Here is a 51544-nt window from a genome sequence, read left to right as displayed (position 1 = left end):
GCAGTAGGCGGGAAACGTTGAGATCATTCGTATCAAGAGCGGACTTAGCGGCTATTATAATTTTTTCAATAATTAAAGAAAACACTTCGTTTTTTACCACTTGAGTTTAATTATAGACTACATGTTTCAGAAACTAAACTTCCATCATTCAGGTCTGTATAATAACTAAAATATAAAATATAAAATTGTTCTATAAATAAGGATAGGGGGAAAGTAAGGGGAAGGGGTTAGTCAATAGTTCCCCCTATCCTTATTTATAGAACAATTTTATATTTTATATTTTAGTTATTATACAGACCTGAATGATGGAAGTTTAGCTTCTGAAACATGTAGTCTATAATTAAACTCAAGTGGTAAAAAACGAAGTGTTTTCTTTAATTATTGTAACATGTCTTACCACAAAGTTAATGCCGAAACAATAAATAATATATAATTTTTTCGTTGTAATCAGCCCATAAACCTACAATATCTGTTACGACTTTATTATATTCATAACAACCCCAACGCTTCTATATATCTCGTTGAAAACTTAATCTACCTGTCTTATTATGATCTTCTTACACATGTATAAAGTGATCATTTAAACAAGTAATAAAGTTTGTAATTTGAAGGGTATTTACTAAGACTTACATATTCTTCTTCTCTTTATTTTTTGACATCTCATCAAAGATGAAGAAGAATATGTAAGTCTGGGCATTTACGGGGCTTACGACCGTCATAGGCTGGTTTAAGTGATCACTTTACACACGTGTAACATTCACCAATTCTACCCACTATTGACAACCACACCACTCAAATTCTTGGAAGTTCTATATATATGAACCAATTTAGAAACCTTGTTCATGAATCACTAGAACTTCACTAGAGACATCTATTGGTGAGATGTAAAGAAGCTTTTTATTAAGCAGAAACTCTTATATTAGTATGTGTGATCCGAATCCTGGATTATAATCACACACATGAGAAACGCCAGAAAATACCATTTTAATTTTTATTATTAAGCTTATAATTTAACCAGATAATTTATTTACAACATTTTGAGTGTGTCCAAATACTTGTTCACAAAATCTGGATTATCTCCAATTACAGGAGTTATTTTCATATTATTTTTTGACATCTCATCAAAGATGAAGAAGAATATGGAAGTCTGGGCATTTACGGGGCTTACGACCGTCATAGGCTGGTTTAAGTGATCACTTTACACACATGTAACATTCACGTTATCAAATGCACGATTTTTTAAATATGAACTATTGATCGTTTACTGATTCCTTTATTTGGCCTTTGATCAGAACGTGCTGTAACCGACTTAAACTGACTTTTTTCAAAGTATTTTTTTTTACTACAGGCTACCTCAAATATTTATATCTATGTATTATTATAATACACGAAATCACGAAATCATCTGAGATGATTTCGTGTATTTGGGTAGTATGTTTTCTAGGGATGGAAAGATTGATAAAGACTTAGAAAGGAGAGTGAATGCTGGGAACAAAGTTAATGGTGCACTGAAATCAGTTATAGCAAATAAAAACCTATCAGCGGAAGCTAAACTGGCAGTGCACAATGGAGTCCTGGTTCCAACTCTAATGTATGGAAGTGAAACATAGAGTTGGCAAAAGAAGGATGAAAGTAGACTGAATGCAGTTGAAATGCGATCTCTCAGAAGAATGTGCGACAAATCGATGTATGATAGATGTACGAATCGTTAAATAAGGAAGGAATGCAAATCTGAGACAAGCGTTATGGATAAAATTAAGAAAGGTGTGTTGAGATGGTTTGGACATGTAGAACGAATGAGTGAGGAAAGAACGGTAAAACAAATTTATGAGGCAAATGTTAGCGGGAAAAGAAGCAGAGGAAGACCGAGAAAAACATGGCACGATCAGGTATGCCAAATACTTGAAAGTGGTCAGGTTAGGAGTCGTAACAATTGGCGGGTATGTATGAGGAGATGCATGAACGTGGAAGAGGCGAAGAATGTTTGCAAGGACAGAGTGGTGTGGCGCTCTATTCTCTCTGCCTACCCCTGCGGGGAAGCGGCGTGATGGTTAGTTAGTTAGTTTAGTTTATTATTATAATAATATAATAAACCCCCTATCCGCACCCCAATGGTGCATAGGGCACTGTGTCATGTAAACGCAGTGTTATCTTGATCGTTAACACATGAAAGAAAGGTGATCAGCCGTCCGCTTCAGGTACCAGTCCAGGGTAATATTGAATTAATATAACAGAGAAAAATCACTTATATTTATTTGACCCCCCTGGGAATTGAACCCGGGACCTCCAGAACGGTAGTGGAGCATGCTGACATAACATAACACTACGGAGGTGGACATTATGTATTATTATGTAAGTTGTATTATGTTTCTCTTATTCAACATTAATAAGAGCTTTTGAGCAGTTTAAAGCAATTTTTTTAATGAAGGGAACATACAGAGTCATTTCTTATTAATAGATTTATATTATCCACTGACACTTCGTGATGGAATTGCATTTTTAATTTATTATTAGATTAAAACCAATATTTTTAGCTTTTCCACTTTTTTATTTGACCAGCGACCGGGTTTCGTCGTTAAAATATTTAACGTTCGTCTTATTAGTTAAAATATTGTTTGATTAAAATACATAGGTATTTACTGTTTTTCTTTAATTATTTACTATCAGACCTTTTATACCAACCAAACCCCCACTACTAAAGGTGACGGATCGTAGGGTTTTTGCTGTAACTCATAACTATTCATCACTTTGTTGTTTTGTTTTCGGTTATCGTTTGAAATTTGTCGTTTGAATACATGAATTGTAATTTAAATAAATTAACGCTTACTCGTATATATCTGTACAAAGTAAACAACGTTGTTTTTGTTGTTCTCTGGATGAATCTAGATTGGCAAACATTCCATTAGTAATAAGGCATCAAGTTCCGACATTAGTTCGTGTACCTTACCTCCAAACTTCGGTACCAAATATTCTGATTCCGCGAACACCGTTACGCAGAATATCGTAACTACGAGTATATACCATACATACTTATTCCGTGTGTGCTTTACATCGCAGTTTTTCAACCTAGTTTGAATCGCAAAATTTAGTAGGGTATATACATTTTTCGTTCATTCGATATTAAAATCACCGTTTTACTGGAAAATATTCACTAAAATATATTATTTAAATAAACCCGTATTTTAAATCATTTCCAAAACCTCTTAAAAATATAAACATCTTTAAATTTTTTTTAATTTAAATCAAATATTTTTACAATGTAATCAATATGGGTCGTGTTAATTAATTTATCATTTGATTTATGTTATAATCCTTTTTTTAATGTAATGTATGTAAGTTATAATAAAGTATATTCATGCTCTTCAGAACACATGAGTTTTTGGCCAAACACTCGATCACTGTTCTCCCCACCCACCCTACTCACCTGATCTCGCTTCTTATGACTTTTTTTGTTCTACAAACTCAAAATACCTTTGAAAGAAGAAAAATTGAGATTATTTTGCTTAAGGATATCACAAAAATTAGCATTCCAGGACTATGTCTAAAAGTGGAGACACCGTTGAAAAAAGTGTGCGCGTCGGGAAGGTTGATTCTTTGAAGAGGACCCAAAGATGTAACTTCTAAATAAAGTAATTTTGTTCTATGGTGTCAGTCTACGTATTAATTTTATAGGCTTTTGAATAGAGAATGTACCCAAATTGAATACCTTTATATTTTTGCTGATTAATTTACGGTCACATTTAAATTTACGGTTATGATTTTAGTTACCTGTCAAATATTTACTACCTTAAACTCATACCTTTAAAATAAATACGACACTATAAGGAAATAATAAAAAATATAATTAATTTCAGTTACAATGGTCTGACACTACGTTATACGGCGACGTACGGCGCTACGGTGGCGTTGTGAGTTCACGGTCGTTTATTTGTAATGTTTATCGTTACAGTAATTAAAACAAGACCGCATGCCTTCATCATTACGAATCTATTAATAATACAGATTTATTCCTACAATATTGATCGCTAATATGCGAAGTAATGGATTCCGCCCAATTAGTGCGATGTTTCCACTAGATGGAGTAACGCGGAAGCGAGTGTGTAACTCATTATTTAACCTTTTTGTATAATTACGAAAATCTTACGATGTTATTCGACTCTATAAATAGGCAAGATGTATAATTTAATACGAACCTAAAAATAATTGAGCTTTAAGTCAATACTCAGAGCTTTCTGTGACGAGATTTGGATTGATCTATTTTTAGTTAAAATAACCACAATGTTTTTATTATTTAATACATCAGATACTGGATTATTCACTCTACGGATGATACTACCTTGATCAAAAAGTTCCCGGAATCACCACCGTGTGACGTTCTCAGTCACCCGATTTGAGTTTTCTTTTTTTCTTAGATTGGTACATCTGTCATTGATATTCTATGAAATTTTCAGCTTGATATTTTGACATTTGTGAAAGTGACCCCGTATTGAGTACATCTGCGATTGTGGGTATTCTCGATTTTTCACAATTTTAAAAAACGGAATAGAATTTGCTACAATGAGTTTGTATTAAATTTTGCAATTTTAGTGGTACGACGACATTAGAAATGCTAAGAAATCTTTTCGGCAACGATACTCTGAAGAAAACAAACGTTTTCGAAGTGGCCATGAGTCCATCAATGATGATGAACGCAATGGCAGGCTTCGGCATCGAAAACCAACGAAAATATTAACAAAATAAAATAATGGATCACCGTAAGCCGCAAATTGAGAACTAGAAAGATGGCAGAAGAGTTAGGCATCACTTTTAGATCCGTTTAAGACATTTGGGTGAAGCGATTCGCCAAAAAGACCAGATTTGTGAGCAAACAACTCGTGGATCTTGCACCGCGATAACGCACCGTTGCACAATGCCATCATTATCCACGATCTCCAGGATATCATATGTTGGAGATGTGGTCCCTCCAGGATATCCCGAGTATTCTTCTATAGGTCCACATCTCGAACGCATTCAGCCTATGTGCATTATGTTGGTAAAACTGCTCGCTTTTAAGTTTTCGAAATTGGTGCGCAAAAGATCGATTTAGAGTTTGGCTATGTGTACCTATTGTGTTCGCGAAACTTCCACCCGTCCGTGCTTTTGTACGGCGTAAACAAATAATTGTGCAAAAAACTAGGGTTCAATCATCTCGGCTACTCGTGCACGCAAAAAGCATGACTGCAATTCGTGCCGCTCCCCAGAGAAAAACAACAACATTTTTTTGTCTAGTATTTTCTGCAAGCGGAAGAACTCGAGGTCTTTCCCAACTGGAGCGGATCAGGTGTTTTTCCGCCTGGCGCAGCGACGAAAAATTCTTCACTTACCAGGGTATTATATTTATTTTTAATAAGAAGTTTTACTAAGTAAATACCACTATCTCTTAAAATCTACTGTGACACGTGGTTCAAAGCATTCCGCATCATTTTCAAGCACCGCATATTGATTTATTATTAATGGAACGTCTGAATATGAGCTATACTATTATAACTGTGTCGGGTTGTGGTCCCGTAGTTAGTGTCGCGGATTCTTTAAGTCAAAGTTTCTCGGTTCGAACCCCTCTACCGCAATTTGAACCCAAACAACGTATGATAATGGAAATGTTGCGGAATGCGTCGAAACACGTGCCACAGAAGATTTTAAGAAATAGTGGCATTTACTAAGTAAAGCTTAAATTTAAAATGGATAGATTTTAACATAAAGTGACTGCCGGATCATCAATGAAATTATTTTATTATTTTCTCAAAAAAGGGAATATTCCTAGACTGTGTTTCAATCATCGATAATTAAGCCGAGAGTGAAAGTTCTAGGATGCGTCACGTTTACTAGGCACATTTCATTACACGAAAGAGAAGAATGATATAATGTAGAGAGAAAGAGTGCTATGGATAACGTTGGAATGTATTTCAACGCCGCAGGAGCTCAAAGAATCGCGGAACAAAAATGGAACTGGGCAGGTCATGTGGCACGTATGTCTGAGGATAGATAGAAAGGTGCTTGACTGGAGGCCCAGAACAGGACGCACAAGTATTGGTAGCATTTTGTAAGGCATATTACTGTGTTTGCGAATATATATTGCGTTTTGTGATTATTTAAATTTTTCTTTGGATTGTAATTAAACTAACTAACTTAGAATTGCACTAAATTATTTTTAATTAAATTATTTGCACCCTTCAGTGCTGCGCCTTGGGCGCTATCCCTAACCGCCCAACCCTTGTTTTGCCACTGCCTACTATATACTGCACAAGGCCACCGATACTATTTGCCGAGTGTAATACCCCGGAGTAATTTAAATGCGTCGAGAGTTATGTTATGTTACATAACATAATGTTTTTATCATATATGAATACAATATATAATGATCATAGGTATACATAGTCGTTTATGTGAAACACTTCTAAAATAGATGATGCGGAATGATTTATTTTAAAAAAATTAATCTCAATATAGATTTTTATTTTAAAGGTATTACCAGCTACTTAAAGAGGCTTATCTGCAGGTAGGATAGTGAGCAAAGGGAAGTTAAATGTGAAAAACACATCACACACATCCAGATCAATTAAAAATAAGTCTTATTTTTTGCAATTGGCGGGAATCAAACCCGCAACGCCGGTTTCGCAGTCGAGCGTCTACCCAACTGCGCCACGGCGCCTGACAAGATGAAGAAGAATATAGAGGTTCGGGTATTTACAGAGCTTACAAACTGCCATAGGTCGGTTTATGTGATCACTTTATGCACGTATAACATCACGTATACGTCATCATTCTGCTCATTTATTTATTTAAACTTCATGTACAGAAAATAAATAAGTACATTGGCGGGCTTATATCTAAAAAGCAATATCTTCCAACCAAACAAAAAAAGACTAGTGATATTTATCAAAACGTTTGATACCATATATATATAATAGCTGTTTGCAATCAGAGGATAGATAGTACTTGAACATAAAAAAAAACATGAATTATAAATTAACATATAAAAAAACATAAATTACAAAATATGATAATAAGAAGGGCAAAGGAAAAAGGGAGTTTAAGGAAGGAGGTAGAGGGAAAAACTAAGGGAGGAAGATTTATGGACAGTTAGGATTCTAATGGTAAATCGTAATGCCTCAGACGTTTCTTAAAAGTTATTAGAGAAGGTGCATTTTTTACAAGGAGAGGTAATTCATTCCATAGTCTGGCTTGGACAGAGAAGGAATTACAGAAGAATGATGTGTTATGGCGAGGAATGGAAAGTGAAGAACGAAGTGATAGACCATGATCTGAGAGGTATATAAAATTTTCAGCCAGAAATTTAGGTGCATTGGGGTTGTGAAGCATATTATAAAGTAGCGTGAGAGATTGAACATTTATGCGCTGGTTGAAGTAAAACCATTTTGGTTCCGTGCGAGAAGGTGACTGACAACCACACTGCTCAAATTTTTTGAACCTGTAAATATTGTACATCCTGTTATTGAAAAGTTTTTTCATAAAAAATATTACCCTTATGAAATTTGGGAGACGCCTGAAAACATAATCAACTTGTAATTTGACAAAAAAAAATACAAAATATATACTATTTCATTTTTAGTATAAACAATGAACAATGAGTGTAAGTCCCTCTCCAAGCACAAAAGCTTAGTCTTTTTTTCAGAGAGGCACAGTGTAACTAGTATTAATGATTATTTTTTGACATCTCATCAAAGATAAAGAAGAGTATGGAAGTCTGAGCATTAACGAGGCTGACGACCATCATAGGCTGGTTTAAGTGATCAATTTACACACGTGTAACATTCACCAATTCTATCCATTATTGACAAGCACGCTACTCAAATTCTTGGATTTTCTATATAATATATTAACCAATTTTGAAATATTGTTATTGAATCACTAGAACTTCACTAGAGACATATTTGATGAGATGTCAAAAAATAATATGAAAATAACTCCTGTAATTGGAGATAATCCAGATTTAGTAAAAAAAGTATTTGGACACACTCACAATGTTGTAAATAGTATTGATTATATGTTAAATGTATAAATGCAATTAAATTAAACTGTATTTTTATAACTATATTCAATAAATTTTAAAAATTCATAAAATTACCACAGTGCCGTATCAACTATCGCTAACTCACAAAATGTATTATACTTTATTTCCCCTAGTCGAGAAAAAAATTGGCAGGAGGGCGCGAGACCGAAAAAGGTTGAGGGCCCGTGCTCTGGATGGTATATATTTTTTTCATGTAATACAAGACAACCTTGTACGTTCTAGACTGAAGATAATATGGAGCAACGACTGCTAAAAATGGCCCGTGTCGTATTCATTGACGGCCAAGAGTAAACAACAAAAAAATAGGTACTTACAAGGAACAAATAACTTATTGCGAGCAGAGATTTGTCTGTCAAATTTGAAGTTGTTGCGTATTTGTCATATTTGAAGTTGTCACGTATTTGTCAAATTTGAAGTTATCACGTATTTGTCAAATTTGAAGTTGTCACGTATTTGTCAAATTTGAAGTTGCAGTTATCATTAATACGACAAGACGATGTTATAAGGAAACAATGCAGGGCTGAGATGAATACTATCTATAAAACTTAGAAAGGTACTTTGAGCAAACATGATCAACTTGTAAGGATTCTGGGAACAAAATGAATGGTGCACTGAAATCAGTTATAGCAAATAAAAACCTATCAGCGAAAGCTAAACTGGCAGCACACAACGGAGTCCTGGTTCCGACCCTGATGTATGGAAGTGAAACATGGAGTTGGCAAAAGAAGGATGAAAGTGGACTGAATGCAGTCGAAATGCGATCTCTCAGAAGAATGTGGGACAAAACGATGTATGATAGATGTTCGAATAGTGAAATAAGGAAGGAATGCAAAGCTGAGACAAGCATTATCGATAAAATTAAGAAAGGTGTGTTGAGATGGTTTGGACATGTAGAACGAATGAGTGAGGAAAGAACGGTAAAACAAATTTATGATGCGAATGTAATTGGAAAAAGGAGCAGAGGAAGACCGAAAAAAACTTGGCTCGATCAAGTATGCCAAATACTTGAAAGCGGTCAGGTTAGGAGATCTAAGAAAACTTGGCATGACCAAGTATCTCAAATACTTGGGCGTTGTCAGGTCAGGGGTCAACAATCACCACCTCTTCCACACTCATGCATGTCATACATACCAGCCGATTATTCCGACTCCTGAAGTGAACACTTTTATGTATTTGAAATGTGTGATTGATCATGCCAAGTTTTTCTCGATCTTTGTAACAAACCCCAATACATATATATATATATATATATGAATGCCTTTTCCATAATTTACCCTTCTTCACTGGCTCCATCCCAACTTATCGTATTTGTAGACTCTCCTCGTCCTCAGGTTGTAGATCCTTCTGTTATGAGCAACGCCACCTAGGCCATTCCTTCCAATTATGTTGTCTTTCTGCAGCATTCATAAATTCTTTGATGTTGCTCTAGATACCTTTCGAAGAAAATCTATCGCGATTGCTTGGTTCACAATATGATCATGTTTTCTGCGTCCTATGTACCCATATCATCTCAATTGCCTTTCCTCTACCGTATAATGATGATGCCTGTTACACCCAGGCTTCTACGAATGCGTGAACTTTTTATATTGTCTCTAAGGGATATTTTATTGATTGTTTCGGCATTAAATTTGTGATAAGACATGTTACAATGATTAAAGAAAACACTGGTTTTTATACCACTTGAGTTTTATTAAAGACTACTATCATTCTGGTCTGAATAATAACTCAAAATAATAAGTTATTATTCAGACCTGAATGATAGAAGTTTAGCTTCCGAAACTAGTAGTCTTTAATAAAACTCAAGTGGTATAAAAACAAGTGTTTTCTTTGATCATTGTCTCTAAGGGACACTCCAGCTGATCATCTAACGTTAAGCATTCGCATTTTAGCAGTTTCTATAAGCCTAGCGCAAGTGCTTTTTCCATAATTTACCCATTTGTCAATATTACACACCTAGATCTACATCCATCTTTTTCAAAAACCATAACTTTGTATTTGTCAACATTCATCAGCGAATCATCTATTTTCGAAGGTATTTAATAATCAAGTCAGTTTTAATACGATCCAGTTTCGAATGTGACGTCAATTTGGTGTTAAATGCGTTTATATATACCATATAAGGATCGTTCGATCCATAAAATTGGAGATAAGATTTGCATTAAAATAAGCAGGTGACATTATCGGAGTATTGATCCCAGGAAGGCATGTTAGTTCAAGAAACCTTTTAAGAGGAATTCGTTGCAACGACCCCGGAGCATTATTTCTCAATCAAAAATTCAATTCATCTCTTTTTTACAGATTCTAAACGTCTTTGAACTTAGTATTTATGTATTTATGTATTTTAACCCCTGAGAGGCATTATAAAGGCTATTCCCGGTAGACCGTAACATCTCGACATAGATGAAAAATAATACGGAAGTCTGGTATTTACAGGGCTTATGACCTATCATAGGTTGGTTGAGTGATCACTTTACACACGTGCAACAATCACCAATGTTCACCGCACTTGAATTTTTTGAAACTCCTACATATATCACTAATCTTATGACAATGTACATATGAGTTCACAAGACCCATCTTTGTTGGATTGAGAAAGCTTTTATTTAGCAGAGACTCTTTTATTTTGATGTATACAAGATCCGAACCTCGGATTATTTTTACAAACTGGGAAACATCTCAAAACATGATTTATATTTTTTATGCAGCTTATACTTTGATCAGTTATTTTTACTCACAACATTTTAAGTGTGTCGAAATACTTTTCGCAAATCCGAGTTTTGTTCACTTAGGAGTTTTTTGACACCTCAACATAACACAGATGTATATTAAAACAATTCTTATTTTTCGCATTTTGAAATAACGGTTGATAAAATAAAACTACAAAATAAACCATCGTATTAGAGCAAGTTTGAACAAGCTACGTGTATTTTTTTTTCGACAAAACACCCAAGTTAATTCTTTTCAAATAATAAACGGCAACCGGCAACACATCTGTTGCTCGATATGTATGTTTATTACAATATTGGCAACTGCCTCAACTTTAAAAGGTTAACGTACTCATTTCTATGAACTCGAAGGGTGCCTGCTGCCTAGTTTTTATTTAAAAACAAATTATATCCAGTAAAGGTTGTTAACCTTTGGTCTCAAACAAGATCTAACAAGATCAATGCTTTGAATATGTATAAATAATAAAATTTAAAAAAAACACTCCCTAATATACATAAACGTAAAATACAAACTCATTCTAGAAAATTCGATTCAACATCCGACGCAAAAAACAAAAATTTATCAGAAACCGTTTAGATTTCACATGGTCCTGATTGGTCCTTTTTTTACGTCATCCTTTATTTGTACGCCTTGGGGCGGCATTTTTTGCTTCCATTTTTTAGAAGGAGTCATTGGCTTCTCGAGCAGATATTTGAACTCAAAAGGACCCTCTATATACTGTCTATCGTCTAAGGATCCCACAATTTCATTATTATAAAAGCATCCCGAGTATAATTGGACGGTCTTCGTAACAAAATATGACGCAATTATTTGATTTAAGTTTTGTACTGATATTTCTTGGTCGAACTGCATTTTATATGATAACACAACAATTTTTATCTACTTTTATTTTATTTGAAAAGTGACTGGGTTTCTATTTATATAATTTTATATATAAAAATTGGCTTGCTTAAGTAGTCATTATACATTGTGTAACTTTCGCCATTATGGACACTCACATTTCGCACACTCCTATCAACAACGTCACAAATCAAAAAACTTGATTTTTTAGGAGATCGTTTTTTAAGTTTAAAAATACAATAAAATGTATTAAAAATAAATATCAAGCCACTTATTGTACTTTTTACTGTGCAACAGATCTTTTTATCTAAAACCTGATTGTTTTTTCTCCATTTGAAAAATATGTAGTATGGTTAAAAAATATATATACAATACATTTTCTTCAAAAATGCAAAACAACACTTTCTGCCCTGTAGCGTGTAAATATTAAGTTTAAAACATGCCGCTTTTGCTGGGATAAAGTACATTTTCTGGGCATTCCGAAAACATACACAACTGAAAATTGATGATTTTTGATATATGACGTTGTTGAAAGGCGTGAGCGATTCGTACTCATTGACAACTATGTTATATCATGTGGATATATCTATCAAAATTTGTTACATTGTTCATTTGTTACATATTTTCTAAATAAGACACCACTAAAGCTGATGAATCTTTATGCCCTATTACATCATAAATTTTCGTCGACTGAATACCTTCTTTCGTACGATCTGTTTCGGATTTAAAAAAAAAATTAATTGGACATATCCATCCACATGAATGAATGAATGACGGATATCTTGTGATGTTCTCATCATATTCACAAATAGAGTTTTGTCCAATCTTAAAACGTAAGAAGCGTTCTAGAAATCCTCCATGACCCGTGAAAATTTAGGTCAATACATCATTCAATTAATGTTTTTTTTACAAAAATACAGACAATTTTGTATACTAGGGGAAAAAATCATAATTTCCCCCTATTTGGTTTCTATAAACACGACATATCGCTCACTCCTTTCAAGAACGTCATAAATCAAAAATCGTCAATTTTGAGTTGTGCGTGTTTTCGGAATGCCCAGAAAATGTACTATATCCCAGCAAAAGAGGCATATTTTAAACATAATATTTACCCCGTACAGGGCAGAAAGTGTTGTTTTTGCATTTTGAAGAAAAGGTATTGTTTAATTATTTTTTTAAATATACTAAATATTTCTCAAATGGAGAAAAAACCTTCAGGTTTTACCTAAAAATATCTGTTGCACAGTAAAAACTTCAATAAGTGGCTTGATATTTATTTTTAATACATTGTATTATGCTTTTAAACTTTGAAAACGCTCTCCTGAAAAATCAAGTTTTTTGATTTAAGACGTTCTTGAAAAGAGTGAGCGATATATTTCCAAGCGAGCGTTCCAAGCGCTAAAACGGTGATTTTTAAAGGAGTTACATTATTTTTTTACCTTGCTTATTATTTATAAGGTTTATAGATCATTTTGTGGATTATTGTTCATTCTAGTTTTTTTTTTATTAAATGCTTTATTTTAATCTGTGTTGGGAACAGGAGGGATAAGGTAGTATGCGTCAATCAGGAACTTCTCAGAATTTGCTCATTGCTGGAAGGAAACGACGTAAAACTCCTCAGTAGAAGCCGGACTATTGACTGTCAACAGGTTTTCCGTTCCACTAGAAGACGGTTCGGCATTTTGTGTCCTAGCTTGGTTTATGGTAGCAATGTCCTTCACTTTTTTATCATGTATGATACCATCTCTCGTGAGAGTTCCTTATAAACTATCGCGGATCCGATGTCAGATAGGTCCCAGGCTCCTCCAACGCGCCTTCAACTATTGTCTTCGAAAGCTAAAATGGGGCAAAGCATCAACACGTGAGGGACATCTTGAGGTGTCTTTTCATCACATGTACAGCTGTCGATCTGGGAGAGCTTGAAACTATGAAGGTAGCTCATGAACCCACCGTGACCCGGAAAGATTTGGTTGAACTTAAAGCCAGGTTTCTGGTGTCTCCTGAAATCAAAAGCAGGAAAAATAGTCTGACGCTAAAACGGTTAAAACCATATACAAAACGTAGTAGGCTATCTACAAATTTCCGTATGGAATTCACGGCCAGGTAATAAAGAATGTATAAGGGATGAGGCGGGACATTAACCCTAGGGTAGGTACCTAGTACCCACTCTCCCGCGCCCTCCTTCGGCGCCTGGCAACCCCAGCGTTCTAGAAGAACCAAATACCTGCATTTTTTAAGTTACCGTTTTTTTAAATAGGCAACACGAGTTTCAGAGTTCATTGTCATGAGGTGGATTTTTTTTATAGGAAGAGAAACATCAATCATAGAATGCAGTGGATCCCAAAATGTTCGTTAAAATTCCAATAATTAATTCGGTAATTTCTTCATGGTAATATGTATCTATGCATTTCTAATTAAAATTGTGCCTTGTAAATACCACTATTTCTTAAATTCTATTTAAAATGTGTTTCGATGCATTCCGTATCATTTTATTATATGAATTGGAATGAATTGAAACACGTGTCACAAAAGATTTTTTTTAAATAGTGGTATTTGCCAAGTAAAATTTATATTATTTGTTCTCAACATAAATGAATAAAAATACGGAAGTCTGGGCATTTACGAGGCTTACGACCGTCATAGGCTGGTTTAATAGATTACTTTACACACGTGAAACATTTACTAATCTACCCATAATTTTTCCAACATCATTTTGTTATAACTATCCAAAATACATTCCTATATAGTTTATAACAACAAAGTATTTTGTTTCATGATACATTTAAACCAACCACAATTGCATTTATATACCGATTTAATCAGAGAATATTGATTTCCTTTAAGTTAAGAAGGGGGTCGCCGACCTAAGTCAAATTTAACAAGGATCTCGCGCGAGCCCCTCTGAGCCCCTTACTGCTTATATATATATATATATATATATATATATATATATATATATATATATATATATATATATATATATATATATATATATATATATATATATATATATATATATATATATATATATATATATATATATATATATATATATATATATATATATATATATATATATATATATATATATATATATATATATATATATATATATATATATATATATATATATATATATATATATATATATATATATATATATATATATATATATATATATATAAATATTTATATATATATATATATATATATATATATATATATATATATATATATATATATATATATATATATATATATATATATATATATATATATATATATATATATATATATATATAAATATTTATATATATACAAATATATATATATTGCGTGTGTGTATGTACAAGAAATCGATATCCCAAAATGGTCATTAAAATAGTAAATATACGGAAACGGCCGTTTACATAATACTTCACAATATTTAAAAAAAAAACATAATTATGTTACATAATATGTGATGCAGGGTCTAAGAGTCGGCAAACACAGAGAGAAGGAAGATCCAACTAGGGGTGGAGTTCCTGGAAATAGGTCAATGAATCTTGTCGCACCTAACTAGTCTCGAAACTGGGGATCGTGAGAAAAAAAGGACGCAAAAGGATACCCACTAAAAGAATGCTATACACGTTGTACCCTGTCAAGCGTTGGGGGCGCTTCAGGTAGATACTCGAATAAATAACGATTTTCTGTTTTTTTTGTTGGCATTTCAATATTTCATCCCTTCGCTCTGGGGTCGGAGTCAATGACCGAGTTGTGGAAGGTCTTGGTTGTATTTTTTCACGAGATACTTCCTGTGGTGGCTAAAGGCTATCATTTTAAAGAAAACGTAGTGCCAAACTCATCAACATGACAATTTAACAAATTTCATACAATATTTTGAGTGTGTTCAAACATTTGCTCATCGGAAATTGTCCATAAATCCATACATAATATGGCTCCAGAGTATCTAAAAGTGCTATGCATTTCAGACGAATTGGTATATAGACGTCTCACGCTTCGATCGGCTACTGCAACTGCAATGGGCAAAGTTATATTACCAGCTCGCAACCAGCGCACTTAATTTGACGAGCGTGCCTTTGGTGTTACGGGCCGATGCTGTGGCTCGAAATAGTGAGATTGAATGATATTTAGAATAAAAAACGTTACAGATAAATCCTTTCCACTATCTTTTTTTCCCCAATTCATTCACAGTGAAGCGCCCTTGAGGTAGTATTTTACGAAAATGACGCTATATAAATTATCCCAATCGATTAGTATATATCATATGTAAGTAATGTGTGTAAATATATATATATATATATATATATATATATATATATATATATATATATACACATTTATTTATAAAATCGGTGGGTATATATGAGAAGATACATGAATGTGGAAGAGCTGAAGATTGTTTAAAAAGTCAGAGTGATACAGATTGGACAGCCACCGCTGTCCCCAAGTTTTTTATTACTATTTATTTATTGATTTAGCGTTATATTTGCTGAACTCCATTTTAATTTACATATTAATTGTTAAATCAAACACACATTTTTTGTGTCTACTAAGTTGTATTTATTGTTTAAAAAAACACATAAAAAATAGTATTGTGACAATTGTTTCGCCAGTTATTAATTTTCAATCAACATTTTCAAAAGAATGATGTTTGTTTAGTCAGTTATTTCAAAGCGGCCTTTTACGCCTATTTAACGCTTCGTAATTTCGGCGTAATTTGAGACAACAATATATTGTTATTGATATTAATTTCACAGTTTGTTATATCAACAGCCTTGGCATTGATAAGTGCAAGAAATGTGTACCGTATTCGGATAAGCCGATTGCGCAACACAAAACCTTCAAATCTGGATGCCACGAAGAACCGTTCTCGGAATTTTTTGTTTTTGTTTTCGTTGACAAATTTTGGTTATCCCTTGACATGAATTCGGCGAGCAAAATTGTAAAACTATAAACTTGGCTTATATTTTATATGAAATCCTTGATTCAACGCTGTTCGATTGTTTTTTTCTAGAACACGCTTCTATGCAGGGTTGGCCATGTATGAGAAAATGCATGAATATGGAAGAGGCGAAAAATGTTTGCAAAGACAGAGTGGTGTGGCGTTCGATTCTCTCTGCCTACCACTGCGATGAAGCGGTGTGACGGTTAGTTAGTTTGTTAGATATTTTGTAAAAATGGCAATTAATCAACTAGGAAAATATTATTATCATTAATCAATTACAGTTTTGAAGAGATTAATTGAAACAAAACTTTTTTTCGTATTTTATACACCCTCTAAAAAAATGTTTTGGGGGTGTTCCTCGTATTATGGACCAGGGCTGCTTCTTTCAGTGACTGAGATGATGAATAGCGAGAAATATCACCCAATTCTACTGAAAAAGATACTACCAGAGATATAAAAACGAAGGTCAAATGGTAATGGAATATTCCAGCAGGATTTAACCCCCTGCCACAAATCCAAAAAAAATATTAAATTTTTCATACAAAAACAATGAACTGTGATGGATTGCTCAAGAATTTAGCCAGACATAAACTTATTGAAAACCTATCGGCAATCTGTAAGAACTGGCTCTCTATAATTGATTGCACTACGGCGGAAAAGCTTTGTTCACATAATTCAGGTATGGTTACGAGACGAAAAATGGCATCCACGTGCCGAAACCTTATAAAATAGATGCCAAGAGTAAAATCTTTGATTGAAAAAGTTTTACATTTTGAGTGTGTCCAAATACTTGTTCAAAAAATTCTTTTTTTTTTATTAAAGTTCAAAATTTTTGTGATTCAAGAACAATGTTTCAAAATTGGTTCGTATAATATATATAACTTCCAAAAATTTGATTAGTGTGGTTGTCAATAATAGGTAGAATTGGTGAATGTTACACGTGTGTAAAGTGATCACTTAAACCAGCCTATGACGGTCGTAAATGCCCAGACTTCCATTTTTCTCTTCATCTTTGACGAGATGTCAAAAAAATTATAATAATAAAAAAAATAATAATAATATTTAAAAAGTTTTATTTCAATTAATCTGTTACTGTTTAAATACTGTATATATCCAGCAGTACACAACGGAGTCCACGGAAGCATGGAGTTGGCAAAAGAAACATGAAAGTAGACTGAATTTTTCAAATATTTCATTTTTTTATTTTACCTTTTTCCATTTTTTCCTAATTATTTAGCTCAAATATACATACTCGTCTCATAAAATTGCAGGCTTTTCGAGACATGTTTAACCGACGATGTATTCGCGTTACAGACAGAACGTGGATCAGATCTATTTAAACCTATTACGCACGTTTATTTTCCATCCACGTATTATTTATCATAAATACTGATTAACGTATAACTGACTGTCCAAGTCTTTGATCACAAATCTGGTTTTAAAAGCTTAAGAGTGCCTTATAACGTATAACTGACTGTCCAAGTCTTTGATCACAAATCTGGTTTTAAAAGCTTAAAAGTCTGCGTAATCAGAGGGCATGTATGACTAGATGTATGGATGTGAAGGAGGCGAGGAGTGTATGTCAGGACAGAAGAGTGTGGCGTTCCATCCTCTCTGCCTACCCCTGCGGGGAAACGGCGTGATGGTAGTAGTAGTAATAGTAAGAGTGCCTTTTCGCTTATTTATTGTAAGACATAACAAAAAAACTAAAAATAACTTCTTAGTGGACGAATCCGGATCAGCCCTCCGCTTCAGGTATAGTCCAAGATAATATTGAATAAATATTACAGTGAAAAAAATATTTATATTTATTTTACCCCCCCTGGGAATCGAACCCGGGACCTCCAGAACGGTAGCCGAGCGTGCTGACCAATATACTACGGAGGCGGACGAAAGCTGTACTATTGTAAGAAGAGGGAAGGTAAATGTGAAATATACATCACAAACACCAATATAAAAATCGTTTAAAATTTCAAACATTCAAAAACTTTGAACTTATAAAATATTGAAAATAAACCTTTTTTAACGTTGCAGTTTATGACCTTTCGAATTAATTCTTTTAAAAAATTTCTACGAATTTAACCACAAGATCACGTTCTTGTGATTAAATTTGTGATCATTATATCACGAAACATAGAACTGGCAAAGGAAGGATGAAAGCAGAGTGAATGCTGTTGAAATGCGCTCCCTCAGACGAATTTGTGGAAAATCATTGTATGACAGAATTAAAAACGAATATATAAGAAAGGAATGTAAGGCTGAACGAGGAATAATTGAAAAGATTAGGAAGAGTTCTTTGCGGTAGTATGGACATGTGGAGCGAATGGATAACGAGAGAATGACTAAGAAAATATATGTGGCGAATGTGAGAGGGAAAACAAAAAAAAGACTTGGCAAGATCAGATCAATCAGAACCTAAAATCTGACGGTGTCAAAAGTCTGAGTAATCGGAGGGCATGTATGACTAGATGTATGGATGTGAAGGAGGCGAGGAGTGTATGTCAGGACAGAAAAGTGTGGCGTTCCATCCTCTCTGCCTGCGGGGAAACGGCGTGATGGTAGTAGTTGTAGTAGTTGTAGTAGTTATATCATATTACATATTCGGTTAAATGCAGATAATGCAAACTCCGATATTGCAGGACGAAAGCTCTCCGTGCGAGGTGGCCCTAAGTTACATGAGCGCCGCACTCCTGACGTAATGGCGTCCCCGGTGTTACGGCGGCGGCGAGCAGTGAGCCGCGAGCGGCGAGCAATGTCGGTGACACAAGGAAGGACAATGCGCGTGGCTCCACACGCCGCACCGCGCACACTCCACACTCCACACTCACACAACAAGATGGCCGAGAACTTTACGGCGTATTGCATCATACTTATTACGTTCATGCTTGCTGCATGCACTTCAGGGTTACCACTAAACAAGAAAGGTGTGCTGAGATGCTTTGAATGAATGAATGAGGCTACCTTAATTGCGTGCAATATTGCGTGAACACAACCAGTGTCTACCCTATATCCAGGGGTGGGCTGCTAATTTTTTAACAAGGGGCTGGCTAATATATATATATATATATATATATATATATATATATATATATATATATATATATATATATATATATATATATATATATATATATATATATATATATATATATATATATATATATATATATATATATATATATATATATATATATATATATATATATATATATATATATATATATATATATATATATGTATATTTATATATATATATATATATATATATATATATATATATATATATATATATATATATATATATATATATATATATATATATATATATATTTATATATATATATATATATATATATATATATATATATATGTATATATTGTATATATTTATATATATATATATATATATATATATATATATATATATATATATATATATATATATATATATATATATATATGTATATATTGTATATATGTATATACTTACTGATTTATTAGAGAATATTAATTTCTCTTATTTTAACAAGGGACTTGCCGGCACAATTCAAATTTAACAAGGGGCTCGCGCGAGCCTCTTCCGAGCCCCCTGCAGCCCACCGCTGCCTATATTTCCATAAATTAAGAAAAATTTGTTGAGATGGTTTGGACATTTGGAACGAATGAAAGAGGCTACCTTAATCGCTTGCAATAAAGGAACACAACCAGTGCCTACTCTACCTTGGTTGCGTTCCATATAGGCAGTGGCGCGCAGTGAGAGTTGATTAGGATAGGCAGTAGAAGTAGGTAGTAAGGTAAGCTAGGTACTACTTAGTAAGTTGGGATAGGCACTGCTTTTCTGCCTATATGGAATGCATGCCCCTGCATATAGGAACACTTGCCTACCCTACCTTGATCGCATGCTATGTAGGAACACAACCAGTGCCTACTCTATTTAATTTATAATTATGGGTTTGAATATTTTAAAGTGTATTTTTACAGTACTGGCATAATTTGTTTAGTAATAACAAATTTGAACTTTGTGACATATTTCTATTATGATATTCCTAGATATTTCCACTAATAATTATTGAATCGACAAGGTAATCAAGAAAAAATGCAAAGGTTTCAACATAATCATAAACAGTCAATCGATTTATGGTCGACATTTCAACAATTATGATTGTCAACCATGGGAAGAATGGTGAATTATACACGTGTATAAATTGATCTCTTACAATCAGCTTACGGCAGGTCGTAAGCCCTGAAATACCTTATATCAGTGCTTAGGACTCATATTTATATTGACTTCCATATTCTTCAAAGATATCAAAAATGTAAAAATCAGTCCTAAATGGAGAAATCCAGTATTGAGAACGAGGATTTCGACACACACAAAATGTTTAAGATTTAAATCGTTTACCAAATTTTTAATTCTATTAAGAGATTTCTCATTCTGATACCAGTTGACATCTCCGAAACAATTTTTACAGATGTAAACATTAAAAATATTTATAAATCCTTCTTCTTCCTTTTCTTCTTCTTCTTCTTTAGCCAGGACTGTGTCCTATTGTTCTCTGAGTCCGCTCCTGGGAGGTGGAAGACCAGCTGTCTTTCCAACGTTTAGGTGGTCTTCCTGGGGGCCTGTCACCTCTATCTACGCTGCTGTCTGCAGGATAGCATCCTCACCACTCGATCCGAACTAGCTCTTCCTATTGTATTTATATACGTTTTTATGGTTTGGCACAACCCTGTTTCCATAATCGTAAAAGAAAGCTTATCGATGCATTATCATGGCAGTTAATAGCAATATTATTGACATTGCGTTTTTAGGCCAAGTTGAATCGCTTAGTATTTTAGTGTCAAGTCCACATGTCAGAAAATGTATAATGCTAGAATTACAAAAGGTCTGTTGTCTGAATATTAGCGAGTTACATAAACTCAAATATTCATTACTTGCCGCTTAGCGATGTTATGTCATATTATTGCGTTCATTCTATGAGGTTCACGAGGAAGGATTTCAAGCTATGCTTTAAGTTTTGTTTTTAAAGTTTTTTTTAAATAAAATAAGTTTAAGTTTTTTGTCCGCCTCCGTAGTGTAATGGTCAGCACGCTCGGCTACCATTCTGGAGGTCCCGGGTTCGATTCCCAAGGGGGGTAAAATAAATATAAGTGATTTTTTCACTGTAATATTTATTCAATATTATTACCCTGGACTGGTGCCTGAAGCGGATGGCTGATCACCTTTCCTTCATATGTAAACGATCAAGATAACACTGCGTTTATATGACGCAGTGCCCTATGCATCATTAGGGTGCGAATAAGGGTTTTATTATTTATTATTTTTGTAAAGTTTTTTTTAAATAAAATAAGCAATAATGTTTTTTTTTAAACATTGAATTGATTTTTTTTCATGGAAATATTATCCACTAATTGTCAGTTACTTTTTCGTGTATTTTTATACGGTATTACGTAGAATGTATCTAAAAACAAAAGTAGAATAAGACTGCCATTGTTGAAGAAAAAACAGAGAATTGCAAAATTGCATCAAGTATAAAGGTTTAAAAATGTATGACGCGATACCTGAATGTATTAAGAGTGAATTGAAAAATAAATGTAACATTTATTATAAGAAGATAGAAATACATTTTATGTGAAATTAAGCGTAAATATTATATTTATTCGTTTACTTATTAAAACATCAATTTGAATTCTCTCAGCTAAGTAATTTTATCAGATAAATATTTATAACTCTACAATAGTACTTGCTACACATATTACGCATTGTCTATGCTTTCTTTCGTCCCAGAAACGTCAGATTGACAGTTGTTTTTTTCTTATTAGAGCAAATAATCATATTTATTTATAATGTTTTAATTTCAAACATATCGTCATATTTTTTTTATCGATGAAAGAGTCCATACAGTATTTATGCTGAAAACTGAAGGTACGACGATATATCGAAGACATATACGACATAGACGCAAAATATTGTTTCATTTTTTTGTAGTTACTCTTTTTCGTTGAGTAACAGCACCAAGATAAATCTTGCCAAGAGTTTGGTCCACTCCATTTTTTTGTAAGCTGCTTAAAAACATGGTCCATAAAAGCAGCAGAAAGAAGACAATTTTACGCATTTGAAATGTGGTGTTGGAGGCACATGCTCCGAATCCCATGGACAGCTAGACGCACCAACGAATCCATTCGTCAGCAGTTACACTTGGATAGTTTGACAGTTTGGCCAGTGTATGTACACGACGGATTCTTCAGTTCTTTGGACGCATTGCGCGTGGCAATGAGGATAGCTTGTAAAGACTGGTTGTGATTGGTAGCCTGGAGGGGTAGAGAGAGACAGGAAGATCCGATGGACCGATCGAGTTAAGACAGCAGAAGGCACCTCGATGAATGAAGCTATACGTGCAGCGCAGTCAAGGGATAACTGGAGAAGAGTCATTGCTTCCACAAGGGTCACAACCCTCAGTAATGAGGAGTAAGACGGAGAAGAAGTTTTTCGTTATCTAAAATTAATTTTCATACAACAACAAAAATTATTTTATGGAGTACGATGAAAAATTAATTTTATTTATTTAAAAACCATCGACACAGTCAATTGCGAGTTGCGCAATCAGTTGAGAAACGTAATACAGTCATACAATGTACCTATGTAGAGTAATATTTAATTATTTTCGTATGAACACCGAACTCTGAAGGCCGACTCGAAGACAGCCATTAACAGTAATTAATGGCCCATAGTGTGATATGACGTTTTAAAAATTATAAATCTTAAATAAATAAAAAAATCAATTACTGTCATGCGATATTTATTCTGCTCTATTTTTATTAAAATAGAAATGAGCTTTAAATAATACTTGAGAATTTATGTAATGATGAATTTACATAAGTATATAAATATATTAAGTGAACCGTTCTTTCGATATGTTTTTTTTGAAAACATGTCTTATTAACCTTACATAACATCTAATCAAATATAATAAGATAATTATCTGCCTGACAGAATTGTCTAAATCAAATCGTATAAAAATACACAATTATATGCAATTTGATATACATTAATTGAGAAGTAAACTGACAGTATACAACATAGTGTCCGTCTCCGTAGTGTAATGGTCAGCACGCTCGGCTACCGTTCTGGAGGCCCCGGGTTCGATTCCCACGGATGGTCAAATAAAAACAAGGGATTTTTTTACTATAATTCCCTTCCTTCGTGTGTTAACGATCAAGATAACACTGCGTTTATATGATGTAGTACCCTATGTACCGTTTGGGTGCGGATAAGAGTTAGAGAGAATATAACATAGTTCTGATATCCAACCCTAATGTATGGAAGTGAAGCATGGAGTTGGCAAAAAAAGGATGAAAGTAGACCGATGCAGTTGAAATGCGATTCCTCCAGACGAATGTGTAGCAAACTATGCATGAAAGATGTTCGAATAGTCAAATAAAGAAATAATGCAAGGCTGAAAAAAGGAAAGAACGGTAAGACAAATTTATAAGGCGAATGTAATTCCATTCAATGATTACTAAATCTTGTACCAAAAATTAAATATAATAAAAATTATACGAATATTTGGATTTAAATTGACAATTCAGTAAAACAATGGCATCATCTGAGAGTCGGAGTTAGAAGAAGACTGAGGGAAACTTGGCAAGATAATGTGTCGAATACTTCAAACACCTGAAAATGATGCAGAATGCATCGAAGTACTTATCACAATAGATTTTAAGAAATAGGGGGATAAACCAAGTGAAACTTAAATTAAAAACAGATAGATATTACCACAAAGCGACTGCCGAATCAATCAATGAAAACAAATATACAATTTACGCTGATGAAGAAAATGGAAAATTTGAAATGAGACATTATTCCACGTGACGTGTCGTCGATAGTTCACGACCAAAGGCGACCAAATTCAATGTGCATTAGAATTAAGTAGTACGCAGAAAAAAAACGCATTTATATATAAATCACGTCGAACGAAATGGAAAGGCCGACAACCGCCAAAAAAAACTGGTTCCCAAATATCGTAAAGTATTTGCGAACTCAGAACTTGCGACTCGCGTTAGGGTGACCGCCATTTCAAATTATAATTCAACTCGTCTATTGAATTTTCTTCTTCTCTTCTGTTTCCATGTTCGCTCCCTAGGTGGAGCATATGGTACGAGGGGTCTCCAAGTCACTCTTTCACGCGCCATCTCCTTGGCTTCCTCCCAGGTCAGTCCGGCATCTCGACTCTATCAAATTTTATATGAATTGAAAAAATCACTTTGCAAATATTAATTTATCCCTTTGACTGTGTCTATATATTATGAAAAGTGCACAAAGCACTGCATCAAACGATGCAGTTTATTTATAAAATAATTAAACAATACTTTTCTTTAAAATGCAAGAACAACACTTTCTGCCCTGTAGCGGGTAAATATTAAATTAAAAATATGCCGCTTTTGCTGGGATAAAATACATTTTCTGGGCATTCCGAAAACATGCACAACTGAAAATTTAAGATTCTTGATAAATGACGTTCTTGAAAGGAGTGAGCTATATGTCAAAACGTAAAATCCTAAGTGGTGAAATTCAGATTTCTTAAGAAGGATTTAAACACACCCATAATGTTATGCTTAAAGATGGCGTTATATCATTCGATCGCACGTGTCTTCTATCCAGTACATATGTAGATACCACGGAGCGATTCGTTTGGATTGTCAAACTTTAGGTAAGGTATTATAACAGATTATTGGAAATTTGGTGAAAATTCTCGGTGGTTTTTTTAGTCCCAGATATACATTTTTCAGACGAATGGATGCCCTGTATATATATTATGTATTTATTTAAATCCGAAAGTTTCCCAAGCAGCCTGAGTTACGTAATATTATCGACCTTGGCCCAATACGCAGTCAACAAAAACTCGATGCCTCGCACATACTTAGCCATGGCAGAAGAAAACAAGGGTTGGATAGCGGGCAACATCTGAGAACACAAATTTAAGACCCTCCTGAAAAGGGAGAAATCCCAGTCTTAACTAAATTTCTAAACGTATCAAGTTAGAATTGATCTTTTTGATGAAAAGCTCTGGAAGAATAAGCATCTTTAGGGCGAATGCACTCCATTTTTGCAACGCAATACTTTTTTACAGAGATTTTTTTACTCGTTAAATGTAACTCTGCTACGCTTAAAAACATATCAGTTTAATTTGTATCGCAAACAATCTTGTTTTTGATATTCATAACATTGTGATAAATAAAATGATCTGGTCAAATTCTAAGCTGGATTCATGTTTTCAGGCGTCTCTCAGAATGTAAAATTTACCGGTTAAGATCTTGCATAGGTACTTCTAAATAAAAGAGTAACTGCTAAATTAAAGCTTTTTCAAACCAACCATAGATGGCTCCCGTAAACTTATATGTATATTGTCATGAGATTGATGATATATCGAGTTCCAAAAATTTGAGCAGTAAAACTACCTTTTTTTCAACTTATTATTTTCGCGCTCACAATGTCGGATTTGTCTGAAAATGTTTGTTATACTCAGAGTAGTAATAGTGGCGATGAAATTATAATGTTTACCAATTGGAGGATGCTCATCAATAGTGAAAGCTCCGAGGACGATCCAATTTCACACGACCGTAACACATCCTTTTGAATGAAAATTTTCTGTATTTTTTCTCTCAGATTGCATTTATTTTTAAACATATGATAAAATAATACTTTATATGAGTAGTTTGATATGTTCTCGACCAATACCAGAAAGAACTTCTAAAATCGGTCTATATTTAAAAAAATATATATATTCTGTATTTCGTACACACCTAATGAAAAGGACCATTTTCGAAAAAAATGTCAGCAATTTCAGCATACATATAAGAAAAAATTTCAGAACTAAAACGGTTAAATAATATATTATTCTCAATATTATTAATATTTAAAGCATTTACCTTGTGGTTAGTCATTTTTATTTATTTATTTTTTTACAAAAATTTTAAAAATATTAGTATGTATCCATTCACTCGGTGAGTGGTTATATACTAATATTATTAACATTTTTGTAAAAAAATAAATAAGTAAAAATAATATATTCTAAATATATCGGGTATATAAAAGTTTTAAACGCGCTGTTTGTTAATATCACATATTATGAAACGAAAAAGGTTTAACAATATGTAAATGAAACGAATGGAATATATGTGAGTGAAACAAATAAAAGTGTGCCACCAATTTTGATCATGTCGATGTAGCCAGGGTCAATTGCATAACGCACGCACCTACGACTGCCCACCGGACACCACGCTCAGGCCAGATACCATCATGTCCTGGACAGTACTAAAGAGAACGTTGTGTATTCTCCATACAACTTGGCTGTTAACTATGTATCATATGAAAAATAACCCAGGTCGCAATTCATTGCGAAACTCTACGTATATCGTACATCGAATGAAATAGACCCACAAGATATTTTGAGTGTTCCCAAATGTTTTTTCACAATTTTTTAATAATTTTTTTAAACATAAATTGTAAACATTTATTTAAATCGCAATTTTATATATATTTTTTTTTAAATTGCAGAGACCCACCAAGCCACCTTGTGTGTCTTGTTGGTTTGATTACATTTTTTATTGTTTTTAACTATATTTACCTAATATACACACAAAAAAGAGAGAAAAATTAAGAATATAAACATTTCACAATTTTCATAAAGTAAACTCTTGATCATTTACCCATTCCTTTATTTTGTCTTTGTTCCATATTTTATTTTGACATCTAACATCCGTAGCTGCTGGGCATATTTCCACCTAAGGCTAAGATCTCAAATGCTCAAAAATGGTTGCGTTATAGGTCGGACGTCTTTTCGCACACGGTTTTTTTTTAAATACGCATTGGATTTTGGCTTTTTTTTAATATATATATTTTTAACCCCTCACCTTTCAAGAACTCCTTTTTTTCAAACCCATATAATAATGTCTAAGAAAAACTATTTTTTCAATACAAAAACGGTATTTTAAGCAAACTACGTCAAATATATGTCAAATGTAACGAAGAAGATTCTCTACTTACTACGGATACATTCAAAATATTGTTATTTTTAGTAGTTATGATGACATTTCTTGGTGGAACTGCATTTCATACATGTAATAAAATAACAAGTATATATATATATATACATATGTGTATACTCGTATAACAATGAATTTTGTCAAGCCTCGGTAATAATGTAGGTAACGACGAAACCCGGTCACTGATAAAATAAAATATACGTGGAATAGAAATATTTAGATATAATTTTATTATTATTAGCTATGGATTTATATCACAATTTATGCAAAAAAATGTATTTCACGATGAAAACAAATATACGATTTTTCCTTCTAATTTGCTTTTTTGAACCTTAGGACTGTATTCCGTTATATGTGCGATGTGTATATCATTTATGTACCTGTTATTTTGGTAAGAACACTGAATCATTATTAATCACATATTTATTTATTGTGTAGTGTCGGGCATATAAATTCACTGGTTGATAACTGTGTCAAAATCATTAGTGTAATGTAAATGTATGTATCTGATATCAACACAAGGTTCATTGCCAGCCTAGTACAAATGTTACATTATATTAGAATATCATTCGACCACTAACTCGATCGCCTTTTTCTTCTCAGCATTTGTTCATTGCTGGGAGGAAACCAAGTAAAACTCTTCAGGAGAAGTGTTGGTCTTCGATTCCACTAGAAGAGGGTTCGGCATTTTGTGTCCTAGCTTGGTTTATGGTACCAAAACCTTCACTAGTTTTATCATGTATGATACCACCTCTCTTTAGAGTTCTTTATGAACTAACATGGATCCGATCTCGGATAGGTCCTCACCTGGGTTCCTTCCGGAATGCGCCTCCAACTGTTGTCTTTGAAAGCTGAAATGGGGGCAACAGGTGAAGTGAGGGATATCTTGAGGTTTTCTTCCTAGCTCTATCCCAACTTATCGTCTTTGTAGACTGTTGGGATCAGTTCTTCTCGTCCTCAGGTTGTAGGCCCTTTATCATATACAACGTCACCATGCCTTCTTATTTATCTGTAGCATCCATGATTTTTTAGTCTTCCTCTAGATGTCTTTCGAAGAAGATCCATGGCGATCGCCTGGTTTCCATTCTGTTCAGGTTCTCTACGTCCTACCATTTCAATTGCCTTTCCTCTACCTTTCTATTGATGCCTGTTACACCCAGGCTTCCGCGAATGCGTGAACTCTTTGTGTTGTCTCTAAGGGAAACTTCATCTAACCATCTAAGCATTCGCAACTCAGCAGATTCTAGTTGCCTTGAGTAGGTGTTATACATCGTTCAGTATTTGGAGCCATAGAGGAATGCGGTTAGACATATACTCAAAATATTTTATGTCCCAAAAAATTACTATTAATGTCAGTTACACCCAGGCTTTCACGAATGCGTGAACTGTTTATTTTGTCTCCAAGGGACACTCCAGCTGATCATCTAAGTATTCGCATTTCAGCAGTAGAGATATCTTGAAGTGTCGCATCGATAATCCATACGTCTAAAAATATGTTTTTGGGCAAAAACTTTCATGGGATTTGGCCAAAAGGTGAGCGTTTGTCCCCATGTAAACGGCGTTAAGTGCAAAATTCCACCTCCCACTGCAGATAGACTTCGCGCAGAGACAAGACGAGCTACATATCTCGGAAGGGCGCAAAGGTTAGTGTGTCAGTTTGCCACTCGTCTACCGGGCCTACTCAGTGCGCTATCAACCTTAAGGACAAAGATTCCCAAACTTTTTTTGATTCGACGCCAATTTTTTAACCTCAGTATTTTGTGTTTATTCAAATCTTTGTTTACATACATGTAGGTTTGTCCCATAAGTAATTATTTATATATTCTCAATATTATTAATATTTAAAGCATTTACTTTGCGGTTAGTCATTTTTACTTATTTATTTTCTTGTACGAAATGATTAACATCATACTAATATTATTAATAGTATTAACACTACGGTGAGTGGTTATATACTAATATTTTAACATTTTTGTAAAAAAAGGAATTATTTATATTGACATCTCGATGAAAAAGAATGTTGAAGTCTGGGTATATACAAGGCTTAAGATTTGTCATAGACTGGTTTAGTTGATTGCTTTATATACGTGTAAGCAACGTAAGACTGAGAAAAACTTGGCAAAAAGACATATTGATGTGGCGTTATATTCTCTCTGTCTACCCATGCGGAGAACCGGCGTGATGGTTAGTTTTTTTTTCACAAAAAAATAAATGTTACCTTTTTTTAATTGCCTAAAGTCCAAGTGACTCTGAAATTTAGCTACGGCTTATGCAATACCGCTTATCATGACCCTACTCAGGATTCAACTTTTTGAGTTTCATAGGCTTTGCCTACTCGTGAGTGGATTTACTCTTTATGTTTAAAGTTACTATAATTTCATGTAATTCATGAGTGAAAATTCTAGGCAAAAACACTCGCAATAAATGTTACCTACCTCAGAACAGGTATAAATACCTAAAGTAAACTATACCTAATGAGAATAGACAGCGTCTAATTTGTTTGCTTTTATTTTTATTTAAATTTTACCTCATTATATCAGTATTCCTTTTTTGCTCTTGAAAACTGAAGCAATTGTATTTTATCACTGTAATAAACGCCGATTTTCGACACTAGACTGAACTGAATGGTACTTGAAAGCAAATTATTATTATTAAGATAATCACAATTTCGATATTGGATTATGTAAAAACATACGAGCCCCGATATAGTTTAATAAATATTTAAATTGACGGTTTGCAAGCATCCGCAGTCAACGGATCTGTTATGATCTCGGAGGATTTAATACGAGGGCATAATTTATTCCCCTGTCATAAATTAATCTCGAGAGATCGTAACGATACTATAACACGATAATAACAGTGTTTCACGAAATTAGGGGCGTTATTTTATACCTCGCTACGTCGTAAACTACCTCGGACGTGAATCAAGACTTCACAAACATCACTAATGCCTTTAATTATATTGATTATGTATTTCTCTGCCGGAACGATTTTTACAGCAATCAATAATTGATTAGGTAAATGAACAGAAGCTTTACAACATTTTGAGTGTGCCCAAATACTTGTACACCAATCTGGATTATCTCCAATTAAAAGAGTTATTTTTCATATTATTTGTTAATATGAAAAACATAGATGAAGAAGAATATGGAAGTCTGGGCAAATGCCCCGTAAATACGTGGCTTGCGACCATCATAGGCTGGTTTAAGCGATCACTTTACACGTGTGTAACATTCACTAATTCTACCCATGATTGACAACCACACTACTCAAATACTTGGATGTTCTATATATACGTTCCTTTATCGGAACATTGTACTTGAATCACTAGAATTTTCATTAGAGACATCTATTGGTGAAATGAAGAAACTTTTTTTTATTGAGCAGAAATTCTTTGGTTTGTAAGTGAGGTTTGAATCCTGGATTATAAACAAAATAAATGTCCAGACTTAAAAAAAAGACTACCATATTCTTTTTCATCCGTGTTGAGATGTCAAAAAATAATAAAAACCTTTTTTAAAAGTTTCCCAACTTGATATGAAACATGTATATAGAAGTCTGAGCATCCCAGAACTTACGACCTGGCATTAGGCTGGCTTAAACGATCACTTTAAACACTTTGTACCATTCACTATTCTGCCCATTATTAAACATCGAACGTCATTATTATTAACATCAAAAAATTACATCTCACCCAAAGGGTGAATAATCCAGTGTCTGTTATAATAAATAATATTAATATCGATTAAAAACTTTTGGTTTTAGTAGTTAAATTGGTTATCGTTACTGCATTAAAACTTTCAAGAAATTTAAAAGCTTCATCTTCCTTCTTCCTCTGCTTTTGTGTAAATTAATTTGACATAATATCATCCGTAGAGTGAATAATCTAGTATTGGATGAATATAATAAAATTTTAAAAAGTTAATTTCATTAATGGTTTTTGCACTCGTATTTTTTTAAATAATTTTGCTTCGTACATACCACTATCCCTTAAAATCTATTATGACGCGTGTTTCTGTGCATTCAACATCGTTATCAAACATTAGCTTGGTCTAAATTTTAAGGTTGTGCCCTTAGGACGTGGAAGGATGAAGAGGGGGTAGAATCTGTTTCTTTTATTTTTATCAGCGGGAACATGGACAATAAGGGAGGAAGCTTTACTCATTTTCTTTTTTTAAAAAAAGAAAGAAATATTTGTGTTTTTTTTATTATTTACACAAATATTTCAATTTCATACTATTTCTGTGAGCCTAAGCGGCTCATTATTAGAAATAGGAATCAAATTGCGGTACAGGGATTCGAACCGAGAAACTCTGACTTAGGAGTCCGCGACACTAACCACGGGACCACAACCTGACCACAATTTTGTAAAGTATAGGTTTAATATTTTTATCTTTTTAAGCACTCCTATTGTTTTTAAGCATTATTAGGATAATTTTAAGCGGAAATTTAGACTAAGCTTCACATACGCTATTTAAAAATTATGCTGGATGCATCGAAATTATTGTCGCAACAGATTTTAAGGAACAGCGGTATTTACAAAGTAAAATTATTTTAAAAATTGTTTAGTTAAGTTCGAATTACTATGTGTTTATATTTATCATTTTGAAAATTTGTTGTTATTGGGGGTGTCTGAATCCAAATTTTTGATTTTGTACGTTACGGACAGTCGGTGAAAATGATTAATTTTCTTGAAAACAAATATAAGTATTCAACATTTTGAGTGTGTCCAAATACTTGTTCACAAATTTGGATGATCTCCGCGAAGGAGTTATTTTATACATTTTTTGACATCTCAACATAGATAAAGAAGAATATCAAGAATATGGAGTAGGTCTGGGCATTTACAGGGCTCAGGGCTTACAACCGTCATATACTGGTTTTAGTGATCACTTACACAGGTGTAACATTTACCAATTCTACATATGATTGAACACACATCATTTAACATTATTCAACATAGATGTCGGTAGTGATCTCACATGAACTGTGTCACGAGTCAATATATCTAGGGGTTCCGAAAATTAAGTAGTGTGGTTGTCAATCATGGGTGGAATTGGTGAATGTTTCACGTGTGTAAAAGTGATCGCTTAAACCAACCTAGCCGTCGTAAAGGTCGTAAGCCCTGTAAATGCCCAGACTTCCATATTTTTCTTCATCTATGCTAAGATGTCAAAAATATATAAGTTTATTTATTTTGACCAACCTAGGAATCCAAACCGGGACCTCCAGCACGTTCACCCAACGCGCTAACTACTAAACTATGGATAATATATACGCGAGTAATTTAGCGAAGTTGCCAAATGTCTTCAATTCGTGTCAATGTCGAGAGATTCGTGTCAATATCCGTCCAGAGGATCGCCCCTAGGTGTGATTAAGTGGATCGTCCACTGCTCGTTCTGCCAGACCGCTCGGCCGTATTGCGTAACGGACAACGCGAGCGAACACGTTCAGGATCACCCTGACTTTGGTTCATTCTCAGAATGTCATAGTTAGAACACGGCACGCGACATCGCCTAGCATCTTGCATTTCAAATAGATATGCGCTTTGAAGAAACGTATGTTTTGTCAATAAAATGCTATATGCTAATCTACGTGCATACATACTGATCACATATTGATGGATTATACGGCTTCAGGATATCCAAAGAGCTGTGGATTCCAGACTAAAAAACTGATTGAGTACAGCAACTACGTAATCTTACGTAAAAGACCTCAAGAGAGACTCAGAGGCAACAAAAATAAGTGCACGTTTTAGCTTATAAAAGCTTATTAACTAACTAACCATAACGCCACTTACCCGCAGGGATAGGCGGAGAGAATAAAACGCCAAACTACTCTGTCTTTGCAATAAAAAATCGCCTCTTCCATATTTATGCAACTCTTCATAACATACATATCCGCCGATTATTCCAACTCCTGACCACGTCCAAGTGTTAGAAATACTTGATAATGTCGAGTTTTCCTCAGTCTTTCTCTGCCCCTATTTTCAATGACATTCATATAATAAATTTGTTTTACCATTCATTCCTCACTCGTACATTCCACGTGTCCAAACCATATCAACAATTATTATAAATATACTCGTATAATAGTAAAGGCATTATCAATCTTAATATTTGCGTCATCTGTATCTTATTAAACATAGTCCACTTTAATACATGAACGTGGATACGGTGCCTTATGCACCAGTTGGGTGCGGATAGGGGCCAAAAAGAAGAAATATGTAAATCAATTTATGAAAATATTTATTTTGTGATCGATAAAAAAATGTTGTGCGGTTTGCCTAAAATTGGCGTCGGAAAAATAATGCCATGGATGGACAGTTAAAGACCGATTTTCAACGATCAGACGGATAAGATTACGAGCTTATTGCTTGTATTATTAAGAATTTTATTTTTTGATATACTGAATTAATTTTTATACAAGGAAATCTATCCAACATTTGTTTATATTTCAGTATACTTTTTTTCATGGCGTATGTGGAATATAATATTTATGAAAAATCCTTAGAGGTTATATCACTCGCGACAAGAAAACTTTTCGTAACGTGGTTGTCATCAATCATGGGTAGAATGGTCAATGGTACACATATAAAGTGATCACTACACAGAGACAGTACCACATATTTCAATAGACTTCTTCATTTATGTTGAGATTTTAATAAAAATATTGCGTTAGGTACTTTGTTTGCTAAAAAGTATTAGCGCCATCTATCAAACCACCTGAAAACTAATTGAGAAAATTTTAAACTAATTTATAACACATTGATTGTTGAAGAATCATCAGGATATCTGATATTCGAATATATTTTCAGATTAAAATAATTGCAAATCCATCCAGGAGATGGGTTGAGAAATTATACTATTTTTGAAAATTATATAAAAATTCTAGTAAACTACCATCCTGATCGAAGTCATACACCAGTTTCAACTTGATCATTTACTTTTTGATTATGGAAAAAAATAGAAGCTCTTATAGATATCAAACCTGGGACCTCATCGGATCAAATAAAACCATTAAGTTTAAATCATACTAAGCTAAGATTACATTTTAAAAATAATAAAAACTTAGTTAAATATTAAACAATGAATGTAAAATACAGAGAAATACATAACCTATAATGTTTATTTGACTGTGAGTAGGTACTTATCTATTATTAATTCATAAGAATTTTTACTTATAGTTTTAAAATATAGTTCCAATTTCAAATGTTTAACATTGCCAAACAAATGACTTTTTGTCTAAAAATAAAGAAAACGGCAGCCATCTTGTTGCAAGTTGTTGAATGTTCTATCTGAAATTATGTATAATTTGTTTTAATATTATTATTCAATATGTCTAGTCACTGTAATTTGTCAAACTCGTCCGTGAAAAAGAAATTCAAAAGTCAAGTGAAGATGAGAGTGGAAAGGCAAGTTATGAAAAGTATATTGAAGCAAATGATTTTAATAAAAGAAATTCCTGAAGATAACTTTGTTCCAAAACAAGAAATTGTGGAAATAAAAGGTGAAAACCGTGATCAAGAAAATTTAGAAAAGAATTCTCTCAATATTTTAAGAGAATATTTACAGAATTTATCTAATTCTGTTATAACTTCTTTACTCTATATATATTACACCGGTGTTTTCCTAGAAGTATTCACAATAAATAGAAATCCCTATTACTGTTTATATATTTTACCGATATTGTAAAAAAAAGACAATATAAAAATATGATTTTTTAACCTGTTTCTTTTTATAATTCAAGTGATTAGATAATTTTTTATTGACGATTTCAGATGTTGAATTTATGTTGTATGCTAAAATGCAATCTTTCTAATTCGGTAGCAGAGAATATTGAGACCGTCTCTATAGCATAGTGGTCATCGCACTTGGCTACTGTACCGAAGGTCCCGATTTCAGTTTCCAGGGGCTTGTCACCTTTTCTTGACGTATTTAATGATAAACACTGTTTATATATGATGCAGTGCCTTATGCAACATTGGGTGTGGGTAAGGGTCAAAAAAGGAAAAAAATTGAGAGTTGATAGACCCCATGTCGTAGTTGGGCTAGCACTTGATTGCGGGACTGATTTTTGCCAATTGCTTTACATACCATACTCACTTTTACTATAAAATTCTAGTACCACAACATCTTGAAGAAGGCTCCTGTGGCTAGATCGTCTGTAGGAGGTTCTATATTTTCATTAATTGATTTAGCAGTCACGTTGTGGTAATATCTATCTATTTTTAATTGAAAATTTACTTTTAAGAATAAATTTTAAGAAATAGTGGTATTTGCAGAGTAAAATTTAATTTCATTAATTGATTCGGCAGTCACTTTGTGGTAAAATCCATCCATTTTTAATTTAAACACCATACGGTGTTTGAAAATGATGTGAAATACATCAAAACATACGTCACAACAGATTTTATGAAATAGTGGTATTTACTAAGTAAAAAAGGTAATACTACCTTGATCAAAAAGTTCCCGGAATCACCACCGTGTAGCGTTCTCAGTCACCCGATTTAAGTATTCTTTTTTTTCTTAAGTTGCCACATCTGTCATTGATATTCTGTAAAAATTTCAGCTTGATAGCTAGAAATTTGTAAAAGTATTGAGTACATCTGCGACTGTACGTGTTTTCGATTTTTTACAATGGAATTTGCTACAATGAGTTTGTATAAAACTTTGCGGTTTTAGTGATGCGACGACATTGAAAATGCTAGAAAAGTGTTTCGCCAATGATACTCTGAAGAAAACCTGTGGCACAAACGTTTCAGAAGTTGCCATAAGTCCGTCAACGATGATGAACACAATGGCGGGCCATTGATATCGAAAACCGACAAGAACGGTTGACATGAAGACTGGTGACCAGTCTGATGATGTCGGTAACGACGAAACCCGGTCGCTGGTCAAATAAAAATAAAGTGGAAAAGCTAAAAATATTGGTCTTAATCTAATAATATAGAAAAATCATGTATTTTTAATTTTCTGAACACATTCCGGGAACTTTTTGATTAAGGTGGTATATTCTTCAGAAGGCGTATGTGAATACCTATACTTCATACTCTATGTACATAAAAGCCACCTTTTCTTGGTCCTTTAATAATAATAATAATAATAAATTTGGATAACTTATATAGCGCCATTTTCGTAAAATAATACCTCAAGGGTGCTTCACCTTTGTCAGCTGGTGTAGCACTGGAGCTCTTTGAAGTTCTTTAAATCCCTTTGAGACATCTATAATACATCTTTAATAATTTTGGAACATAATAGTAGGAATAAAACTTGAACATAATAGTAGGAAAATTTGTCTTTATTGATACACAAATTTGTATTAGGTGTAAGTATTTATTTATTTACTTCATAATCGTGTTTTACATTTCTGCTATTAAACTTATCTTTACTAAAATTAGGTACCCTAAAACATTATTCCATACATAATAGATTTATCACAGAACAGTCAATACAGGCGGACCTTCAACTTTTGGACATGATTGGTTCTTGAAAAAGTGTGCAAATATTAAAAAGTAGAAAATAACTAATAAACAAAAATATTGTAGACCTGTTAACACTATGGACCCCGGCATAAAACTTACCCAGTGCCCGGCCCATTTTTGTGATATTTCATGTTTTTCGAAGGGAAGGGTTGAAAAAGTGTTATAATTATGAAAATAATGGATTAAATCAATTGAAACTTCATATATTTATTTAGAACACTTTAATAATTTGTCGTAGTATGATAATATTGCCAACATTTACCTTTTGGAGAGCCACATTGCAATTTTTGCACATGTACCGGGTCTCACTGCTTTTTTTGTGCTTTGAACACACCTTACAGGTTCGACAGGGTTTCCCTTTTTTTCTGTGGGAGATATAGCCATCAAAATATGCTTAGACATATCCCCTGACAACCTGCTCGGTGGATTCTGCGAGTTCCGCACTCGGAGTGCACCGGTGACTGCAAAACGTGGTCTCCAGAATGGGAAAAATTATTATTAAAAACTAAAGCATGCACATTTTCTAATAAGTAAACTCAAAATTTTCTTACTGCTAACATTGTTTTTTTTTAAATATAATGAAGGAATTAAAAAGAGCACATATAACAAGAGGAAAAATACTTTTTTGGACCACTTGATGGTCTTCCTGTGGATGTTGTAGTACGACAAGAATTGCTCCGAGATGTCCACACTGCTCATATACTTATTGTACTCAAACACACTTTCAGGCTTGATGATGTCACGGCCAAGATAATCTGTCTTACCCGTGTGTACCATCTTATCAGAATGTATTGTTGAAACCATTCTAACTATCTTTTTGTCGAACCAGGAATGAAGCAAGGTCTGGCCGTTGCGACAAAAAGCATTTTCACCTTTTTAGGGCATTCGATGTGGCTTTGAATACAGCTGGCAATCCACGATTTTGCCATATCGTACCACTAAGTCTAATGCCTTTTTGAAAAAAACTGTCAATTTTACACTGTTGTAATAATTATCAAGGTAACAGTGATAGCCTTGATCATTATACGGGGAAAGCAAACTCGTCACCGTATTTTCTAAAGTGTAACTTTCCCCGTGATACAGTGCAAAATTACAGATGTAACCAGATCCTGCTTCAGCACACAGTACGACTAAGGATACCATACCTATGGATTTTGCTAGGATTGTACACACGGAATGCCAATCGTCCTCGCCATGGTATCATCGCTTCGTCTAAAGAAATATTTTGCTTAGGTTTGTAAGCAGCCTGAAAGAGAGGAATAAAATGGTCTGTGAGCGATTGCATTTTAAAAGAGCCTATTGAAATCTACGGGATGCAATTGGTTGTTTGTAAAGTGGAGCATTTGCAATACATATTTGGAAAACCTATTCCGGGACGTAGTACGGCCAAAAATAGGCGTTTCTAACAGAGCATTAGTAGACCAAGTAGTCTCTAAACTTATTATTGCGTACATGCCCCATGAGAATAAATATTCCCATAAATTTTTCCATTTCATCTACAGTGACATCAGTCCATTGCAAATCCTTGCTATGTGTGCTCAGTTTATGTATATTTTGCATGCAGTTTATATTTGTTTGCTCTACAATGGAATTTTAAAAAATCTCTAATGATTTCTAGCATCGTCTCGAACATATGTAGCTTAATTTCTTTTTGTTTATATCGACACTTAAATTTCTCTATTTTTCAATCATGCTCACAACTTTATAAGCGGAAATATTAAAACGCAAACCAAATAAATTGTGTAAACACACAACCTATGTGAGACTAAAGCACACATTACCGTAGAGAGTAGTGGAAATATGACACACATACAATGCAGTGTATGTATTACCCGCCCATCTTGTGAAATTTCTCACAATGTTTTCCAATTCTGAATACACGAAAATTCTTGATTCTCTAAAGAAGAAAAAAAACATTATGTGCTGTTATGCAGTTTTTTTTTAAATAAAGCCAGCCAAAAACATTGGAAGATGTATTTGACATTCAGCCTCGATTCTTATTCTGAGAAATCCTTTATTCTAAGCGGCAACATGTGAGAGAGCGAAAGGATGACTAACTAAAATTTATATGAAAAATGTGCTGATTTGCAATCTTTACAAAACTAGAATGTCCAAGAGACGAAGGCCGCCTGTAATTTCAGACAAAATAGTATTTAAATAAAGTCTAATTCATAAATTTTTCACAACGATTCCTTCTTCTTATTTCTTCTCCATTTACACATTCGTCACCGCACGCCGATATTCTGCCGATAGAACGGCAACTTGGAGAGATCCCTTACGGCGCATTTGGCCGCCCTGGACAACATGTCGTTGGGATGAGTTTGCAGCTTCTCCAGGATGTCTCTCTGCCTCAGGCCCCAGACCTGGCCGAGGCGCTGGCAGAGCGCGCTGCAGCAGTAGCGCCCCAGCAGGCCAATCAGCACGCAGACCCTGGTCTTGAGGGTGTCGCTGGGATGGACGAGCAGGCTGCATATGTCGATGCATTCCCCCTCGAACAGGACAGACTCCACGAGCTCCGCGTTCTCGGGAAGGTCTTGCAGGATGACGGTCAGCATTGTGACTGTGTTGAGTACCATGCGCAATCTTTTCTCGTCTAAAAAAAATACATATACTATAAAGCTTTTGACCTTCACTGTACAAAGCCTTCATAGTGTAATGGCTAGCGTGTTTAGCTTACACACTGGAGATTCCAAGTTCGATTTGAAGTCAAAATAAATATAAGTGATTTTTCACTCTATTTAATCATTTTATTGGTGAGATTATTTTCTTATATGCATGCTAATATTGCTGAAGATTTATTTTGTTTTGCAAAAATGATCCATTTCAAATTTAATGGACGAAAACAATACGTTTTTAGAAAAGAAATAGAGATTTCATACCTAACCTAAAATCTTATGCAAGTAATCTATGTTAAAATCCATAACAATCATCACAAAGTAGAAGATGATTGTAGATAATATGACAACGCCACCAATTGATAAACAATAAATTTGTAAAGGTGTATTGTATATGTAAAATAACTCACTAATCAAACTTATACTACTAATAAAACTAACCCTTCTGACAGAAAAACTAGCATTTAAAAATTAAATGTGAAAAACGTAAATTAAAAAATAACTACACTGGCTATAAACACTGGAGATAAAGAAGAAGAATAAGCAATTAAATGTGTTGTATAACTCACGTAATGACAAGTACTGGGCGAGGAGTGGCGCAGTATTTAAGACGGCCACTGCGTCACACAACTGCTGAACAAATGGCGCTCCACGAAGACACAGCTGGGTCGTCAATTCTGTCAGTCTACAGAGTGCCAACATCTCCTCACTCGTGAGGTTCCTCACAGGACTAAAATGGTAAAAACAATAACATTATAACTAAATACAGACTAATCAAAAACATCATAATCCTGTGGAAATTCCCTACAAATGATAGATAAGCCCATGAAGATATATTAACCCTTTGCCTGACAAAAAAAAAATGGCCTTTGTGGATTCGCCCATACCTGGTACGGGCACCCCGGTGAAAAAATAGCTCAAACTATTTTATCATATTATTTTACGAGGTAGTTGAATGTATGCTCTATGTGTGTGGACTGTAATACCAATTTAGTGTGAAATTTGCTCATCCTTGGAGTTTTCACTAACAATGAAATTAATTTTATCGTAACTATCACTCACTTGAGTATAACAAAAATTTTCGTGCAATGTTTGACAGTCGCTTTCAGCATCACTATTGGATTCGAAAACAATAGGTTATTACAAAATGTATTTCTATTTTTTTTACAAAAAATTAATAATTTTTTTTTTGTGAACATTATTGATGAAAACTTAAGAAACTTACACACTGCGACACACCCTCCCAGCTCGAGACACTGGCATTATCGTCGGCATATAGACGGGCCGTGCTTTAGGCAAAGTATACCAGAATATACCGATATATGTATCAATTCTCAGCGCTCTAATGGGAAATAGATTTTAGAAAATACATATAACATTATAAATATGTGTTTTAATTACTTTTCTGTAGAATTGTGTTCAACAGCACTCTGGCGGATTAACAATCTGGCCGCGTATACAAGATTGGGAACCAACTTGACCTCCAAATACACCTAAAACACAAGAGGATCATTTAAATGCAAATTTAAGAAAACACTAGCTCCTTTGAAATTAACCCCGCTTATTAAAATTTTAATTTTAGTGACACTATTAGACCGATATGGTCAGCAGTGCAAATGTACTCTAAAGAGCAAGAGCGGGGAGACAGTTGCTGATTGATATCAAGATCCAGAAGGTGTCCTATCTGGGGTATGTGCTGAGAGGAGAGAAGTACGACCTATAGCACCTAATTACAAAAGGTAAAATAGAGGGTCGACAAGTTCTGGGTAGAAGACAGATGGCTCCAGAATAAACGAGATTGAACGGGGATCAGGACCCTTGAGGCGCTGTTTAGAGCTGCCCAAGACAAGGAGAATCACTCAAGTGATAGTCGACATCAGGGTGCGGTGCCCCAAACAGCATAGACAATTATGACATGGACGGCGTCCACATAGACGTAGAACATAGACAATCACCGCGGTCGAGCGAAGACGTCACCACGCTCTACCTTATTGTAAGCTCCACGCTCCACCTATTACCTCCAGTTAATAATAATAATAAATTTGGATAACTTATATAGCGCCATTTTCATAAAATAATACCTCAAGGGCGCTTTGTAAGCAAGCTCAAGAGCAAGTTGTCATTAGCATCATAGTGATTTCAATGAAATATTTCAAAATCAAAGTGTAACTTTATCAGTGATCATTATTTTGTATTAATGTAACATAGCGATAGGTAATTTCAATTCTTGTTAAATATTATAGAATAAATTGTGAATCAAGTAAGTAATTATTTTATTTAATTACAATCCCTTTATAAACGCATCTACTGAAGAGAAACAAGTGGAAGTTTGGAGCGCACCGTAATCCAAGCAAATCCATACCCTCCCCACAAGGGGGACCTGACATGACACAAACAGAAGGAGAAGGCGATAGTACCATCCTACCTTGAGTATGGTGCTGACAGTCTGGCGGGGTACGTGGGGCGCCACCAGCGGGAGGGAGAGCAGGGCGGCGAGGGAGCCCCGCACCTCCGTGCCAGCGCCCGTGTGTCGCGCCACGCCCACTACCATGCTCACCTGAAACAAACTTGAGATTTATCCCCAAATTCGGTGTTATTGAATTGACAATATGGAAGTCAGTGTGTGTATTTACAAGGTTTGCCATCTCGGCTGTCCAAACATAAAACACAGTAAGGGACATTTTTTTGTAGTTCGTTTTTTTCTCATTTTTGGACTAAGTAGAATCTACTTAGTCCAAAAATGCAAAAAAAAACGTACTATAAAAAAAATGTCCCTTACTGTGTTTTGAGTTTGGACAGCCGATCTGTCATCAGCTATTTTTTTTAAACTGAAATTTGTTTTGTTGAAATATCTTTAAAACATCAATGTCAACTACGCAATGAAATCTTTATTAATAAAAAGGTCAATTTTCGCTTGTTCAAAACGTTAAATATTCCAAAGTTTTTCACCAATGAAATTTTTGTCATAATATTGCATTCAAATACGCATGTGTAGAATGTACACCTATGATTTTACCAGTAAATTATTTTTTCACCACAATGGTTGTACCATCCGTTTACACTTCGCTCACTCCTTTCAAGAACGTCATAAAACAAAAATCGTCAATTTTCAGCTGTGCATGTTTTCGGAATGCCAAGAAAATGTATTATATCCCAGCAAAAGTGGCATATTTTTTACTTAACATTTAGCCGCTACAGGGCATAAAGTGTTGTTTTTTAATTTTGAAGAAAATGTATTGTTTAATTATTTTTTAAAAAATACTAAATATTTTTCAAATGGAGAAAAAACCTTTAGGTTTTACCTAAAAAGATCTGATGCACAGTAAAAAGATCAATAAGTAGCTTGATATTTATTTTTAATACACTGTATTATATTTTTAAACTTTAAAAACGTCCTCCTGAAAAATCAAGTTTTTTTATTTATGTCGTTTTTGAAAGGAACGGGCGACTTGTGACATGTGTTTTTACCTGTGACAAAAAAGTGGTAAAAAAAACTATTAATTTTAAATAACTTTTTTGGCCGCAATGGCAGCACCATCTGCTGAATGTATCAGCAACACACACAGTACTTAACTTTGCTCATGGGGGACAGTGTTCTCCTTGGCAGCTGTTGTCACCTAGTATTTTCAATGTTTTCAGTTGCATTGTTGCATCCTACAATTGTAATATTTTAATTGCTTCACAAGCATAGTGAAATTAAACATATTTGAAATATATGCTTTCAATTTTTTTTTCTTTTCCGTTTAAACAATTGAGCTACAGCAACGTGTGGTACAGCTAGTATATAAGAGTTTTAATTACAATGTTCTGTTGAGTGAGGGATTCAACATCTCCTTCCAACACTTCCTTCATATTTGATTTCATAAATGCCAGCCATTCATCTTTTTCAATCGGTGTACTGTCATCATCTGGAATACATAACACAAATCATATCAATAATACATATCTGGCAGTAAACAACTGGCGAGTTCTAGTACTAACCCTAATGAGTGAAGCATGGAGTTGGCAAAAGAAGGATGAAAGTAGACTAGAAAGTAGAAATGCCATCTCTCAGTGTGGCAGGAGCATGTATGATAGATGTTCAAAGGGTGAAATATGGAATGATTGCAAGGCTGAGAAAGGAGTGCTGAGGTGGTTTGGACATGTGGAATGAATGAATGAGGAAAGAATGATAAAATAAATTTACCAGGCGAATGTAGTAGGAAATGAGAGCAGAGGATAACTGAAAAAAACTTGGCATGATAAAGTATTTCAAGTACTTGAAAGGGATTAAATTGGGAGTCGGAATAATCGGCGGGTATGTATGAGGAGATGCGTGAATGTGGAAGTGGCGAAGAATATTTGCAAAGACAAAGTGGTGTGGTGTTCTATTCTTTCTGTCTAGCCCTGCGGGGGGAAGAGGCGTGATGGTTATTTAGTTAGTTTTAGAGCATATGATTCTGTTTGTTAAAAAACGTTTGCATTCAACAGTAGTTTGAGTATAAAGTTCTTTAACTAAAATCCAGAGCGTGCATAAGAACACTGCATTCTACGCATCACTGAGAGACTGTCGATATTTATGAAAATAAAATCAAAATTGCATACACACAACATACAAGTTTCAAAAATAAATGCAATAATGGGCAGAATCGTGAACATTACACAAATATATAAGTGATTGCTTATGCCAGCCAAATGCCAGGTCATAAGCCCTTGGATGATCAGACTTTCATCTTCTTTCATATAAAAAGAACGATAGATGTTTTCGATGAAGTTGAGACACCTATAATATCAAAATCAAAGTACCTATGAGATTGCGTCCGTCGTTGCTATTAATATCGCACAATTTAAGTTTCTCCGATACTTTCAGGGCTCCTTCCTCCTCTGTTATCTCTTCTTCCTTCTCATCATCCTTCTCCTTCTCCTCCTTACTCTGCTCCAAGGCCTTGACATGAGCCGCAGTCACGTGAGCGGGCTCACTCATCCTCCGTCCCTTCTCCGACTTCTCCAAATTCTTAAAATTGAATGACTTCTTCAAACTTCTGGTCAGCTTATTTCCGCTTCCAAAGCCAAACTTGTCTCGTGAGAACTGGAGAAGCTTCTGTTTATACGAGGGTGGAACGCTTCTGCTCAAACCTGTCTCTTTTTCAACTACGACAGCGTTTCCCGAGTATGTATTATTAGCAGTTTGCCCTGCTGCTGCAATATTGGTATCATTTTTAGATAATGTTTTTAATCTAATGGAAAAGTTGTCTAAATTTTGACTCAATTTTCTCTTGCTGACATGATCGTCTTTTATTTCATCGGTAGTATCGTTTATTACTTTATTATCAACAACTTTACTGTCAATTTCTGGATTTTTTTCCTTATCGGCTTCATTCAAAATGGGCAGCGGACATCTAGGCTGCAGGGCGAGCTGTGCGATGTTCGAATTCAGATTGCTGATAATCAAATTATCCTGATTGAGAACTTTGAATTCGTGTTTGAGAAGGTCTGCGTGAGCGCCCGTGATGAGCTGCAGGTCCTCGTCGTCGGTGCGCAGACTGTCTCTCATGCTGATGGCGCTGGCCACTCGAATGCTGTCGTCATCCGATACGGGAACAGCTTCCGAGACTCCGGCGGGCTTGACCCGCGCAACTTTCATCTGTTCTCTTCTTTCCAAAATCTGAACAGCCTGCGGCATCAAACTGAAAGACGCAAAAGTATATCATTAGATAATGAACTTCATCCTTCAAACCCTTATCCGCACCCCAATGGTGCATAGGGCACTGCATCATATAAACGCAGTGTTATCTTGATTGTTAACACATGAAGGAAAGGTGATCAACCCTCCGCTTCAGGTACCAGTCCAGGGTTATTTTGAATACATATTAGAGTGAAAATCACTTTTATTTATTTGACACCCCCCCCTGGGAATTGAACCCGGGACCTTCGGAACGGTAGCCGAGCGCGCTGACCATTGCACTATGGAGGCGGACAAAAAGAGATAATGAACACTCGCAGCAAACTCGAGATAATGAACACTCTGTCTGGCAATTTGTATGACCATGTTAATTAAGATTAACTGTATTTATCTGAAATATTTTTTGGTAGAATATACTTGGGTGATAGAGAAATCAGTGATTAAAGTTATACCTGTACCGGGCCAGACATTGTGGCCCACGGAGCTGCCTACTAGAATCATACGGGCCAGAATGTCTGGCCTACAGAGTGGTAAGAGTTAATAATGAATAGGAATGTTAACAATGTTTACTTTTGGGCCGTGTTGTTGAGTCTTTCCTTTTGTAATTGTTTAGCCGCTTTCTGGCTTTGAGAGAGAGGCTGCGTGAATGGTGATTCCGTGGGCGTTTGCTCAGGAAGTATCAAGATGTGCCCTGACACAAACGGGTGGATCAAAATCTCCTGCCAGCTAAACCGAAGAGCAGGATCTTTGTGTAGTAGCCCCTGAAAAAAAATACTGTAAAAATATACAGGATAATGTCACCACCAGCAAAAAAAACCTAAGTAAAAAATAGCATACCTGAAGGAATGAAACCACTTGCTGAGATACAAAGCTGGGCCATTGAACAGGTCGGTGACGAATCAGATGGACCAATTGAACGAACGAAGAAGTAGAAAAAGGAGGCTGACCAGCTATCATCTCATACACGATGCAACCGAGAGACCACAAATCCGCCTGTAATATTTACCAGTTTAATTTAAAACATTTATTTTTAAATCATCTATTCATTTTATTGCAATAACTATTACTACTACTACTACTTCTACTACTACCATAATTTATTTTTTTGATATTTTTTTAATTTTCAAAATCAATTAGATGAAACAATGTTTGCGCTTACAAAATTACAATCGATATTTATATTATTTATCAAAACAATAGAAAATGTTACTTTTTATTTTATTTTAATGATATTTGAATACAATTTGTTTTATTTTCGAGTTCCGGGACCTTTTTTGTTTTAAAAAAAGCCCTGCATCTAGTCATACATGCCCTCTGATTACATAGACTTTGGACACTACCAGACTTAAGGTTCTGATTGATCTGGTGATGACGAGTCTCACATTTGCAAATATACTTTCTTAGTCATTCTCTTGTTATCCATTCGCTTCACATGTCCATACCATCTCAAAGAACTTTTCTTAATCTTGGACATTATCAACGGTATAACGTTTTTTTCCACTTTTACTTTATTTGACCAGTGACCGGGTTTTATCATTACTGACATCATCAGATTGGTAGGAGGATAGACAATATTTTATGTTATATACACAACAAGGCAAGGGTTGAATACCATAATTTCATATAATTTTATAATTTATTCAATATCATCCTGGTACCTGAAGCGGATGGTTGATCACCTTTCCTTAATGTGTTAATGATCAAGATAACACTGCGTTTATATGATGCAGTGCCCTATGCATCATTGGGTGCGGACTCATTCACAGACCCTCGGGTCTGAAGAAGATTATAATAGTAATTGCATATGGGTTATTGTAATGGTTTTCAATAGCATTTTATATAAAAACCCTTACCGATTTGTGTGGCTTTCTATTCTCTCTAGCTTACCCCTGCAGAGAAGCAGTGTGATGTTAGTTAGTTATGTTTACTCACTTGATGGTCGTAAGGCTTCTCATCAATGAGCTCCGGTGCCATGTAAAGGGGAGTTCCCTTTATAGAAGTCAGGACATGAGTTCCCGTCGTCATATTGCGCGCCAAACCAAAATCGCAAAGTTTGGCTTTGCCATTGGAGTCGATCAGAACATTTTGCGGTTTCAAATCCCTGAAAATTTTCAATAATCTATTAACAATTTCATTAACTGATTCGGCAGTCACTTTGCTAGCAATATGATGATGACTAAAGCCCTAATGTCTATGTTCGCTGTACTGATAAAAAAATATTATAATAAATAAATAAAAAACAAGAAACAGCTTCTACCCCCTCTTCAACCTTCAACGTCCCAAGGACACAACTCTAAAATTTAGACTTCACATACGGTGTTTGAAAATGATGAGGATCGCATAGATATTAAGAAATAGTGGTATTTACCAAGTAAAATTAAATTGACAGCATAATTTCACCAGAAATTGCATGTTGTTTTTTTCCAAAAATTAACACCTTAAGGTGAGACTGACCGGAGCGTTTCGTCGTAACGTAATACGTTACGATGCGAGCATTCAGGCAGTCAGTACAGCGAGCCGAGCGCTCCATCCATAGTTTCGGATGCTCGCTGATGCTCGCCGCGAGCGATGTTACGATGAAATGCTCCGGTCAGTCTCCACCTTTAACCACTGCATATGCTACGTTGTCGTTAGGACGTTTATAGGAAATAATAACATAGGTTTTAGCCATGCGTTATCGATCGCATACGCCACATAAGCGCTCTCTGTAATACGCAAATTTGCTTCCAAAAAAAACATTATCTAACATTAAAGCTTTGATGTTTCACTACTCAATGGCAGGATATAATTACGAAATATCGATTAATGATAATATTTTTTAAAATCTATGTTTTCGACAAATGTTAGTCATTATTTTCAAAAAAATAAGTTTTACTAAAATAAAACAAAATTTTCATTTGAATATAATTTTAATCTCAATAGAAGAATAGAATAGCTATTTTGTGCCGAACCTAATTTTGAGTAAGACATTTCCATTTCCATAACCAGATTCCATTTGTTTTTTGCTGTATAAAAAAATAATCATAAACAATTTTAATAAAAAGACCTAATAATGATAATGCTTTTTCCGCTTCCAGATTATGTTTCAATTCATAATTGGTTGATTTCTTATTTAACTATATATATATATATTTTTTCTTAGAGGAATAACCCACCTGCAAAGCCTCCACTTTTAGAGGCTTGTCTGCGGGTAGGATAGTTAGGATGGGAAAGGTAAATGTGAAACCACAATCACCCAGACTGATCGAAAATAAATCTTTCTTGAATTCATTTGCAATTGGCGGGAATCGAACCCGCGACACCAGTTTCGCAATAATGTCTACCCAACTAGGCCACGGCGCCTGTCGTATGGACGGAGAAAGGTGACTGAAGCACTAGTTAATTTATTAATTAATTTAAAATGGATGATGTATCCACAAACCTGTGTAGAACTCTATGGGAATGTAAATAATACATAGCAGATATCAAATCCCACGTAAGAACTTGAGCTTTAGCCTCCTGTAGACATCCTTCTTTTCCCAAAACCCCGTGTAGATCCTTTTCGGCAAATTCCGTCACCACAACCAGTTCTGTATCCGTGTCAAAACTTTCAATCATCCGTATAATATTCGGATGCCGCAAGTGCTGTTGGATGTCACATTCTTGCCTGAGATTTTTCAGATCTTTTGTTGAACGCCCTTTCTAAAATATTGCACAAATAAATACTTTTTATAAGTAAACACTAACATATTTTTTTAAACGAATATCTAATTTGATGTGCGATCAATTTATATTCACCTTTCTTATAACTTTGAGTGCAAATATTCCATCTGTTTCTTTATTCTTTACTTTAAAAACCCTTCCGAAAGATCCTTCTCCAATGAATGCCAACACATTGTATTTATCCATTACAAATTACGATATTTTAATCCTTATAATTATCAAAATCCACGCGTTACGTTACAATTACTTAAATCGCGAACATTATTTAACTTTTCCTAGAAGCAAATACTATCACGGCGTTTTATTTACACCTGTTTACACCGTTTTGTTTTTCTCCTTAGAGCCAGAGACAATACCAATCTGACATTGTTTTTTCTATTTACTAAAAGTTTCTATGGAATTTCAAATGTTCCAAACCATAATCAATAGATTCCCAACATTTAAACCGGTGTCAGCTGTACATATACAGATAAATATTTTTATTATTATTTTTCCGACCGATATTTTTATAGCAAAGACGTACTTAGCCAGCCCAAATGTTTTATAAAATTTCTTTATATTTATTTTAATGCATGTTAAATCTACGTTCGATTGGCAACGGACGTGGATTAGGATTTTATATTTTAACACGCACCCACGCATGTATGTGCTTATAATGTATCATATATTAAAGAGTATTACAAGCAAACTTAGACTTATAATAAATTCGAATAATTAGTTTTTAATGCCATAATTAATTGCATATTAAAATTTACAGTTAAAAGTTAAAGTTACAATATGAAAAGAAAAAATAAGCTGTCTGTAAAAAAAGTGTTTTTTAACATCTAAAACAGTACGTGCCTATACGTATATATTAAATATTAAAATATAATAAAAATTATATTTTTATAATATTAATGTGTTTTGGTATTTTTTTAAAAATTAATATGGTTACTAATGTTTTTTTAAAAATAATTTGAATTCATTTTCTAAACATTACTACCAGGAGTAATGTGGAGTCGGTAAAAAAAACACGACTCCGACTACGATTCCTATATTTACCAACAACACGACTCCGACTCCACGACTCTACGACTCCGACTCAAAAAAGGTCAATTTTATCAAGTTATTTGTCATTACGTGTTCGTAGACTTTATGTATTAAATGACTCTCGGTGATTCACCATATCGGCGCGACTTACGCCTGCAAGTTAATATTCGTGCACAAAACACATTCATTATAATAATTTTAATTGAAATTTATATTAAATTTAAACGAAAAAGTTGTCGGAGTCAGTCATTTTTTACGACTCTTAATCGGACTCCGACTCCGGCTCAAACACTCGCGGAGTCGCGGAGTCGCGACTCCGCGACTCCAACTCCAACTCCGACTCCGACCCCACAGCCCTGATTACTACTTACAATCTTAAAATTAAAAACGCAGTTTTCTCCAAAAAGGAAACTGAGCTCTTGTGTTTGGAGAGGGGCTTACACTTGTTAGTTATGTTTGTTGGTACAATATACATACAATGCAATTTATTTTTATTGAAATGATTATTTATTTTTTTCGTGTTTTTTTTTTCTTTCTTAGATTAACATATGTATATAAAATTCATTTGTTTTATTTATTAGCATTTTAAAGTCTTCATTTTTTTATGTCTGTTGGGAAGTTGTTGAAGTACTTACATAGTTCCCAAATATTTAAAGTTCTTTTGGAATTGTTTGGTATTGCATTTTGCTATTGTTATTCATTCAAACCCTTATCCGCACCCTAAAGGTGCATAGGGCACTGCACCATATAAATGCAGTGTTATCTTGATCGTTAACACATGACGGAAAGGTGATCATCCCTCCGCTTCAGGTACCAGTCCAGGGTAATATTGAATAAATATTGGAGTGCATAAATCTTCTTCTTCTTCTTCTTTTTCTAGATCCTAAGGATCAGTGAATAAATCACTTATATTTATTTGACCCCCCCCCCCCCCCCCGAAGCGAACAATCGAACGCGGGACCTCCAGAACGGTAGCCGAGCGTGCTGACCATTACACTACGGAGGCGGACATTGTAAAGGCGGTATTGTAAAGCCATATTTACATCTCAAAGATGAACTTTTATTAAGATTTAAGTAATTTCACCCTTAATTTTTCACCCTTAAATAGTAGGAGAATTACAGTTTTTTTGAAAAAAGTTTCTACTTCTGGGACCATGAACACTGAAAACAATAATTATCTTTTATTATTTTGTTTTGATCGTAAGTTAGCTACTAAATGTTGACGTTATTAAAATGAATTCGTGTCGATGATATGTTCGATCTGATTCAATCTGTGTGAATAAATAACGCAGAGAAAATAATCTTATATTGCGCATCCCGTGAAGACCGGATTGTTTATACAACATGGTAGCCCGTTACGACATTTCCCGATTTATAATGGACTATAAACTAAATAATTTACCAATTTATGTGAATTTTT

At 34.3% G+C, this 51544-nt stretch overlaps 1 protein-coding gene across 1 annotated transcript; it reads right to left on the bottom strand.

Moving 5' to 3' along the window:
* Positions 1-36947: 36947 nt before the first annotated feature.
* LOC148310545 (serine/threonine-protein kinase fused-like) lies at positions 36948-49452 on the bottom strand. The gene is made up of 11 exons (XM_088258134.1): positions 49171-49452; positions 48815-49074; positions 47326-47494; positions 46231-46386; positions 45964-46154; positions 44517-45397; positions 43533-43639; positions 42157-42288; positions 41133-41224; positions 40301-40461; positions 36948-39709 (listed from the first exon to the last, which is right to left on the bottom strand). The coding sequence occupies exons 1-11, from the start codon at positions 49279-49281 to the stop codon at positions 39342-39344; spliced, it is 2628 nt and encodes an 875-aa protein (XP_088114260.1). The 5' UTR covers positions 49282-49452; the 3' UTR covers positions 36948-39341.
* Positions 49453-51544: the final 2092 nt, after the last annotated feature.

This window comes from Brachycentrus maculatus, unplaced genomic scaffold (assembly GCF_059751285.1).
Source record: "Brachycentrus maculatus isolate JH-2025_06_01 unplaced genomic scaffold, ASM5975128v1 h1tg000091l, whole genome shotgun sequence".
NCBI classification, from domain to species: domain Eukaryota; kingdom Metazoa; phylum Arthropoda; class Insecta; order Trichoptera; family Brachycentridae; genus Brachycentrus; species Brachycentrus maculatus.
The sequence above is the reverse complement of the archived record's forward strand: the minus strand, read 5'-3'. Positions and strand labels throughout refer to the sequence as shown.

Excerpts from the sequence above, each read along its gene's own strand:
- LOC148310545 (XM_088258134.1), bottom strand. The coding sequence starts at position 49,281 with ATGGATAAATACAATGTGTTGGCATTCATTGGAGAAGGATCTTTCGGA. Across the intron at positions 45,398-45,963 it reads CTCAACAACACGGCCCAAAA|TTTGATGCCGCAGGCTGTTC; the intron begins GTAAACATTGTT and ends TGCGTCTTTCAG. Across the intron at positions 42,289-43,532 it reads CCCTCACTCAACAGAACATT|GTGAGCATGGTAGTGGGCGT; the intron begins GTAATTAAAACT and ends AGTTTGTTTCAG.